At 40.7% G+C, this 72,089-nt stretch overlaps 1 protein-coding gene across 1 annotated transcript; it reads left to right on the top strand.

Moving 5' to 3' along the window:
- EHF (ETS homologous factor) lies at nt 12,726-48,957 on the top strand. Its single transcript, XM_021402795.1, has 10 exons — nt 12,726-12,934; nt 14,812-15,034; nt 33,492-33,591; nt 36,171-36,416; nt 36,730-36,789; nt 39,069-39,137; nt 39,229-39,297; nt 42,148-42,207; nt 44,279-44,474; nt 45,326-48,957. Exons 3-10 carry the CDS (start codon nt 33,495-33,497, stop codon nt 45,423-45,425), a joined length of 897 nt encoding a protein of 298 aa, XP_021258470.1. The 5' UTR covers nt 12,726-12,934; nt 14,812-15,034; nt 33,492-33,494; the 3' UTR covers nt 45,426-48,957.

The following is a 72,089-nucleotide window of genomic DNA, read 5'->3' on the forward strand; positions in this document are numbered from 1 at the left end:
CTAATTTACTTGCAGGTTTTTTCTGTTTATTTTCCTCACTGACAAACCATTGAGTCCTATAAGTAGCTACTCCACAGGTTGTCTGCGTGCAGGAATGGAGGCTAGTCACATGGATCTTGAAAGCAGTCCTATTCTTAATATCCTCTGATGCTTTAGAGATGCATCAGTTCATGTTATCTGTTTTGAGATACTATTATTCAAATGCCTATGTGCTATAATTTTCGTGCACAAATCCACTCTTCAGGGAAAAAGAAGAAAAAAAAAATATACTCCTATGGCTCTTACTGTAGTGGTATAGCCATTGCATCTTTGTGCCAAGGATTCCTAAAGTATTAATGATAGAAAATTCAGTGACTCAAGATCAGCCTGTTACTGAAAACACAATTCAGTTTGGTCTTTTCCTACCTAACAGTTTGTCTTTCTTTTAAAACTAAGCTGTCGGAGTGGACTTCTCATTAGCTTCTCTCTGGCTACCTTACAGGTAGCATGCCTTTATAAATGAAGGAAAATTATTGGAAGAATTTAAGCTCTCATTTGCTCCACTAGCAAGAGGAAAGACTTCAGAGAACTTGTGGCTAAATTGCTTCATTCTCTCCCATTCAGAGCTGCTTGGCTCAACCCACACTGGGAATGATTTCTGGGAGGTGACCCAACAGTACTCTGGAGTGTGAAAATTGATTTGGAAACAGAATTCTGATGAGGATGAGACAGTGGGGCTGTGGGAAATGCTTACTCATGATGCAGAAATGCAAATTCATAATAAATTGTGAGTGCAGGCGAATTAATCCAGTGAAGAATGCTTTTTATCTTGTCAAGAGAGGCTAACAGTTTGAAACTGTGCTGTCTGGTGACAAGCCTAGGGTAATAGGCACAAACTAGAACACAAAGTTCCATCAGAAGGTGAGAAAACTTCTTTACCGGGAGGCTGGCAGAGCACTGGAACAGGCTGCCCAGAAAGGCTGTGGAGCCTCCTTCGCTGGAGATATTCGAAACCTGCCTGGACGCTTTCCTGTGTGACCTACTATATAAGGAACTTGCTTTAGCAGGGGATTGGACTAGGTGGTCTCCAGTGGTCCCTTCCAAATTCCTATGGCTCTGTGATTCTCTGCTTTCCTTAGGCATCTTAGTTACAGGTGGATCCAGATAGGCTAGCACACAAAATGATAGCAAGCTGCTATGACCGTTTCTTTTGAGACCAAAGAAAGGAATAGCTTTCTTGTTATTGATCTCAGGCGTGGTCAGTCAAAAGCAAAGGTAACATTAAGTTTTGGGAGGGATACAGAGATCCTGCCTCCTCCCTACACCAGCCAACCGGGATGGGGGAGGGGTAGCCACCTGGCTAGGCCTCCTGCTGTTGTTTTGGACTACTGAGTTTTAGCAATAGCAGAAGCAATAGTTAATGGACCAAAAGTTACTGCTCGCTTAATACAATGAAGATAGCTTTGCAGTGGCAAAGGGAGTGGTAGGTTGATCTGATGTCTTTTCTATCTCAGCTACAAAAGCTAGAGCTCAGGTGAGGTGAGGCAGGGCCCTTGGAGCAAGGAGCAAACTGTCTCCTGAAGGTTACCCACGGACTGCTGTGACTCAGTTTATCAGAGCCAAAGTGACACAACAAGAACAAAGCTTCCAGACAGATGCCAGTTGCACAGCCTAGATGAGCACGGTGCTGATCAGAGCAGTGTTGGTCACTGGGATACTGCTGGCTGCTGGTGTTGAAGTTGTTGGCACATGCCCTCTGCGTTTAGATCTGGGTACTGGGTATTAGAGGGCGCTATTTTTCTTTTTTTTTAAACTGAGCATTTACCATAGTGTTCAGGGTTAAATTGCCAAAAATAATGCAAGGTTTCATCCACCACTGAATTCCTGAGGAAAGGTTTTTAAGGGCAGAGGAGGACTTTGCTGTGCTGGCAGTGACACTGCCCCTCGGCAGTTGCTGAGCCTGCTGTGGCTGATGCACCCTTCTCAGAGGCTGTGAACGTTTCCTGGGGAGACGCATCTAGCTGAAGGTCTTTCGGCCACATCCCTTTTTCTCTCTAGGGCATAAGAAGAGCCAACAAAACTGTACCGTACAGGTCCTGAATATTAGTGAAACAATGATGAGTTTCTCTCTGTGCCTTTCTCAAGGGAACCTGGAAGAGTGATTCAAAGGGCTTTGGGAATGTATTTTTTAATAACACCCCTGGATTGTACTTGCTGCTCTTTGTGTTTGGCTTGACATTTTGTTTACTATAGTGTTTGTGAAATAGGGACAAGCCATAAACATCCATCCAGCTGCACCTCTGCAATGACATGCTCTGACATGCACAAGTACTTTCAGTGGAAGTGTTCCTGCAGCCATCTTGAGAGATCTTTGTGGGTTTTCAAGTCATCCAGTTACGAAGAAAAACAACCATAACATGTTACTGAGGTCACAGGATGAATAAGGCATTATGAATAGTTGTGCTGGAAACAAAAGCTTTGGTGAATACTTGGTGAGAAATGTGGGGGTTGACAGAAGTTTGTAGACCAGTTCAGAATAACGAAGCACTGGGAAAAATGCTAGCTTGTGGGTAATGTCCATGTGAAAAGAGTTTATTCATAAACGGTTTGACGTGGGGACTTATTTCTATCTGAGCTGTGAATCAGTATGTCACCCTCTTGAAGGTAAATCATTAAGTAAAAAATTTAGAGGAGAGAAAAATCGATACATCGGGTTTACTTTATGTCCCAGAGCAGTGAGTAATTGCTTTGCGTTGCTGTAGCAACAGATGGCTCAATCTCTTCAGCTTACACTTCTCACCAGCAGTGTCAGGTCTTCTGCGCAGATCATAAATAAATATGATTATATCTTCTTTGCATCAGAAATTTTGCCTACAGATAAAATACCTTTCTTTTCTATGCCCTTTAAAAGAGGGCATATACTAACATGCCCACATAACAACTTGCCCATTTGCGACAAAGCTTTTCTCCATATCATGTCTTACGGTTGATTCACAACTTCCTTCTCAGTTCACTGGGATTTTATCTGAAAGTTTCAATCAGATGCGTATTTATAAGCTTTTCTCAAATACAGATTGTAAACATCTATAGACTCCCAGAAATGATGCTTTGTTTTACAGGTCTGGACCTGAAACATGGGTGTCGTACAACCTACCTACAGTCTTTCAGAAAGACTGTGTTGGGAAGAGAAATATGTTTCAAATTTCCCGAAGATCAGCCCCATAGTCTTAAATACACAATCATGGAAGCTAAACATCAACTCTGCAGTCACGGGTCTGTGCATACCTTTCTCTGATATGATAAATGGCAGAAGTATAGTGGCATAAACTGATAGCATGAAGTATTAGAACATCTACTTTTCTCGGTCCTGTGAAATCGTAGCGCGTTTATGTTTTCCTCCCTCTGAGACAGATATTCAGATTTTTTTTTTTTGACTTATGCATCTCATTTCAAGTCCACTTTGGTCTTCTGGTCACTCCTTTATCCTTTCTTCCATAAAATAGAGAGTCTTATCACCTGTTAGGAAATTTCCTGACAGAAAGTAGAACTGAGCTGGTAACAGTGATCAGCTGAAGGGATGAATGCTCTCATTACACAAAAGTGCATGCTTAGCAATTATAATATTCAAAAATAACATTGTAGATGTTTTTGTGCTTTATGTTCAGTATTAAAAATAAAATAGTCTACCACAGGTAATTTATGAAAGCAGGTAATAATGAGTTCATTATTGCATAGCAAGCCAACGTTGCAGTCGTGGTTATAGGCCTAGCCAAGGTCTTTGATCTTCTGGTTAATTAATGTATAAATGAAAAGACTTTGGCTTTCATCTCGCATCCATTGGCTAATTATCTCAGTAACTGGTCTCACTCAGATCTCAGTCAGTTCTTATTCAAGGACTTACCCTTTCATTTTCCATCCTCTATACGGGCAGTGAGTCACCAAAGTCATGATTTATTGTCCGTCCTTGTAAGAGATTTGTTATTTGCACAGCTCTGTCCGAGGGACTCATCTGCCTACAAAATTTTCAGTTGAAGCAATTTGAAAATATGAAGGGATGTAGCTATTTCCAGTGACACCGCTGGATGTTAGTTGGCAGGAGCTGATTTTAAATAGGAAAGTGCCGTGCTCAAGGGTTCAGCCAATTATAGGGCTGACCTGTGTATCGTGAGCGTAGTACTGCAGTCTTCTGACATCTTCCTCTGCTCCCACTCCATCAAAACATGAAACCCATGAGTGTGAATAAGATTCTGTGTTAAGAGAGCATCTGAAAAAGCAATGAAGTTGAATTCTGAGGTCTGACAGCATAGGTGTTAAGAGTTCATTCTGTCAGAAGTGCACAGCAAATAATTTCCTCTTGCAAAACTTTGTATCAGTTGGAAGCTTCCTATTGGCTCTAGGATCTCAACAGAAGATTGTGGTGTAGTTTGGATTCATTTCCAAATGTTGCAAATGGTCACTTCTATTTAGATTATTTTAGTCAAAATAGTATGTATGTTATATATGTATTTATATTCTAAATTTATGAAATGCAATCTGCATTATGTTTTTAAAAAGTGTACTTTTTTTTTATACATAGGCTGTGGTTTTTGCCTTGCATCTCAAAAAAAAGCTTAATTGCCATCAAAGAAAGCCTAGCAGATGATTGCAAGACTCTCTCACTCTCTCCTTTTCCTTCCTTCTCTCATCTTTTTTATTCTATTCGTAATAATAATAATTCCATGTCCAGCAGGAGAATTAAGTTCCTATCTTGGAACTTGCAGACCAAAAATGTTATGTTAGGACACTAAGACATACATCCCACAGCTTTTATTTCTGTAAGCAAAATACATTCCTTGAAGAATTATGTTCCAAAGTAGTCCTGGAAATCCACAGTTGTTAGAAACTCACATTATAGTGATGTTCTGGTGTTAAGATGATGAACGCTTGGAATGGCAATACTGCTGAGTTGCCTGCAAGTTCTGGTACTGTTTCTTCTTCTTTGCATCTTTCAGTGATGATGCTGGGAATGGAGCTGGTTATATGCAAGTCTATTATGTGGAAAAGGTGGTAAAGGTGATATTTAGCAGTTCCTTAACTGTTGCTTTCAGGAGGATGTTCTGTTATTTTTTCCCTATTCACAATTGCACAGGAACAGGAGGCAACTTTCTTTGAACTTGTACCCTTATGGACAGTGGATTTCAAGGTGCTTCAGTTCCTCTACATCTAGCACTATTAGAGATGTGGGTATGGATGTGATATATAGTTTGAAGATGAAAGTAACTCCAAGTAGTGTTGCAAAAGGAATATGACAGTGGATTACAACTGGAGCATTTGGATGAACATGAACAGGACGTTCCAGATTATAATAAATGTCTGAATAGTCTCACAAAGAAGTGGCACAAGTACTACCTCTACAAATACTTGAGACTATGTAACATACTAGTTACAATGGAAGTTTTAATGGTTTCAATTCAGGAAATATACCTCATTGATCAAGGAACTGATATAGATGGTTAAACACAACCCTAGGGCCTTTATCATTGTGGTCTGATCTCTTAGCTGACACTGTTTTCAGCAGGAGGTTGGTCTAGACACTTCCTGAGGTCCCTTGCAGCTTGAATTATTGTATTAAATAAATACATCCAAATGTACAGTGGTAGAAAAGAAATACAGAAAATGGCTACTTATTATACAGTCCTTAAGTTGAAAAATCCAATATTTTCCCATTTTTCACTCTTCTCTCCCCTTCTCATCTTCTCTCTTTCCTCTCTCTTTTATTCCTTTGTAGATCTGGAGCATATTAACAAAATTTCCCATGCTAGCAGTGTTTTGATCCAAGAACACACTTGTTGTGCACTTTCTGTCTGTATTCAGAAGTGTTCAGAAGTAAGCACATTGTGCCAGTGACCATTCCGGATAGATGAAGACCAACGGCCAAGTGATGTAGTTGGCAGTAATGAACTGCCAATTCATTTTATTTGCAACAGTGCAATCTCCTGATACAGAAATCCCCATAAAGACCAGGTCCATCCTTTCTTCTGGATGTGGCTGATCCATAGGTGTTTCTCTCAGGTACATTCTTAAGGCATTTCTGCGATGTGTATACGTGTGTAGGTGCATGGTGAGGCCAGCTGCCTGCTAAATCAGCAGGTTCACTTCACTCTTTTTGGAGGATCAGCTCCACTACTAGTGTGATTCCAGAAGACATCTGCCTATTAATATGTCCTCACACTTACACAGATTTATTTTCACACAAAATAGACTTAAAGAGTTTTCATATTGAAACTGTGTGTGAGTAGGACTGGCCACAGGGCACGAGACCAGCGGTGGAGATTCCTGAAGAACAGAACTCCAGCTCCAAGGCTTTTGCTAGCTTACTAGAAGAAAAGGGAGCAGCTCAAGGAGGGACTCACTCCTTTGAAATTCAGGGCAGTGTTGCTGTGGGTCACTGAGTCTAGTTTGCAAGCCACAGAATGAGAATGAGTCCTACTAAAGTCACTCCAATTTTTCTCATTCTTTCCTCCCACAGATGCACCATGCCAGCTGCTAAAAGCCATTTCAGAAAGGGCATGGGAGAAACCTGGGAGAAGGCTTTTCTTTTTAAATAAATCAACTAATTAATTCTGAGTAATGCAATGCAATGTAGTAACCCTGTATAGGGTTGATGAAGTGCCAGCTTCATGCCAGTGTGCCTCACTGCACTACTTGAGATTCTGTTCACATGGTCACTTTCCAGGATCCATCAGCCTGGTTGGTAAAAGGCAGTGCAGCTCTTCAGTGCTTGCTGACCAAACAGCTACATACCTGAATAAAATTGGCCCCTTCTCCGGGCAAAAAGAATGTACGTGTACTTTCAGCTGAGATCATGCCGTATATCATTATGACCTGCCAGATCTAAGAATCAGAAAAGTGAGACAGTCACAGAGTAAGAGGTGTCTGGGTTATATTATAGCTTTCAGACACGGGCAGCCCATTTCAAAGACTAATGCAGCAGAACCCTAAGGACAAAGGCTGAACATGGAGCATGCAAGGATATAACATATATATCTATTGAAAGTTTCATATTTCTTTTTAACTGCTAGCAAAGTTGAAGTTTAGTAAGGAAAGGGTGCACTGTTTCAATTTCATTATACAAACAAATAAAAGTACTTGCAGTTCCATGGAATTTTAACACAGTTAATCATAAACCTGATATTTGCATCTCATGGGCATTGAGCATTGTGTAGATATTGGAGTTGGGATAAACTGGTTTGGAAAGGTTTGCCTGCTATAGCTGTGTCCAAGGGTTAACCCTGACTTCCCTCACCGATGCTGGCAAAGGAAATCCTGTCATGATTGCAAAGACTGGAGGATAGCCTATGAACTGTTCACATGTCATGCTGTCTTGCAGGTAGCTGCCTGCTTTGAGATGTCCCCAAAAGATCTGCTCAGGTATGATTCCTAAGGCCAGCTTGAGCAATGATGGCTTGGGCTTTTAATGTCCTTTGTACCTATGCAGATCTTAGGTCCCTTCATTTGCTATTGTTCAGCTATTCCAGCTTTGCATTATGGCAGACATATCCACTCCCTGTCTCTAAAGGCTGAAATCCTGGAGGCCTCTAATAGCTCTTCTCAAATGTACCAATCTGAATGCACTCAGCTCACATTTATGCACCAGGACAGACATATACATAATGAGTTTGTTACTTTGTCCCCTCCTCAGTCATGCAGTCATGTAATGCTCACCCACACGCATGCAAGCATTCATGAAAATGCACTTATACAGAATATTATTACTCTTCAGTGTCATGAAGAGTGAGAAGCTCGGTCACCCATGTATTCATGCTGCCATGGGTCTCTGTTGGGCGTATTCCTAGTTGAGTAACCCAAGGGAGCAGCACTGGTGCCATAAATTCCTCATAACTAATCAAATCCATAGTCTCCCAGTCAGACACCTGGCATCCCAGACTGTCTTCTCTCTATTCTGCTGGGGCCTGTGTTTTGCTGTCTGTCCTTGAACTGCTTTTGCTTTAAATATACGCATGGGTTTTTGTGTCTAGGGATGTCCTTGACTCCTTGTCTGTATTTCATTTTGTCATTCCAAGCAGCTTATAAGGGTGACTGCCTTGAAAAATAGCTGACCATGGTGTGAACAACTTAAATTTTCCAGTAATTGTTGCTGCTATCACTTTTCATTCCTATTTTATAGACTCTTTTGTCTGTCCTTACGATGCGTAACTGCTTTTTTGGTGGCCTATTGTGCTTACTTTTTAATCTTCTGCTTTTCCAGTGCATAAAGAAACTACATGTGCTACTTTTAGGCCTCTGCTGGAGATATCTCAGATCAAATCCTCTCTTCTGAACAGCTTTTGATGTTGGGAATACTCAAACCGTATGGATTCTTCATGGGTTTACAGACAGCACAATGAACTCCTTATGAAATCCAGCTTCCTTAAATTGGGAAAAGTTTCACTGGAAAAGGAATAGGATTAGAATTGAAATGCTGCAGGTGCGATTTACTTATCATTTGTAGATTTCCTAAGAGGTTTGACATTATATGCTGTATATGAAATGCCAGCCTCAAATACTGTGATGTAGAGTCACTGATGAGGGCCTATGCACAGGAATGAACTTGAACATCTGTCCAGCCATCCTACAGTGCTTATCCCTACTTTTTCTTCCCTGTAGTTCAATAACAAGGTGTCCACGTGATGCAAGATCTCTTTCTGAGCTCTCTAATTGTGCTCCAGATCCAACATCTGAGAAATCAGTGGCTCTGACTACAGAGTTACCAATGGTCCTAGTGCAGGCATCCTTCCATATTCAGCAGAACTGAGGAGAGAGAGGTACAGCACTCCTAGGAATGGCTTGCCTCTTCTGGCCCCAGTGGTTTTACCGCATTGCAGGTTGTGAATGTACCAGGAAAAGTATCTGCCCAACTACAAGTTTATCTTGCTGAATTTGTACTCTTTATCTTTGTGCATTACTTTGTGCTTGCATTCATGGAGAGATAGTTTTATGTTCTTAAAATCCAAGTTTGATTTGTTTTGGTCCCAGCAGCATCAAAGTATTTGCTAAGAGATTGAAACCACAACAGATAGAAAAGACCAGTTAGGTCATTTTGCCATGCCTATTGTTTCTTAACATCTGCTATTGCATAAAGTTATGATGCCTTTTCTCTGAGAAAGCATTCCACAGTCTAGGCTCATAATAATCCCCATTTGGGCTTAGAAATTCTTAATGACAAAACACTCAATCAACTATTTCTCATCACCTTTGATGCATACAGCCCTCTGATATGAATAAATGATTACATGTCCATCATTTCTGACAAAAAGAAACACCACTGAAAAGAAGGAAACTTTATGTGACAGATAAATAGATTATTTTTGACTCCTGAACAGACAATACACAGAGCTATGTTCACAAATGCTGTTGGATATATATTGTTAAAATCTCACAGAAGTTCATGGGACTGCATGGATTCATATGGATGAAAAACATAGCTTTTAAGTCTTGTAAATGGTTTCTTGCCAATTGATTCTGGTGACTCCTTACAAAAATTTTTTTCAAGTGAAAAGCAAAACAAATCAGATACTGCACTGGATTGAATGATCTCCTCAGTGGTACATGTCCTTATTTGCCACAGCCGTTATTTATTATTTTGAATGTCTCTCTCCCCATTTCTCATACTTGTTTACTCCAATCAGTGTGAGCAACAATGGAAGCTCTTGCACAAAGGAGTGGCTGGATGCCACTGCGCTGTTACATTGAGTTGGTTTGACCTGCACACTGAGGAGAATGAAACAAATACGTAATTAATAATAAGCCCATACTCTCTAGGATTTACATTTTTCCTTCAGTGTTTGACTAGGCTATTCCATTTGCCCTGCTGGTTCATTTTAGGCCTTTGCTACTCTTATCTTTTCCATGGAAAGCTTAACATGTTATTTGTAGTTTTATCTGGTTTCTACTCTATCCTCAGCTCAGGTTTCTATAGTTTTTATCCCACAATATTTCTCATGGACAGAATTGCAGTGATCCTTGCAAAGATTCTTGCATGTTTTTCCTGTAAATTGTTGAAGTAACAGATAAGTGCTGATTTCAGCCTTGTCTTCACCTTTGGACTGGCACAATAAGAGAGACCGCTGTGGATTTTTCTCTGAGAAAACGTCCATCCCTCTGTTCTCCTCTGTGAAAAGGAGACCAAAGAGTCAAGACAGAGGCTCTGTACCAGCAAAAAAAGCAGTGCTTAGATGGTACCTCTGGCTGGCAGTTAGCTTTGGTGGGAGGTACTTGAGGGGATTCACTTTTCTCTCTTTTTCATTGGAGTGTACAGCATCCCTTCCAAGGCACACATGGTTTTGGAGGACTTCCCTTCGTGACAGCATTCAAAACCAAAGAGCTTTGTTATTCAGCTTTTTCTAGTTCACCAGTTCCAGTTTAGAGCATGTTGTTGGTCTGACAGCTGGGGGATTGTGAGGAAGCTGAAGAAATATTAATGCATGTAGCTGTGTAGGTTTAGAAATTGAACCTTCCTAGAATCATATGCAAAGGCGATACTCTGTTGGGGCCATTGCCTAGCTTCTCATTGTTACTACCTTAGCTTATAATTTATCCAAATGGTGACCAACAGGGCTCTAATGAGTTTTGCTTTAGGTTGAATTTGTTTGGAAAAATCCAGACAAAATGCTTGAGCTGTTTTCTAGACTGATCTCACTGTTTGTTCATATGCAGAAAAAGACATACTCCCTTCCTGGGAGAAAGATAATCTGATGTATGAAACTGCTGAGCGCTAAGATCTAAAATGGAAGTGAATGGGAGACTGCTTTCAGTACTTCATATAATTGTAGTGCTCTCAATACACATTCTTAGGCATCTCAGAATGGATACCTTGCATTATTAAACACCTTTACCATGATCTTTTTAGAATTCCCCATTAGAACAAGGATAATAAATTATTACATTCTTACTTTACTAAGGCAGTATAAAGATAAATGTTTTGGTGCTAATACAGTAGTATTAGTGCTAATGCATTAATATAATGTGATACATTGCTGTACATGCATTAAATGTTTATTTATATTATGAATTAATGTGTTACTATAATACCTCAAATACCATGAGGATTAACACCATAAGAAAACTCATGAGGAAATGAATCAAGTTTTCAGAGCAACTTTGATTCATGTGCAGCAAATACAGCTGAGGGCCACTCCCTGAATACATAATGTTGGTTAGCTTAGCTTCAAATGAGTACCATTTCGTCTCTGCCTTAAGTACAGTACTGCTTAACTTGTCACAATGTTAATAAGTCCTTCTGCTTCTTCTGTATGCTTTCTGTATTATTTATTTTAAATGTGAAGTGCAAGGGCAGTTGTCTTAGCATTGAGTATCCTGTGGGTTAAGCCCAGAACGAAAGCCTAGCTCAGGCCTCTGCCTGATGAACTGAGTGTTGCTGTTGGGCCAAACAGGGGACCCACTGGAAAATTTGTCTTTTCAGAAGGATGGATGTAAACAGAAATAGCCTTTGTTAGCTGTGAACCTGGGAAATGGAGAACACTAAGCGCACAAGGAAGCTGCAGGGAATGCAGCTCCTCAATGTGGAGTCCATTATGTGGGCTCTGATTTGACAACGAGCTTTAAACTGTCCAAAGTTGGATGGATCTTACTGAGAATGGTAAACAGCATGTCCTTAACTCAATGGCCAGTTGTGATTAGTTGTTGCTTCAAACACAGAAATTCCTGAGCTTTCCAAAGAAAAAAGCAGGAGTAGTTTTAACTGTTAATACAAAGAACAATATTATTTTCTCTCTTTTTAAATTTCTTGGACACATATATACACTACAAAGGATGAAAATTATCCAAAATATAGTTGCATATGGTTCCCATGATGGAAAATTCCAATTTATCCAAACAGCTAAGGGTGAGAATTCAGAAACCTGTGAAGAAAAAATTACGTCTTGCAAGCCTAGGTAGTGTGCAACCTTAGTAACAGGTAGTGCTTGCCTATAACATCGAACCTGTTTGAAAATAGTTGTGGTTTCTCTGATGTTTTTATAGAAATTGTATTATTTTCGAGCAAAGTTTATGAATCACTTCTGATTTTGCTGCAAAAGAATGAAGACACATAATACACTGAATTCTGATTGCTGGGCATGTCTAACTTACACATCAGCTTCTTACACTTTCCTTTTGATATGCCACTGGAATTTAACAAATGAAGCATAGAAAAATATCATTGGAAAAGTAGAAATTATCATACATTTGTTCTCTGTTTTCATCAGGTGTCAGACGCCAATTTAAGAATCTAGACAGATTTAGATAATTTCCTCCATGCTTGATGGTTGCAATTAAATTAATTCTGAGAATCTGTTCTGACACTAGTACCTTACAGTGAACATAGCTCCTAATTAGAGAGGTTTTCATGTTTCCTCTGCCATCTAGAATTGTGTGGGGACCAAAATCATGCTAATTTTGTGGTTCTAGTGCTGCAGAAGGATATGAAGAGGGAAAGGTCTGCCTGTCTCCAAAAGCCACCTGTAATACTCTCTGTGCTGAACCACATGTAAGTGTCAATAAGCATAATCAGGAGCATGGGGGCAGCATAGCTGGCCTGGTAGGGCAGTGAATTGAAGAAGCCACCACCCTGTGTGGCACCCTGCCTTTGAAAATAGCACACTACTAAATAATGCATGCTGGTATGCCGGCCAAGTTAGCCTCACCTTGCCCAGACCTGTTGGTACAATGTGCTTTTTTGTCTGTCTGGAAGTATTCTGGTCCGTAGCAACCAGAGCTGTCTCTGCCCTTGGGAGCTGAGACAGAAAAGGCTTGCAGCCACACAAACAGAAAGTGACATACCAGTCTAAGTACCATATTTGAATCAAAGTTCTGCCGCTTTTGCTTGTGTCCTTACTGAGAGTAGGAAAAGTCTGATATCCATAGCTATGTTGAGATCCTGTGGTCGTATCTTCCTGTGATGCTGCTGCAGCATATGGTGAGACGTTCATCTTCTGCATTTACTCAGTGGGATGGTGCAAGAGGTGGTGGGTTCCTTGTTAAAGATGCCCTTCCAGGGAAGGGAAACACTCTTTATTGCTTTCTTATTCTTTGCTCACTTCTTAACTTTTTCCTGTTCTCCTGCTCTGGATTGATCATTCACGCTGATATGATGATAAGACATTATTTTAATGATGAAAGCTTTAGTATGAATGCTCACCCAAGAGATGAACTGGTATGCAAATACTTAGACTCAGTGACATGAATGCTTAGAGAAACCTCATAGATACTTGACCTACTTGTGAAGACTCTGAACAGTTGCCTAGCTGTTTTCATTGACATCCTTAGCCCTTGGTGTTGTAATTCCAAGGTGGTACTGCTCCCCAAGATGGAAATTTACAGCCTCCTTCTTCCCCAGGGTCAGCTTTCTTTGATAAGTGAGAATCATGGTGAGCAGCCATGGAACTTGACTTTATCCTGGGTGAAAAGCAATGGGATCTTCTCAAACATCACTTGTGTTCAGGCACACCGTATTAGTGTGAAAAAATCCAACTTCGGTTTTATTATGATTGGTGTGGATGATATGAACAAAGGTGACATTCTTTGAGAGTGAGGTCCACTATTAATCTTGAAATCAGGTTCAGAATAAGTAATGTGTCTGCAGTGTTTCCTCTACACTGACAATGGTCCTGATTAATAATTAATAGTATCTCTGAATGTTGAAGGACGATTCATTCCCTGTGCTTGGTGAATCTAGCACCAAGAGTTCTTGCTGGCATCTCTTGGGAGGGAGATCTATGATCTAGATGAGCCCTGGAACCAAAAGTGAAAAGTGGCTGGAAAATTCATTTTAGAGAGACCACTGAAAAGTCACGGAATAAAAATATTCAGTGATTCTTGTCTTATGCACGTAAATTAATGAAACCTTGAAACCTTCCGATGTCAGTAAATTATGATAGATGAGGATTCATATTCTAGGTACCACATCTCCTGCACAGGTTGCTGGTTGCAAGCTGGAGAAGTAACTCACACATGAATAAAGCCAGATTCTCAGAACTGACTGTTGAGACCAGTTATTCCATGAGGAAACAGCCTTTCTGTGCTTTTTCTGCTCAGTTGAGAGTTGAACTCAGGATTGGATTAGTGAAAGGCTCTAATCCAGTGCCCTCCCTGTGGCTTGGAGGAGCAAAGAAAAAGATTTTGCCTGACTTCTATGGTTTGTGGAGTGCCTTAAGAAAAGTTTTAGCTCTCCCTTGCTGGTCAGAACCCTAAGAATCAGGAATCTTAAAGCAGATAAAGGTAAAACCAGACACTTCACCTGCAGATTTTCTCCCTTGCTAATCTACGTATAGCTGTTTTTTCATACTCATCCCTATTTACACATATCCTAAAGAGTTTTTCCTATTTTTTCCTTTTTCTTTCTCTCACATACCCAGAGAAGCTGGAAGAACAAGAGACTCCCCCTTATGCAGACTCATTTGTTTCACAGGAAGCTCAAAGTATGAGAAGAAACAATCAAGTCTGTAACATTGGCTGGTCCAATCCACCTGCCTGGCATCACAGGACTATTTTCTACCATGCATCTTCTAATGTTATTTCCAGACTAATTTAAAGTTAGGACATTCCTGCTTTTCAATTCTCCTCATTCTAATTATAATCTCTCTATCTACCTGAAATAACCTCCATTAAAAAAAAAAAAAAGGGATGGTCTTAAAAAAACAACTACAAAGAAATCAATCCCTCATCCATTACCAGGTTTCTCTTTTGTTCTGGAGCCACACGTGTAACCTGGTTAGACCTGTTCTCTTTGAATACTGAGGACTGAGCTGGCCTTATGCAAATGTTCCCAACCTCTCTTGGTTGTTGTCGTTGCAGACCCAATCAAATGAACAGGAAGTGACCTAAGGAATTCCCCCATTGGCTGCCTGAGTGTTCAGCAAAATGTTTTAAAATTAATATCACATCCATTTATCTTCACTCCTGGGAGTCTTTAGGAGAGATAACCTAGTACCTGTGTTTACCCAACCTACCGTTCTTCAGACTGTCTTCCCATTGCCTCAGTTAAGGATTTCCACTCCAGAATCTGCAGCTAAATGAGGTAAGGTGTCTGGGTTATTATTTTTTTATATGCTTCCTTTAAATTAGCACCAATGGAGGGGAAAAAAAAAAAAACTGTCTGCTGGACTCATGCCCACCCTACCGAGCCCCTCCCTTGCCAGGTTGGAACAGGAGCTAAGCTTGTTAGTTCAAAAGGCTTTTTTAACGTTACAGTATATACTTCTATTTACCTATTTTGAACTTGCACCTTACTTATGTTTAAATAATCTTGTTGTGTTTATGTTTGATTGGGGCCAGATCTACTACCTTTACTCACACAGAATGTCATTGACCTCAGACTGAGCCAGTGGCTTCATCAGAATTATTCAAAGTTTCTGAGGATCCTTGTTATTATGATATACCTAAGAAAAATAATATTGTGGGTCCACAGTGTGCTGCCGTTGTTCCCAGAGAGGTCATCTCTTCAGTAAGGCAAGGAGAGAGAAAGTGGACTTTCTCATTACCACTAGCGACCTATAACAGAGAGACCCTTCACTAGGATGGCGTTTCTGCTGTTTTTAGAGGTGTGGTATTGATGGTGATTGTGCTGATGACAAACAAAAATACTAAAGGAGTTTGTAGTTTGGCCCAGCTCTGTCCTCAGGGTAGTCTCGTGGCAGCTCCAGCAGTGAGGGGGGATCTGTCGCTCTCAGTCCCTTCTAAGTTAAAGCACCCCAGAGAAGGAAACTCAAGCACTGAGTAGGTAAATACAGTGTGAGCAGAGGCCTGCAGAGTCTTTGCTTGTTTAATTTGTTTCTCTTCCAATGGTAATTTTATTTGAATAGAACCAGAATTGGCCCGTTAAGGTATAGACACAGCAAGAAAGAGACTTTAAAAGTTCTGTTTAAGTAATGATAGAAGTGTATGTAAGGAAAGAGTTAATTTGAAATCTACAATGGTTGTGTAAAATATATGTGATGGGCATTGTGATGAATATTTGTATTTCATCCCATGAGATATTTTAAGCAGGTGCTCTTGTGTATATACAGTTTCAGAGTTATTTAATTTTATCAGTAGTGAACTTTTAGATTACTGCATCTAAACATATATCACGTTTACTTCTAAGTTACATCCAACTATCCTTTTTTTCATATTCATTTTTGAATTGAAACTGGTTTGTAAAGATAGAAATGGACCTTGAGGTAAAAGTTTTCACTGAATGATTTTACTTGTACTCTGGTCACATGGGACTGCGTTAAGCATAGCTATCTTGTACCAGCATTTCCTGTAATTTGTGAAAAGTTTAGAGGGGTAATAATAATAAAAAGCACTCCTTTAAGTATTGTTTTGATAGCAAATTTGTGGGTAGCAATTTAAGCCACTTTTCTGACATCTGTTTTGCACTGTAGAAAGTAACAGAGCTGAAAAACAGAGCAGGTTTATATTTAATGCAAATGTGGAAACCAAAGAAAACAGTTGCAATTAAAACTAGAAAAACAATAGGATTAAGGTACTTTACCAACAAATATCACAATTAATGACAGTTTAATTCCTGGCCCTTGCAGGTTTTAAAACCAGAAGTGATTGCTGTGATAATAGCAGGACTTCCCAGAATTTTTCAGAGTTATAGGGCTTGAAGTAGAGCTTATCTTTTGGAAAACTTCCAATCTTGAAAAGAAGAAAAAAAAGCCCATAAGTCCAACAATGGGAAATTCACCAGAACTTTTAAATTAACTGCTTAAACACTGTTCCCCTAAAAATATTTTGTCTCATTTTCAGTCTGACGTGGTCTAACTTCAACATTCAGCCACCCGGTTCTGTTATCTTTTCATGGCCAACACGAAATTCCCCGGGTCACAAATTTCTGTTCCTTATGGTGGTAGCTGTGTTGTTGCTGTGAACAAGTCCACCATCAGTCTTGTCTGTGACAAATGTCTGAGTTCCGTAGGCTCTTCCATCTCATGGAGAAATCTGTGCTAGTTCCACTGTAAATTTTTCTATCCTTTAATCTCTTTCATTCCCTCTGATTTTTCAACATCCACTATAAAAGTCAGATGTTGGGACCAGTCACAGGCGGTAGGAGCAGCAAAGCCCAGCTCAAAGACAATATGAGTCTGTATATCTGTGTTTCTGCCCCCAGAAGTGTTCCCCCCCCCCCCGAAAAATTGATGTATGCCCCTTTCTGGAAGTTCTGGGTCAGAAGTTTATAAAGCATGGTTGGTGGTTGGGGCTTTGTGGAGTCATTGTCTTCCAGATCCCCTTCTCACCTTCATGCATTGGTCCTACATGCAGAGACAGTGTTACCATCAGTAGTGCTGATGTTGTTTGTTTGCGCTTTATTTTTGTTTATTTTTTCTAATCCTGGTGGTAATCATCAATCCCACAAGACAGTAAGAGTCCCAAGTCATAGTAATAAAGAATCCTGTATCAGAACCGGATAGTGCTTCTGCCCCAGCAGAAATTAGGTAACCCTTCATACCCGTTTGTAAGGTGACAACAATTCTTATTGTCCAAGTCATGGTGAGATCAGTTAATAGAATGTGGTCTTTTTAACATGGGAAATATTATTTGCTTGTCATTATTTGCTTGTGGTATTGCCACAGTGATATCATATTACTTCAGATATTCTCAAGTTGTTACGAGTTTTCAGACATGGTGAAAACAGACTGTTGGAGAGCTATACTAAGTCAAAATTAAATAATTTGGCTCCAACGGAACTTACTTCAGTTCTTTTCATTACCAACGAGTTTTACTGTTAAAATCAGTACTTGCTCTGTCTGGGAGGTGCGAGGTAACAAATTGCGATGGAGAGAGATCAAACTAAAAAGGAAAATTCATCTGGAGACACAGATGAAGAGAGATTAGAGAGGAAAATGAAGGATTTCTGTAGGTGCGTCTGTGTCCAGACAGGACTGCTGTGTTAGTCTGTTGCCTCTCCCACAGCAAATCAAACAACAAAATTCTAGGAGGAGTAATTTCTACACCTGCTGAAGAAGTATATATGGTCAATTCTTAAAGAAGAGGATGAATGACTTTGTTGCCACAGTGAGCTCAGAGAATTGTCTGTGACGCCTTTCCAGAATCGATACTTCCTATCCCTCCTTTGTTCATCCCTTACTTACTCTTCATAAATATCTAGCTTAATGTTGGGACCAAATCATTCGATCTTCTCCCAGCAGGTTTTACACTCATTGCAGCATTATCTGGGCTTGTTTTGTGGAGTCTACAGTAACACGTTTTCTGTTGCTGTTGATGTGCTCCAGTTCGTACAGAAGTGTCTGAGCTCTGTCTGCAATACAGTGAATGCCACCTCCATGGGCTGAGGCACTAGCCCATGGTACTGGGACAGTGAGACAGAGCTAACTGGCTTAAAAATTGGTCAGTGTGCTGAGACTAAACTACAGACAGATGAATAACCTCTTCTTGTTTTGATGGTAGCGTGACCACCCTTTATGGGATCTCCTATGGTCTTGCAGTGCTCTCTTTCTCATAAGTCTTCCTACAGTTGTGGAGGGAGGTATTCTTGCTGAGGACTAGATGTTTCTGCAGTAAACAGCACATGAAAAGAAAAGGGTCACAAACTTAATTGTCTGTTGTCATTGGTAATGACACATGATGTTAGGATGTGGTAGAATCAAATATAAAGGCATTGCTGCACATGAGGAAATGAAGAGAAATGCTAACGATTTCTGCAGCTTGCGCAGTTTGTGATGTTTTGTGAAGTCTCTTGTCCGGTCTAGCAGCTTAGCTACTGCTAAACTTTCAAGCATAAACCCATGGAGTTTTCTTCCTAATGGTAAGTGCCTCATGGGCACCAAAAAAATCCAACACTATCTTCAGCAAACCCACTGGCTGCGGTCACCCAGCCAACCTCAAGGGTGCTGCAGGTGTCTGCTGCTCCTTCTCCCTGTGCTGGCCTTCAGCCCATGCTGCAGTTTGTGTGTATTTTGGCCCCTTATTAACCAGGGACACTGCAAACTCGGAGAGGGCAAAATTCATGAGTAAAACTACTGATAGAAAGTGTAAACTAAGAAGGATTTGTTCATACAGGTGGCATATGGAAAAGTAAGGATTAATTTGGTTTCTGGGGAAGTTACCTGTCTTTCTTAGTATGAGAGATGTTTTGAGCTTTATTAGGAGTGCAGCTTGAACCAAATCCCTCACTGAATGCCTAAAATGCTTGGGACATTTGTTGGTCATTGGCCTATAAAAGGGTGAAAATGAGTAAACATGGAGTCATGTAGCCAGTGGAGCAACCAACTGGCAGTTGGCATTTTGTGCGTCTCTCTATGAGGAAGATCCCTCAAAGGCTCCCTTTCCAAAAGCTGACATTGCACGTAGTTATCATTATCTATTCCTTTGCTCATCTTGTGAAATGTGTTCCACAGGAAAGAGTATGAGAACTAGTAGAAAAAACAGCTAGCTGGGGCTGGGTAGTCACTGGTTATAGACCAAAGAGATTGGGCAATGAAAAAGGATTGATTAGCAGTGGTGAAAAGAAAGCCATTCTATTTACTTAGAGGATCTGCAAATACGAAGAACAAAATAAAAAATCCTATCTATTATGGTGGACATATATTGATGTAATCTCTTAAGATATTTCCTCAGTTCACAATCATCTGTAGACAGAAAATCTTCCTGAGCCCCTGCAGGTCTGTAAGGATTGAGCTTCTATGTGTAAAAAATATACTCTATTGTCCAGGTTTTTGGTGCCACCGTCATAAAAAAAAAAAAAAAAAGTTTCTGTTTTTCAGAAGTGCTCTGGGTTCTCTCTTTCATCTGGCAGTGAGCAGTAACTAATTTATATTGCTCTATTATTAATGATCCTGTGTAAAACTGCCCAAAATGCTATGGTCAGGAATGAGACTAAATGCACAATGTAATGATTACCCCCAAACTTTCTTAATGGTTTTTACTGAAGCATATAATTACTATTGCACAACAGTGTAGAAGCTTGCATCTTGATGATGCACTTTCAAAGTATGCTTGGTTAAGCAATTGTCTCATAGATTGGCATGGCTGTGAAGGGGCTTTATCAGGGAGCCAAATTCTAACACATTGAAGATGCTGCTCTCATCTCTTTTGCAGTGGGATCTGCCACACTGCTCCTGTAAAGCAGACTTCACTTGTAATGTTCCCAAGCAACTGCCCTGACAGAGAAAGATGAAAAAGGTTTTAGAAGACTGAATTAATAGGTGATTAGACGAGGGAGATATCCTTAGAGACTTATCAAAAGCGAGATGTACAAAGTGAAATAGATAGAGATTTTCCTTCATTTAGGGACTTGTAGATATCTTTACCCTCCCTAAGACTTTTGATGGAGCTCTAATACTGTGTGAGAACAGGTAGAAACTTATCTTCCTCCTTTAAAATCTCAAATGATTAAATGTTTTTGGATGATAGTCAAATTGTAGTCAATCCAGCAAATCTTTCTCAGTCTGTCTGCAACCACTCCCGATGGGCATACACTCAGACACGCTGTGCAAAGTACGTGCACACGCACATCCCTTATCTCCTGCATGGGCTTTCTTGCTTTACTTTTTAAAGTAGATATTCAAATATTTGCCTGATATTCAGCCAATCTTGTCTGATAGTCTGAATAATTCCTTCATTTAATCCTTTAAAATGTAAAGCGACTTGTGTTCAGTGTATTTTGTCAGCAGGCAGAAATAGGTGACTTGTGCTGTCCTGCAGCAAGCAAGGGGCTGCTCGTGCCAGCAGCCCAAGCCTGAGCTGCCTGTGATGAGTTCCCTCCCTCTGGTTTTGCCCTGTGCCGTGCTCGGCTTTCCTGCAGGAACGCGAGCTGTGTGCCCAGGGCTGCCCTTCCCTGAGCCCCGAGCAGAGGTCGGCCGCTCCTGCAGCATCGGGTGCTGCTGTGTTCAGCATCGCTGTGTTGAGGGATGTGAGACTTGAAGGTTGATGTTAAACACAATCGATGTTAATATCATGTGAAAAGCTAATGAGGTTTGGGGGAATTTAGAAACCAGGTGTCAGCCTGCCTTATGATACAATGCGTCTTCGATATTGAAAAACTGGAAAACAGCTTTTGTAAGGATCTGAAGAAGGATATATGTAAGGATCTCTGCGAACTCTCCCTCCCTAAAATGTTCAAGTTGGTATAGCTCAGATGGTAGTAAATTTCCTGTAGAAGAAAATAGTTGTTTGAAAGAGCCTGGAAATATTTTCATTGGTTTTGTTGGTGGAACCTGTTCCATTCAGCTTGAGGACTAAATGAGATACATTCTCGCAGAGGGGAGCAAAAAGAACTGAGGGAACAGAGCTTTTCTCCCTGCTTCTCACTCCTCCAGCCTCTGTCCTAGAGACCAGCGCACACAAACCACACAGTTGCTGTAGGACCTGGCATTTTTGTGCCATGGATAGAGAACGGGAGATGCTGTTTTTGTCTGTCTCACTGGCTACAGGCCTTTGGTGTTGTTCAAAAAGAAGCTTCCTTGGCCAGGTCAGCCAGTCTGATCAAGACTAGATTAGAATGCAAAAGTAAAAGAGGAAAAAGAAAAGAAATGGAAAGAAGAGAAATAAAAGAAATAAGGAGGAAGAGATATTCCAGCACTTAGTGAAAGAGCAAGACCAGGATTGCAAGCTCCCCATCCCAGCTAGTGTTTGAGATGTCACATCTGGTACCCGCAGAGGCTGTGCTCCAGAATCACCGTGGCAAAACCCCGAGAGGGTCTCCAGGTGCCTATGTGGGCAGGGCCACACTAGGCAAGGGGATGGCTTTCAGTGCAGCCGTCCCGCAGTGACATTACAGCCTGCTGCAGTGATGCCGTAGTGCGGCTTTTGACACTTTCTGTCTTCTACAAACAATTTTGCATAACAGGCTGAGTCGCACTTTTGTTACATGGACAACTTGAATATAGGTTTTTACATGCCAGCTCATAGGGATGGGGATCCTCCCTCTTTGCTGCCAGGAAACTTGCTTTTTAAAGTTCAGTGTGATTTAAAAAAAAAAAAAAAAAAGGCGCCTTGAAATAGCCATGGTTCCACAGAACAGAAGTTTTGAATTTCAGCCAGTTTTGCTCAGGAATTTCTAGCTCTTTTTCGGGATCATACATAGGTCAAAGGCAGCTTTTTTGATTTAATATTTCAAGTGTAGGTTTAATTGTTTGATTAAGTTAACATTCAAATCTACTAGGCACATAACTATGATGCATAGAGGAGATTTGCTTCCGTCTGAGCAGGTCTCTTTTCTACAGAAAATTATTTCCCTTATTTTATGTCTTCTCTTCACTCTAAAAAAAAAAACCCCACGATCATCCTAAGTCATCTGCATGTTGAAATTTTTGCTGGAAACATGATGCAATGGAGCTTGCACTGGAGGATGTGAGTGGGGCTGACTTGTCCATTGACTTGTTATGACTTTAGCACATCATTTCAGCTCTGTGTCTCAATTTTCCTATTTGTCATAAGGAGGCAATACCAGTTCCCTCCATCACTTCTGTGTTTGTGCTATTTACTGCTCTGTCTGCGGACTCTTTTCTACTGCACAGTTATCAGTGCTTCTGCTATCACCATAGATGGATGCTTTTACAGTAGATGAGCCCTGCAGGCTTGGTTTTCAGAAGACCTTAAAACTAGCCCATTCCCAGCTGAGTGCCTGCTTCTTGTGAATTTCATTTATTAATGTTTTTTTTTGTAATTAGCAGCTGGAGGGGTGGGGTGTGCGTAGGTGCACAGGGATAAGCAAACCTTCCCAATGCTTCAGGTTTTCCTTCTCCCTTAGGAAGGATCCTCTTCCCCTTGCAATTGATTTGCTGCTTTTTCCTGCTCATTTTCTAACCACTGCTTTTACAGCTGTTTTTTCTTTACATATTTTGTGCAACGCCTCTTCTGGTGTCAGTCTTGGAAGAGGGTGTTACTTTGCCCTGTTGGGATTTCAGTCAGTGGAAAAGTACGGTGCTGAGCCGTCCTCCTGACACCAGTCTGTTCTGTAGCAAAGGGCTATTTATGAAGCAGGAGAGAGTTCATGTAAGAATCGAAAGAGTACATTTGTGCAGAACCCAATGGGAAAAGCTGTACTGTCAAACCGGCCCAGGCTGTTGAGGCAGATGCCTGACTCTGCTCTTTTGTTTATATTCCAACAAATCAAAGCTGACCTGTGTTGTTATCGGAGTAGAGCAGCAGGTGCAAAAAAATAACTCTGCTGCCAACTCAAACGAAAGGGTAAGGCTAATACCCTCTGGGAGGTATTGAGAAGATAACAGAGGGCCATGCCAGCAACTGAATTAACGGCTCTATTTACGGTGGGTTTTACTTAACAACCTGCTCCGAACACAGGCACATAAATACTCCATTGTATTGTTTAATGCAACCGCTGGAGAAATCAATGGAAACAGGATGGGCAGCTCTCACTGTGCCAGCTGAGAGGCACTATGAAATGTTGCTCCCCTAATCATGGCCAGGAGAGAGAGGAAGCTGCTCTGGGCTTTCACAAAAGCAGGGAGATGTTTTCCACAGCTCCTCCTTGCTTTGCCTGTAGAAGGTGGCTGCAGAGCATGAAAACTTCGCTCCCCCCATTTTCTGGCTGCTTTTAAGGAAGGCAGGAAGCATGAATGAGCTCTTGCTTGTGTTCCAGCACTGTGTGGCTCTGGGAGGCATTGGGCTTCCCTGAAGTCCTGGCTGTGTGGGGCCAAGGCTGAGTGGAATGCCAGGGCAGTGATCTCACAACCTCTTATTCTTAACACAGGTAATACAGGGTGAAGAAATATGAAAGAGACAGCAGAGCTTCAAATAAAGGTTCTTGCTGAACACATACAAATATGCAAGACTAAATGGCAGTCAAAGTAATGGTCAGTGAGCACCACTGAACTGTTTCACTGATAGCTGCCATTTGGCACGATTTACTTCACAAGCACTTGCCCACCTTGGGATATTTCATAGTCCAGAGAGCAGTGCCGGAGGAGCAGGTGTGCTGGCTAGAGCTACTGTCATTCTGGTGGGATCGATACTCCCCAGCCTGACTCTAGGGAATGTGTCTGACTTGAACAAAGCAGTTAATAGTCAGCCGTACAAACCTTCTCTTATTAGCTGCAACTCATGATCCTTCCCATTACAAGCCCTCTGCTGCCCCTGCTATGTCTCTTCCTTGAAACATCCTTCTTCTTTCACGACAGCAAAAGAGTGTGATCGCGTCAGGTTGGGCACCCAGTAGGTTGAAATAATGGTATAAATGCTGCTGTTGACTGGCTTAGACCTCCAGCAAGCTCTACTTGGCCCTCATTTAGGATAGGAAACTTCACTTTCAGCTCCCAGCTCCTCCATCCCAGCTAACTCTGAGCTGTGCCTTTCATGTATTTAGGGAGCAAAATCTATCACTTTGTCAATTGAATTAATCAATTCATGTAAAAAAAAAGTCTCAATGGGAAGATTTGTCTGTTAATCATAAGTAAGGCTTTTAAGTATGAAATCTTAAATGGATGAAATTTATATTCAAGATTTTATCTCTGTTCTTGAAAGCAGGAAATTTTCCAAAGTTAAATCCAGCCTGCTAACAGTTGGTGGTATGGGAAATGAAAATGTCTTTCTGTATTCTCAGTCAGGTTCTGGACAACACCAGAAAAAAGAGCAATTCACCAGTTACTCTAAGTGAGAAGATATGCCAGACTTAATGTCCATAGAACCAACAGGCACCACACTGGAAGGATGTTGATGCAGAGCAATACCTAGGCTGTGTTAGTTGGATGTCGAGAGTGGGGTACTGGCAGCACAGGGAGGCGAAGGCTCAGCCACTGTCAGCTTTGTTATGCCTAGGACTCACTGTGCCTGTGGGGCTGCCATCCCTGCCAGGGAGGTCTCTGCCTTCTCCCTCCTTCCCAGACACCAGAGGCTGCTCGCAGGGACCCCAGAACACCTTCCTTTTTGTGGTACCTGTGTCACATTCCTTGTTCTGTGTGGTCCTCACACAGAAACCAACCCCAAAGAAGAAGCCTGCAATTTCCAAGCAGATGCTCTTTATAAAAATGCGGTGTCTGAAACTGAGGATTTAAAAAAAAAAAAAAAAAAAAAAGAGAGAGAAAAAGGATCTTTTTATTTTGGAAGTAGGCAAATTAGTGGTTGTTACTACTGAAACCAGACTAGTCCCATAAAAAATGAGAAGTTCTGGTGGTGGCAGTGGTTAAAATATACTTCTCCATGAAATACTGGGTGCAGTGGCAGCATATGTCGGACTCTATACGTCAGAGTAGCTGCTGTTTGAGAAGCATTTTAGCATCTAAAGAGACCCAAACATGAACGAAGCTACAATTTTTGTCATTATTTGCTAATAACTGATCAGTCACACAGACAATGTTAGCAGCATAGAAAGCAGATCCCCCAGCACAGACTCTGTCTTCAAGGCAATGCAGAGAGAAGCTGTCGTGAAAGGTGGAGGGAAGTGGTTGGGGAAGCAGAGCCAAGGGGAAAGGAGAAGGTGTTAGAACACGATGGTAATATTTTGTTAGCTGATGAGGTTCTTGCCTAATTATAGGCAGGTAGTTTGTCAAGCTACAGGGGCATCTAGAGTGCTTTTTGGCCATTTGTATATTTAGTGTATTGTAAGCAAAAGAAAGGTGTTTAGTAAAAGGAGATTAGGAAGATGAGCTGGCTCCTGGTTAGAGGAAGGATGTACCGGAGAGATAGGAAGGACATGAAAGAAGGTATGGAGTTGTTCCATGAGGTGTGGTATAAAGTGCTGAAAGAAGAATAAAGAGCAAAGGCAGTTTTTCCCATTATTGTGTTTTCCAAGACTCTGTGCCCCTGAGGCAAGACTGATGAACCTATTGCAAATGACTTCTAAATACTCAGGAAAAAATGGCTGGCCCAAATTATCATGAACTTGTTGAGGTGATGCAGACAGCAATAAAAGGAGTACTGTATGCCAGTCAAAGCCACACTTTGCAGCATCACCTCCAAAGAACAACAACAAGAAAAACCTACTTTTTTGCCAATTATTTGCAAACATATCTACGTATTCAAAAAATTCTGAGCATACAATCATGCAAAAATGACATGAGCATTTATCACAAGAAGTAGAACCTTTTCTTGGCTTGCTTTTAACTTAGCTGTGTGCCTATCTCTGATATACAAATCTCTGAATGGACCTTCTGCAAGAGGAGAATGAGATTTTTGACAGCAAAATAAATTATGCTATTTTATTTCTTACTCAAAAACTAGCAACATGGCAAGAAGAGGCATATCTAGGCTATGATGTGAGGAAGAAGCTTGGATCCCAACCACTGGATCCTTGTTGAGAGGCAGGTTCACTGTTTCCTTTGCTAAGGTAACGTAAGTGTGAGTAACATTGGCAGAAGTGCCAGCATTTGGCAGTTAGTAGTGTCAGGCACATCTGTGCCTTGAGGACTGTGTGCTTGTAGTTGGCTGTTTGCTTCTGATTTAGAAAAACAAACAAACAAAACCTACCTTGAAATTCTCTCTTATTTTCATTATACTAAGTAGTACCTTGAAAATTGAAGCTAGTTCATATGAAGATTGTGGATTATGGAAAAAAAAGGAGATGGAGGAAAAATACCCTATGAGACTTTGCATATAATCAAGTAAATTTTTGTTTTTTTGCATTCACAAAGTGAACTTTGTTCTTGCTCAAAAAGGAAACTGAACTATGGTTTTGTCTTTAAATTACATCATTAAAAGAGAGATAAGAACCAAACCCTGGAGCAGAGGGGTAGCTCAGATACAGATCTAGATCCTAGCTTTTCTACTCAGGCTTCTCTTTGGTTAAAATATATATGCAAGATTTTGAAGCATCCATATGAACATGTTAAAACAACCACCACATATCTCTTACAAAAGTTGCCTTGTAGTGCATCACGAAAATCAGATCTTTAGTAATAAAAGTTTCCAACCAAGCTTTATTTGACTTTGTTTATTGTGATCCTATCTGCAACACAGGTAAATGCTAAAAGCTCTTTTTCTATTCATCTTCCTTTTTCTGGTCTTTCAGTTTACCTTCATGTGTACGTTTAATATACAAGGTTCAAAGAAAACAAAAGAATAAACCCAGCTCTTCCTTTCCAAAAGCCCACAACAGTAGATGATCAAGGTCTCAATATAGCCTCTGAAAGCTTACCAAGATCCAGTTTTGCACATGCGAAGGTGGTTTTATGCATATGAACCACAGCTACATACACCAGAAATATGGAAGCATAGGAATGTGCAGTTCAGAGGAAAGAAAAACATTAGCCCCAAAGCTCCAAACCAGAATCTGGAATACAAAGAGTTTGGGGGATTATTTAGAAAATTTTCTTATAAAAATGATTCGTTGAACTTTACACTCGCAGTGTGGTTCAGTAAACACATTTTGTTGCTGTAGCCTAAGAGTACGTATGACGGACTAAAAATGAAATGCATCAAACACTGCCTATATTATATAACAAAAACTGAGCCTGATCATAGTAACTTTCTTCACAGCTCCCAACGAGTTTGGAAACTTTTTTTTTTTTTTGTGGAATATGTTTATGTGGAATGTGACATTAGTGGTGAGTATATCAGCCAGGCCAAGCTGCATGGGCTTTCACTGGAACAGTAACTTGCAGGTCACAGCGAGGTGGTCCTCAGCTGAGCTTTTAGTTGCGAATTGGATCCCTGCTGGGAATTAGGCTCAAGGGAGTTTTTTGTTGAAGGCTTCTGTCTGCTTTTTTGGACACTAAAGCAAGGGGATGGAAACAAGAAGGTGTGTGACTGCTGTATGTGGATCTGCGTGGTCAGGAGAGATCTTAACAGGAAAAGATCACAGTGAGCTCTGACAAGGATGTGTCTTATCTGGGATTTTGGCATAGACACTGAGGATGAATGTGAAACTTTTGCAAAATAGACAGATAGAGACCATAAGGCACTCTTAGGGTCATCCTTAACTGTATTTATCTGTGCAGTGGCTCAGAATTAAACTCTGGTGCCCTGGTAATAATGCACATTAAACGAGAGACAAAACAACAGAGGACAGAACGCTCATAGTAACATGTAAACAGGCTTTCAGCATTCATGTATTCAGTTTGTACCTTCCCTTGCTACTACTGGAGATGTAAAATAGGTGGTTGGAATGCAAAGCGGCTAATTGATCATACACATTTCAAGTACAATGCAGTTGTGTTTCTGAAATAACCGTATGTGTAAAGCAGGTCCACCTGCTTTGTTGTACATCTCCTTTGTTTTTGATGTCTTGAAAACTCAGCCCACTGTCATCTTTTGAGTTTTCAAGAAAAAGCTTAAAATCAAGAATCTGTTCCTCTGCAGCTGCAGTTATTATCCGGTATCATTTATTTGAGATTGCTGTTTAACTGCTTGACTGCAGTCCAAGGCGCAATAATGGTATAAAAGATTTAACATACTCTGTAGATACTTGTTCCATAAACTCCAAGCCCTGAAAAGCAGGGATTGTGTCTTCACTGTGTACATAACATACTTCAAAGAAAATAGGCCCAGGTGAAATCTATATTTGAAGTTCAGCCATGATGGTAAAAGGGGAAAAATGGGGAAGGATCCCATAGATAAATGCGCCAAAAGAGATCCACCCTTTTGGACACGCCAGGAGGAGCTGCACTGAGCTTGTCTCAGCTAGAAGTCACTTTCAGACTTTGCATAGCTTACGGGTGGAGTCATAGTTTAATAGTTTCAGTCAGTTTTGCCTTAGATACTTTTTTTGTCTTTTGCATAGAGTGTGTATTACAAACCAGAAAGCTGTATGGTTCTTTCCCCTATGGGCTCCACACCCCCTCATATTTGTAATTAATGAGACCCTTAGTTCAGTTCAGTGTTATAATGTAAGCAATTGTACAAATCAATGTTAGAGCAATCGCTGTGGTTGGAGTTCTTTGGGATTCAATCATTTTCTCTGCATTGCTCATTCTCCTTTCATGTTGGGTTCAGCATTTTCCTGTCATTTAATACATGGTGTTCTTGAAAGATTTGAGTTCAAAGAAAGGAGAAATCCATTATTTGGCTGTTAAGACTCATTGGGGTGAATGTGGAAATGGGGATCAGAGTAATTTGCTTTCAGAGCACACCTGTAGTGCAATAAAATAATTTGCATGGAGTGCACTTTATACTGTTCAAGGTTCAAGGATTTGTAAATATGTTTTTCTGCAGCTCTGGGTTTGCTCCCTTGCCAGGCCATGCCTTTTTCTGGTACCACCATGCACTCAGAGTGGTCAGGCAGCCAAGATAGATGAGAGGAGCAGAACAGTTGAGCTCTGGTCACTGCAAAGTGGCCGGGTGATGGCTTGGTCAGAGCTCCTCCTGACTCCAGCGAGAGCTTCACTAAGAGAGGCCTTCAGGCTTTTGGCTTTGAATATCATCTGAAATATCAAATGTAGGTGAAAGAGCTTTTTTTTTTCTGGGTGCACTCGTGCCCTCTAGTAGGACTCTCTGAAAAGAGTGCTGTTTAGCACCAACGCACAACTGTATTTAACCTGACTGATTGAGTAATGTGTTGTTTGCTTCCTCTTGTAACTGTGCCGTTTTTCTGGTAGTGTTTTAAGATTATAATTCAAAGGTGTCACATCTTTAGTGGAAAAAACTAGGAATATGTGTACAGATATCTGCAATGCACACACAAGGGTGTATGTGTGTAAATATGTGTATATGTGTATGTATGCATATATACACACAGAACATTTCACGTGTGCTTTCAGAGACGTATCCTAAGATTTTTATTTTGTTTTCCAAAATCTCTTCTTATAATCCCTTTTTAGCATGGTTTCCTGAGGAAAAGAGGCTTTTGTGGTTATTTTGTCTGTATGTTGGCTTTTGCAATTGGCCTTTAACAATCTTTGAGCCCCATTGCCAATTTTAATTAAATTTGATATGGGGTAGAAGTCTCAAAGATATGAAGTTCTTACAGGATTAATGAAAACAGGCTGCCAAGTAGAGGAGAAAAATCTATTAATACTCTGTCTGAAAGAAGGAGTGAAGCTTGAGCTCACTCCTTTAAGACAACGAGATATTATGAATGCCCCAACCGTGGGAAAAACTTCAATCAGCACTCACATCTTACTAGACATTCGAGAATCCAACCACAAGATACACATTCATAGGAAACCAGGCTTCATTAGTTCCACCGTTCACTTTGATATATGGCATACGATTAAAAGAAAACTGAACATATTATGTGTCCTTCCCCTTGAGGCTTCACACCCTTTAACCAGGTTTGTCTGTACACAAGGGAGATTTGAGGATTTGGCCCTAAACTAATGAAGAGCACACCCGTTCCAATATCCTGACTCGAAATCTTTCCAAGTATGGGATGAGACACTGCTCTAAGCATAAATCTGTCATGAACTTGTATCAAAGAAAGGCATATACTGGATGAAACGAAGAAAATCACAATTTCATTTTCATAGGGAAAATATTCTTGAGCATGATGTGCACACTTCCAAGCAAATTCATGGAATTTATGTTAGTGGGACTTTGCATTCACCCTGAACAAAGTGCTAGAAGTCATTTCCAAATAAGCAACGCTCTTGCATTAAGATACGGGAGGTGACCTGGCAATTTTCAAGTTACAAAAAAAACGCAACCTGGTGCCTTGAATGACACCTATAATTTTGGGAATGTTGGAGTTACAGCTGATTCTAGTCCTGTGCCAGTGGTTACTGTCCTATCACAAATTCTTCCTCTTGTGAACAGCTGTTCCCACAGGTGATGTGGAAAGATAAGTTATTCAGGTTGAAATGACTTGTATAGCTTTCGAAAAGAGGATGTACTGATTGATTAATTTGTAAAGCAAGTCTCACACACATTGTCTGAAAATACTATTAATGTTATTAGGAATACTATGAAGAGCAATTGTCTGCTAGACTATGACAGGGGAATAAGATTTCAAGGAAGCACATCAGAAATCAGAATCTAGGGAGAAGGCTTTTGGAGTGCTTCTACTCAGTGCTTTAATGTGTTCTGCTTACTGCAGAAACTATGCAAGACTTATTTTTTGGTTTATGTAATTTTTGGTTTATTTAACTTTCCATAGCTTTAGTCATTGAACCAAAGTGTCATAGTATCTTTTGGCTTGGAAATTCAGCTGATTAGTTAGGAAGAAAAGAAAACAAGAATTTACGTGAATAGAATTTTCAAAGCAAAGATGCACAGGACCTTGGACATGGAAATTATTTCAGTTTGTACGCATACATTTTCCCAGACACATTTTTATTTCCACAAGTATCAGGCATTAAAATTGTGTAGAATTCCATAAACTGCTGAAACTGGATAAAATGACATAACACAGTACATGTGAATCCACGATGATCTCTTCTGAAAATTTGACTTTACATCTGCCGGTTGAAATTCAATATTAAATGCCTGCTACATTGTTTTAAAAAGAAGAAGAGAACGTACCAAGCTATGTTCCTAGGAGAGTTCTGTTAATCCTCAAGCTTTATGGTTTTCCCTGCATGCCTGGTATTCTACCTCACCTTTATTTGATAATGTAATAAGCTTTTTGTCATGAATATTTCACTTGTATGAAATCTTAAGAACATAATTAAATCTTAAATGATTACGAGTCAATGAAATAAATAATTTGATAAATCTTTCAGTCTGTATCTTCTCAGAGGTGTATTTACTTTCAAACATGCATAGTTGCTTAAAATCATCTATCTCAAGTATGATAACTGATATTCATGTTTTATGCTGAATGTCTTTACAATCAGTGTAAGAAAATGAAATCTTTCCAGACCTTTCCCCCCTCAGAGTACCAACTCCCCTGGCTTTAACACAGGGCTAAAAATGTCTTCTTTTCTAAATTGCATAAACTTACTGACTGATACTCCCATCATCTTTTATTTAGCCATGGAATTTAGCTGTAGAGGGACGACAGGTATTGCTTAATTGCTGACATTTTGTACCATCACATATCCACTATGAGAAATAAATTTCTCCTCACCAGTAGTCACTGAATCACAGATTTGTTAGAATTAAGAGTGGAAAGCATTATGTCATTCTGTGTAATAGAAAGAAGAAAAGGCACCGAAGTAGGATATACTGTAAAGGACCATTCCCTGTGGCACATTTCCTAAGGCTTTGGATTTTTAAGTAATTCTCAACAACCTCTCTCCCTTTCTAAATGTATATAGATGTGGAGTCAGAAGAGGAAGAGAGACTCTCCTTAAAATGCACATATTTGTAACTTTTACAAATTTCATAATTTATTGCAAATAATGGAGGGATATGTCAGCCCAGATCTTTTTTACGCATTTCTTTCAAACCAAGGCTGTGACTCTTCCTAATGACTTCTTCTACCAAAAATGTTCTTGGTATGAGCTTGAGGGGGTCTGACAGGGCTCTCTGTGAAAGTTTTCTCATTCGCCTCGGTGGGGAAAAGGCCAAGACCAGCATTTTTAATTTTCGCAGGTGCATTTTTTTTATTTCAGCCTCTCTGTAATTTCAGAGTGATGTCTAGCTACTTTCATGTGCCTTCCTGAGGTCTGGAAGTTTCATTCTTACAGACTCCGTGGCTTTTGATTTAGAAGGTTTTTGAACAACAGTTTGTTCTGTGTGTACTTATATAAGAGCAATGTTCTGAAATCTTTATAATATTTTAAAAATTACTTTTCTAAACTCTTGAAGAATGTTCATGCTGTGTGGTTATAATGTATATTTATAAAATTGCAACTTTAAACCATTGAAAGATAATAAAAAAGTCACAACTACCTGTAGTTGTGGAGTTTTGTCTATGTTCACTGAAATGATTTATCACATGATAAATATGTGATATTTTTCTAAAATACCACGTAAGTAATTTTGCACAAACGTGTCTAACCAAAATAAAGAACAGTTTTGCTCATGATGCTAAAGCTAACATAAGTAGAAAGGAAAATTTGTGTCATATGTCTCATTTATGAGATCTTTGACTGCCCAGCTTTTCAGTGGTTTGAAAAGTATTATCTGTGCTGTCTGCAACTGAGAATGGGTTAGGGACACTGCTGACATGGATCAGAAAGAAACTGAGCCAGCTGAGATGATGTTCCCTGTAACATTACCTCCTCATAGTGTTTATATGTGGGTCCCTCTGTGTGAAGGAGGTTCTGAACAAGAGTTGTTATCTTGAGTTGTTGTATAGTTTAATTTGCAGTTACTGAGTCTTTTCTTTCTCCTAAAAAAAGGAAGAAAAGAAGAAAACCATATTTTAATCACATTTCTCTTTAAATTAAAAAAAAAAAGTCGAACAGTTTTGTTTTTTGCTTCTCAAAGCTTGGCAGTTTTCCTTTATTGCTCTGTCAGGATCCTTGTCTTTTCATTCGGCTTCATTTCTGATTACGGATTATTCATTTATGGATGGGCAGCTGTAGAAACTTGCTTCTTGCATATGCAAATCAAGCATGGTAATGTTTATCATAAGGAGATTTTGTGGCAGCTGAAAAGGGGTTGTGGCAACATGTTCTTGATTTCAATTGTATCTTCTACAAATGGAATTGGCTTGCTCACTTCACCTTCAGTGGATTTTTTTTTTTTTTTACCATTTACCTTTTGGACTAGACACTGCTCACTAAGCAAGCTGTTCGATTCACTTACAGATCATGATTTTGGAAGGAGCTGGCAGAATGAGTATCAATTCCAGCAGCAACCTACTCCACCAGCAGCCTTCCTGGACAGATGGATATTCCACGTGCAATGGTAGGAGGAATTCAACAGCTCTGAGCAATGTGTTTTTATTTTTTTGGTGGGAGAGGATAGCCAGGGGTAGATGGGACTACTAAACCCTTAAATATGTGCAAGTATTACTTTTCAGTGATACTGGTTTACTGGAGTTTCACTTCATGTCGGAAAATTTCCATTTGCTACCTTATTTGTAAAAGCTAGACTTAGAAAAGGTAGGTTTCTGTAAGTGACCAGTTTATGGCTTATTTTGTTACTGCTCCTTTTTGTTAAAATGAATTTCAAGGTAGCAAAAGAGCCAGAAGTTCCCTCTTCTGAGTCCAGAATTCTTTCTCTGTCACATTTACCCCTCATGCCCTCTCTGAACCAACATTACTCTTCAGCACTAATCACCCCTCCGGCTTTTCAAGGGAGTAGTCTTTTTGCTCCTTTACTGTATTTGCTTTTTCAGCTCAAATTACTAGATAGCTATCTAATTAGACTGGTGTTAGGGCACTCAATAGCTTGTGATCTGAGAACTTTGTTATGCACGGAATTGTCTCTTTAATTCCATATATACCTTCTAATGCCTAAGAGCTAGTGATGACTTTTGCACCTAAATTAACTTACAAGGTGTCACACAGGGTGAAATTTATTATATTATTTTTGTGATGATATAGCTGCACAGATACACATTCTCTCCGTATATAAAAATACAGATATAGGTGCATAGCTAGACATGCAGTGTTTCATCTAATTTTATTTTCCTCACCCAAAACAGTGTTTTGGAATCAATGCGTAAACCTTAAAATCTAAGCAAACATGTTGCAGTTGTTCTTCTAATCTACCGAATGCTACAACAAAACTTACAATGGAAGTTCCTATTCAGTGAAGCTCTTGTGTTTGATTTTTTTTTTTAACATGTAATTTCTAAATACAAAGAAATACAAAAGTGAGCTTTGTGTAAATGTGCCAAGCTGCCTATAAAAGAATAATGGCAAAAAGTCTTGACTGATCTTGCATAGGATCTCGTAAAGATAATGGTGGATTTCCCATTCAGAGATCCTCAGGATTCACACGTGTTTTGGAGTTGCGGGAAACTGAAAGCATAGGCCAGCCTCTACAGTTACCTACCCCCTCATGTCCATTTACCATGCTAACTCCTTCCTCACACTAAAGACTTGCGCTTACATTAGAGTCTTTAAAAATTCTTGACTCTTCTGAAATGATGGGAATAAATATCAACCTCCTTTTCAGGGAACACTTCTTGGTTCCTTCAAACCTTCATCTGCCAACATACCAAAGTCTGAATCATTTCTGTACTCATTCCCCTAATCCTTCGACAGCAGGATGAGAAACCAACCTAAAGCACTGACGCAGATCTTGCTGGCCAATGTTGATAAAGGAACCTAAGTAACTGTGGGCCTTTTTTGTGTTCAACCATGAGTTCACACTGTGCATTGTATCTCGACTAAAGAGACCTGAGGTCTAGCTGAAATGATTTCCTAAAATATTCCAGCTCTGTTGCTTGTGTCTTCTAGCCATACCCCTTGTTACCCCTATTTTTCACAGTTGTGTGGGAAAGACTGTGAAGGACCAGATTGGTACCAATGAGAGAAGCCATATGCTGGAGTGGAGCTAACTCAGAGCTAGGCCACGGCAGTCTTTCCTTTTCCCATAATTCAACCACCTCTGCAGTCTGTAATTCCCTCATCCTTAAATGAACTTTCTTGTTCTTGTGAACATTTTATCATGCTGCTGTCTCTGCCTGGCCTTCCCCCCTGTCCTTCTTTCCCAAGGAATAAATTGCACTGAACTCCTTTTGCTAGCTTTTCTGAGAGGCTGGATCAAGGCAGTCCTACCTTTGTATATCTTAAATCTTATCTTATCTTGTGTAATTATCCTGTCCCCGCATATGTTTCCTTTCATTTGTACACATAAATTATTGTCATGTAGTGACATACAACTGAGAGTGGTTTGAAAGACTGACCAAGAAAAGATTCAGACATCCTAAGAAGAAAATCAGGCAGTTCCCTTAATGTCAAAATGAGTTTTACAATTATATTCAGAAATCATCTTACCAGACTACAAAGATAACATGCATTTCTTAGAAGGTCAGCTCTGCCATGAAGTTGCAGACCATACTGATAGATTTTTACATTAGAGAAATATGAGTGCTTTGTTTTTACTGTTTGTTGGCTGAATTCCACAATTCATATTGAGTCTCTATACAAACAGAATTTCCACTGCTCATTATGTGGATTTTGCAAGGCTTTTCTATCATTTTCTGACACACTAGAACATTTTTCCCATGCACAGATCAGCACTCCTTGTGACAGTACTCCTGCACTTTATCTTCCTCCAAAGAATTTTTGGTATATTTAGCCAACGTTACTAAATTCATTCCTACTCATTCAACTTCTCAAGAGAGGTGTAAAGTAGTATCTTTCATTTTTAATTGGAAAACTGAGTAAAAAAAAAAAAAAAGATTATTTTCTCCAGCAGTAGAGCCCAAGTTTGTGGACTTCCAGGGCACGAAATTTAGGTATATAACTTCCTGTCCTCAGCATAATCCCATGGTGTTAACAGAACCAGTTAATACCCGTTTTCTTCTCCAGTGTCCAGCAGTTTCTATGGAACCCAGTGGCACGAAATACATCCGCAGTACTGGACCAAGTTTCAGGTCTGGGAGTGGCTGCAGCATCTCCTTGATACCAACCAACTGGATGCCAACTGCATACCCTTCCAGGAGTTTGATATCAACGGGGAACATCTGTGCAGCATGAGTCTGCAGGAATTCACTCAGGCAGCCGGGACAGCAGGGCAGCTGCTTTATAGCAACCTTCAGCACCTAAAATGGAACGGTAAATAGATAGTAAGCTACATGGGGACAGATATGCACGTACAATTGTCTGAATTTTGGAATCTTCAGAAGCCACTTCTGAAAACTACCGGGCAAATCTCATTTGCTGTGTTTGCTATATTGCTTATGCCTAACTGACTGTATTGCTGTATCACTTATGTCATGCATAAGCCAGAAGGATCAAGAGAAAGAGTTTGTGCCCCACTCCAGAATTAGCTCTCTGGCTCAACTGTAGTGGTTTGTGCTTGGAGCTGTATCTTTAATTCTTCTGTGCCTGTTGTCATATGTCCTATCTGCCATCTGCTTTCTTGCAGGTCAGTGTGGAAGTGACATGTACCAATCTCATAATGTCATTGTGAAGACAGAGCAAACAGGCAAGTAACTGCTGGGTGACATCTTTTTATGGTGACAAAAAGGGGAACTTGTCCATTCCAAGGGAGAGAGATCACAGCAGTATTAATTGCAATGCGAAGTGTTTCACACAGAATTAAAGAAATAACACAAATATCAGTCAGTCAATTTTTTGAAGCTTCAGGTAGCACTACGATACCTTTTTATGTGGCCGCTTTTTGCTGGGAGACTACTGTTACGCCACCAGTCTACACTAACGTTCAGAGTTAGTATAGCATTCAGTGGTCCATGAGTGCAGCTGTGTGGAGAATGTCATTCTTTTCTTCATTCAACAGATTTCAAAACAATTCACAGTATTTTAAGTTGTTGGTTTTGTTTTGTTTTTTAAGAGGAGAAATATTTTGGTGTGAAGTGCTGTTAGCGCATTGAAATGTGAGGAAACTTCCAAACCAAACATATTTGAGTAAAAAAATTCAAAATGTTACATTTCAGTTTCTTCACATTTCAATGAAACTGAAATTCATAGTAGTATTTTGGATTGACCAAGCCTGCATTTTTCCTGCAGCAGTCCTTTATTCCATTGTATTCATAGCTAGATGCCTTTCCTGTCAGGGCTTTGTTTCTCTGGGGAAAGAACTTCAGCTTGGCTGCTCAGTGCACTTTGGGCACAATTGTTGTGCCAGTTCCTTTCCCAGGACAGCTCCGTCTGTATCTGAACACTCCCTTATCACACTGGTCCCAGCCTCATTGTCTGTAGATGTATTCATGACCCATGTTTTAGTATCTCCTGGTAACAGGAATACAGATTGGTAGTGTGAGGTGTCTCTGACAAATACTGCCAGACAGGTCATTCAGTGAACCCAGAGGAGCCCAGCCTCCTCAGCCAGGGACGCTCTTCACCTTCTCCTTGCAGCGAACAAGCATTGCAGTCCACTCCCTGCCTGTGCCTGCATGGTATGGGTGGCATGCATGCAGCAGCCTTGATGCCTGCCCTGTAAGAAACTACAGTAATTCTTTAAGTCCTGATTTATGAGATCCTGGTATAATGTTAGTCTGTCCTTCCACTAGAGAAATACACAGGGCTCTGCAGAGTACCTCTGCCACACATCCTGGAAAGATCAAAGCCCACTGCTGACTCGTGCGCCTCGCTGTGCCCGGTGGTGGGGTGGTGTGGACTGGTGCAGACTGGGACTCCATCTGAGCTGGCAAGGATGGGCTGGTGGTTCAGGGGGAAAGCCTGCCTTGTAGGCACTGAAACAGGATGAAATGTGAAGACAAGCTGTCTCCCCACGTTCTGGCTGGCTAAGGCCTGTTTTCAGAGGCAGCACTGGGCAGATCAGGTGTCCAAACAAGCAAAGGGTGTGTGCTATTGTAGGAACACAAGCTCTGGGTGCCCAAACATGCAGCTATTACTTAGCATGCCTGCTAAATTCCTGTGTCATAAGCAGTAACTCAGCCAACCATGATTATTTAGCTATAACTTTTTTTCCCCCATTTATATGAACGTGAAAAAAATAAGTAAAACACAGAATTGAACTTTACATCTTATCCTTTCTGAGACTGAGTTCAAAAGAAAAGTAAGTGTTTAAAGCTTCTAACCTCAAAAATGCACTGTAAAAAGAGTATTTCCTGCTCACTGTACAGCTTATAAAGGTAGTACTTTTGTATGTATTGATCCACCTGACCAGAAGGTCACTAAGACGTTTTACTCTTTAAGCTTACTAGTGGCTTTTAGGTTTAGGATGGGGACTTAAGTGTCTGAAATAAAATGGCCCCACGTCTAGGATTATGCTTTGATGTTTCTCACCATGTGCTTACACATGAAGCTCCGTCTCAGAGGGGACTTTCGAGTTCCACAGTTATAGAAATAAATGCTCATTATAAGCATTCTCTTGTTCTACTAGATATTTGAGAACACTTTCATTTCCATGGCACCAAAGAACTGTCATAATCACCAGGGGCTGAAACTTCAGGACCGGATTGGGTAGAATCAGAGCTGTTCTGACATAGGAGAGTTCCTTCAAGTGCAGGCATAAATGATGTCTTAGGAAAGGGAAAAGGCTGCTATGTTATTTCGTAAGTCAGTGCTTTGTGTAAGTACATTTGCCTGAGTATGCAAACCCTCGTCCACACTTTGAGAGAAAGGAAGTAATTTTTCATTTAGCCCCTTCAATTCTCAGTTCTCTTCGCTGTTCCTTTTGCAGATTTCTTACCCCTTTGTCTGTCCGTCCTCAATATTCATACTTATACAAAAAAACGTCCTTTTGTTGATCTAATTTTCCTTGTTGTCCTCCACCTTCAGATCCGTCGTTAATGGTGTCCTGGAAAGAAGATAATTACCTGTATGACAGTGGCTATGGTAGCACAGTAGGTAACTACCTTCACCATACTTCATGGTTGTCTGAGGTGGCTTTATTGTTGTCAGAGGACATTACTTTAAATGTTTTCTTTTTAATTCCCAGAGCTATTGGACAGCAAAACATTTTGTCGTGCTCAGATTTCTATGACGACACCGAGTCACCAGCCTCCTGGTAAGGAACTTATAATTATATTGTTAATTGTTACTTCTCCTAGAGCTACCAACATATCATAGTCTCTGTGGTCTTCAGTTGCAGGATTGAATCTGAGCCTCCAGTCATTTTATCCCAAGCAGTACTGATTCTGACAACTCTTTTAGCTATCATTATTACCGTAGCTTCTCTCTTCCCTCCACGTATCTTTTAAAGTGACTGAGTCAAAGGGGAAGATGTTAGGATCTGAGACACAAGATGTTCCAGCTCAGGCATCTGCTTTTCTGTGGGGTAGCCAAATGTGGGCAAATAATAGTCTCATTCGTCCCCAGAAGTGGCTGCAGTTCCCTGCTGAGCTGGTCATTCATGTCAAGTAGGTTTGGGGGCAGGTTGGGGGCAGCTGCTGGGCACTGTAGGGCAGGCCTGGAGCTCTCTGCCCACTCCCAGCCCAGCCTGTCCCCAGGCAGGCCCCGCATGCCGTTTCACCCCTTCTCAGAGCTCCACGAGGCCACAGGAGAGATATGATCTGCCTGCTAAAGGGCAGGAAAAAGAGCAAATCCATTTGATGCAGTGCCCATTGAAACTGCGGGCAGGGCACACATGTTGGGGTGCTCTGCGGGGCACATTCTGCTGCAGGCAGCAGGATGGAGGCGAGAGCGAGGTAGAGGGAAAAGGGAATCTGAGGTCATGAGGCAGTGAGAAAGGGAGAAGGAAAGGCACGGTCCTCTTAGGAGGCTTTCAGGCAGATAGGCCTGAGGGAAGCAGGTAGAGGTTGTGGGGTAATGAGGGAAGGCACGCTGCTGGGGATGCGGCCTCACAGGCGCTGTCTCTGCAGAGCACCGAGGGCTGCGGAGCTGTGGCTGCCCCTGTGCCCACCGCGCCCCTGCCTCCTGGCACCACTGTGCTTGCTACTGGGATGTGCGGCTTAAACAAATGCGCTTGGCAATAAATTTAATAAAAGAGAGAAAACCTAACTTGAGAAAGAAAACTGCCAAAACTTAAAAAGAAAAAAAAACAACGTCAAAACCCCCATTCTGTTTGCTTTCTCCGCCGCTTCCACCCACTCTGCTAAGATGGCTGCCAGGAGTTCAGAATGCTCTGGTGGGACCGGGGACCTGTCAAACTCCTGGCGCGGTGTGTTTACCCACTGACTGCTTGAGCCTAGAGCTAGGGTGGCACGCCAAGGGCACAGCCTCCTGTAAAAACTAAATTTGTATATCCCGTAAAGAATATGGCTCATTCCTGAATCATATGCAAATACCCTGCAACCTTTTGTCACAAGTTTTGCAAGACAGCTTTGTTGAAACTGCATTGTAACTCTTTTCATCTGTCAGGCCGCGGCCTCCCAACACGGCGTGTTTGAAACCGGTCTCCATGTGAAAGGGAGGCAGAGCGAGAGGCTGTGTACACAGCTGAAATCCAGAGTAAATCACCAGCCAGGCAGAAGGCAACTGAATCTCCGAGAATAAATCTCCAGCTAAACAGAGCATAACAAACATTTGCGAGCAAATTGTGGGGTTTTTAAATGGAAAGGATTTAAATAAGAGGGCAAATAAAGGACCTGGTCCTGTGTCCTCACCAGGAATTCCCACAGGCTTTTAATAACATCGGGGGATCGTAATCTGAGGAAAGGCAGTGAAATAAGCCTCATTTTACTTTTTCCCCCCAAGCTGAGTGAGGTTCAGGCTGGTTCCTGCTCTTTGAGAGTGGGAAGGCAAAATGACTCAGAGCACATTTGCTGCTCGGGGGTCAAGGACAGTAATTATGTCAGCTCAGAACAGGGGAGGTTGGACTTATCCTCTCTGCCCTGCTTGAGGTACATATCCAGTTATGTATGAATAAAGTGAGTGTGTGAATAGCTTTGCATCTACCTTTTCACATGCAGTTATTGCAGTTGCTTGTGCAAATCCAACAAGTTTCTATGCAAATGAATATTTCCTGTGAGTCATTTGCACATGCAAATGTCCCGTTTCCATGAAAAGTATGATAATCGTGCATTCATAGAAGCTGGGAAAACGTGCGTGGGACCTTCAGCTTTGCTTTGTGGCATTCAGGCATGAAGCAGGCCGAAAAGCAAATACAGGAGGGCCTCCCTCTTGGGATGGTCCCACAGATTTTGCGAGACCTTGGGGCTGCTGAGCGGGATGCAGTCAGGCTGCCAGGTGGGGGACGGCAAGGAACAGACAGAACTTTTCTTTTTCTTCATTTCTGAAGAAAAGTTTGTGCCAGAAATCCGATTCCTCCTGGGGCTGGCTGCAGGTGATAAAGCACCATCAATGAGAAATGGCTTGTTTCTGTGGCTCCGAGCCACGGAACAATATATGCACGTCCAGCTGCCAAAACCTCCTACCAGTGCAGTCCCACTCCCTGCCCCCCAAACAACTGCGCCGTGCCAGTTCATTATGTTTTAGTCAGGTAGGTGTTCTGTGCATTGGTACCAGTGCATACATTTCACATTAGATCATCTCTTTAGAAACAAATAAGCCCCCAAAGATACATGCTTCTGCAAAGACTAAGACATAATGGGACAATTCAGGCTTCCTTTTATAGACGTGATTCTCTTATTTTTCTCTCTCTCACACATAGCATGGGGTGAGGTATTTGTTAATCTAATTTAGGTTTCAAAAGCCAAATGTTTACCTCTGTGTTCATTCTTTATTCATCAATGGTCTCTTTGTAAAGTGTGCTGATTACCATACAGTACAGAAAACAAAACTCTCTCCCTTCCTCCTCCCTTAGATTGCCTTCTGAAAAGTGATTATCTTTAAAAGAGATATTCGTTCTTTTTTGTGGTTTTATTTCTTTCAACCTGCTAGTCAATGGAAAACCTTTAATCAAATTTACAAATAGGCTTCATTTTTCTCTCTACAGATTCTTCAGATGTGAAAAAAACACAAGATCATACTCCGAAGTCCCACACCAAGAAACACAGTAAGTCCATGGTTACAATGATTATAACATCCGTGGTTTATAATGGTTGTTTGATTGAGGGAAAAGAAACACATTAAGAGTAGATACCCATTGGGAAGGAAAAGGGAGCATTCTGAGTTCATTTTGAAAGCAAAACTGGTTAGATGATTACTCTGATTGAATTCTTCAAGGATCTGACTGTTTCTGGTGGTGTTTGCTTACATTATTTTTGATGCAGTAGCTTTGCACTTTTCTAATTGTTTTTATCAGTGAGAGCCTAGAGGGAAACCATCAAAACTCAGTTCCTTCACCCTGTGTTGAGCTGGGCTGGTGATCTGGAATAAAGGGATGACAAAGAAGGTGATGGACTAGATAAGGAAGGCCTGTGCACGGCCCCTGCTGTGCCTGTGCCCATGCCTGCCAGGTGCAGCAGTGCCAGAGATGCAGTTCTACATCTCCTCCCAGAGCTTTTCATGCATGGCATCGTGAGCAAACACCTGCCCCCAACTCCTACCACTGCCTTCTCTTCTGATACAGCAGTCTTTCTGCTCTCCGCATCCTCTTTTTCTGCTAGTTTTGATTCAACCTGCGTCTGAAGACCAACTACCATAACTGTGATTCATAGACACAGTCCTGTTAATGCATTTTACTGGGATTTCAAACCTGAAAATAACTTGCGTATGTGTTTTTTCATCCTGTGTTTATAATAGAGCATATTAATATTGGTCCCCTGATGTGCATTGCAGTACTCAATTTAATCCTGTTTAAACATAGTCTCCAGATTAGTTTTTCCTTCATGACTTCTCTTCTTATCCTGCTCTGTGACTTTGCTTATTCAGAACTCCAGAACTTTTATCTGCACACAGACTTTTGTTGTTGTTGTTGTGTGTGTGTATCAAGATCGCTAATTAAGAGATTAAGTAGGAGTGGTCTGCAGACAAACCTGAGAAGAACCCCATCACAGTCTTGGCATAAAGTAAAGGTCACTTTTGCCATGCTGGGCTAATCCCCTACATTTCCAGTTTCATCAGTATTCTTTGTACCATGATCTATCCAGTCTGTTGCTGATGTCCAGATAGACTAGATCCACCACATTTTGTTGCTTCTGGAAAGCAATTATCATAGCAAAGGAAAATACTGGATTAGTTGACTGAAAGCTACTGATGTTACCTGTATACAAGTTTCTATTTAACATCACATCTCTGCTGAGGTTGTTTCCTTCTTACTTTGGTCTAAAGCCTTACATGTATTTGAAAGCAGACCAAAGGACAGCTGTTTTCTGGCCCTCCTTGTCACTGTTACTCTTCATTCATACACCACTACATCTCACTTGTTTGACTGTTTGTATGTGTGTTTTTCTTCTTCTACCTGGGCTTTCTAGTGTAATCTCTACAATATGTGGAACAGAGTTGTGCTGAAACAGGGCCTTCATATTGAACTTGGAGATTTGTTTTTGCCTTTTCTGCTATTGCAGTCAAACTTCTTACGCTATTTTCCTGTACAGTTTTTGCTATCCATTTTTGTCACTACCCCTCTATCCACACTGCACACTTTCTAACTTCTTGAAGTCTATGTAGAACACTTGAGATCAAATACTTGCTTATGTGGAACAGCATTTAGTTTCATTTGCCTTCTATTTGTCTGTTTTAAATGCATAGTGCTTCAGTGTCCCCCGTATGGTTCTCCTGGTTGTTTCATGAACTGCACAATAACACCAATTTACATGCTGCCATGCTGTAGAAGAATATCAGGATAAATGGGCAAGGGAGGTGAGGGTAAGACTTAAACATGTTCAGTGCCAAAGTGGTGTTCAGTTCAAGAAGCAGTGGGTGGTTTGGTGTCTACCTCCCCTGGTTGCTGGGGCTCCCATCCATCCTATTGCCTCAGGGCTCAGCCCCAGCCTTGGTGTAAAGGCCATCAGTGTTTTCACCTGTGTAGCTCCGAGGTGGTGGGTCTGCACTCCAGGAGACGTGGCCCATCCCCACTGAGTGATCCTTGCTTGTAGATGACATGTCACAAGAAAATGGCATAATAAAGAGCATAGCCCGGAGAGCTCCTAAAACTCCTTCCTCCTGCCCCTTTCCTCTTTCAGACCCTCGAGGAACTCATCTCTGGGAATTTATTCGAGATATTCTTCTGAACCCTGAGAAATACCCAGGATTAATCAAGTGGGAGGACCGGTCAGAAGGTGTCTTCAGATTTTTAAAATCCGAAGCTGTGGCTCAGCTCTGGGGGAAGAAGAAAAACAACAGCAGCATGACTTACGAGAAGCTCAGCAGGGCTATGAGGTGAGGGCACATAAAGAAACTGCCTGAATGGAGAATCTGGTTGACTTTTAAAAATGAATTGTAAGCAGCAGCAGTTCCTTTTTTTTGCAACAACAAAGTCTCTCCCACTAATTTTGAGGTTGCAAAGTTATATTCTTCTTTGTCTTAATTTATTCCTCCTGTTTCTGTATACTATAATATGCATATTATATAATATTTACAATATATTTTATACATATATAGATTCTGTCCACACAACCAACCAATAAAAACACTTGATTTTAGGAAGGAAAAATGGTTATAGCAAGCTGAAAGTTCATGTGCTACTGAACTGGGAAGTTTTAAATTACATAGAACTTGTCTTTTACACCAGCGTTCAGAACATAGACATCCCCCTGCCCATTATCTTAAAATTGGCCTTCAAGTCTTCTGTGAGGATCTTCTTTGTCCCTTGCTTTAACATTTTCAGAATTTCCCATAATCCATGGAAGATCAAAATGTATTTCAAAATGGAAGTTTAAATTGTTTCCTGATCTGATTTCAGATGCTGGCTTATTTAGGAAAAACAAACAAACAAACAAAAACATGAAATCTAATCAGAGCATGTAATGAATAGGGCAATACTTTGTAACTTGAAAAATGGTGAGATTCAAATTTATAACATGATTACTGTGAAGTAAAAACAAGACACAATTATTTTTTTCTTCCTTGTCTTTCAGTTAGAGAAAGCTTAGATGCAATAAAATAAAATAAAGTAAAATGAAATAAAATAAAGACATTTCAGATAGCTTTGCAATTCCCAATTTGACAGTGGTCTTTTAAGACTGTACAGGAATTCAGTTTAAATCTTTTTTATGTGTTTCTTTTAACAGATACTATTATAAAAGAGAAATCCTGGAGCGCGTGGATGGTCGCAGATTAGTATATAAATTTGGAAAGAATGCCCGTGGCTGGAGAGAAAATGAGAATTAAAGATGCCAAGAAATAACACTTAAAACACCTGGATGTAAATATTCAGAGACTATTTTCTTATATTTATGTACCAAACTGGGGTGAAAAAACAATTCTACTTCTGTCGGGAAGAAGGAACATTATCATTATTGGTGTTAAAATTATTTTATTTGAAGTATGTCCTGTATGGGGAAAAAATGTACACAGTTTTCTGTGATATAAGATAACATTATAGAATTATGATTATTTTTCCCTTCTTGTGAAGTTTTTCTTTTTTTTTTTGTTAAGTCATACAGGCATAATGTGATTTATGACAATGCTGTGAGTCATGCAAAGATAGGGAAGGAGTGAAATACTAGGGCATTTAGGCAGTATGATAATCCACTTTGGAAGGCAACTATAAGTGGAGAAACAGTAAAGCATCTCTGAGCCAAGTAGTCTTCTTCCATAACCAGCTGGTTTATAGCTTTCATTGGCCAATATCACTTGTTCCTTCCCTCCAGTTTCTGAATGTTTCAACACTTTGCTGGCTTCCAGTTGCTTTTATTAATCCAGACAGTGGGTTCCCCTTCGGTTGGCTTGTCCCAGACATAGAGAGCAGTAGCTCAGCAAGGTGGGTATGAGCATTTACTTGGAGAACCCATACTACCTCCATCACTGGGACCTTCTTTAGTAGGCAGAAGTTTGGGACTGGACCTTGCCTGGTACTGAGTATCCTCCCTAACCTCCAAAGGGCATTCAGCTCACACCATGAAAAGGGCTATTTGTTTATAACTGACTTCAGCTATCTTTGAAGTGGACTGCAGGAAGAGAGTCAATCTCAGGGACCAGAAGCCACTAAAGGAAGATGATTGTTTTCTGACTGGGCAAACTTACCAAAGGCACCACTTTTCCAGTAGAGATAGTACTCTCCCCTACCTTATATTCCTAACTAAAGCATTCAAGTCTATGCCACATTAAGCAACAAGGAGGGGGGCAAGCAGAACATGTATTAATCCAGTGGCACAAGGGAGAAGTCTCCCCAGTTCCTTCAAGTCATATGATCTTCCTGGCTGGTCAAGTCTCATTTGGACATATATTTTCAGTTAACCTCTGAGAAATGTAAAACTCCGTTGCATGTAAAATATGAGTTCTCTTTGCTTTTCTCAAGTCTAACTCTTTGTATTTTAATTTGTTTGCTTTTCCTTTTTTTTTTTTTTTTTTTTTTTTTTGGCACTTTAGTTGTAGAAAAACCCACCAACATAAAGACACTGAGACACTGGGGACACTTGAATCTGGGTCTGGGTCAGTATTTTGGGCTCATCTCTAGCAGTGCCATGTGGAAACCAACATTCATTGGCATCTTCTTCTTTCTCCAACTCACAAATGCTTCCTGCTGGCACCAGGCACAGGCAGAACACGGGGAAATGAATCTAGAGGAGGCAGTTCTTCACCAGGTCACTGAGTATGTGAGATGTGGGAGTTGAGAAACAGGATTTTCTTGGCAATGTTAACAGAGGTGAAACAAAGATCGATTCCTATTCGCTATTTCAAAGATTGGGAATTTGGAAAGCAGTGTCAAATGCAGGGGCTGAAAAATCCAGGGGAAAAAAAAGAATATTAAATCCACCCAATATCCATTTCCTCAGGCTCTCCTGGATTTGAATCCAAATTAACCTGAAATGCAGTAGGGTGCACCTGGAGGTTGTAAGCTGTTCCATTTTTTGTTTGTCTTAAAAGGAAATGGAGATGAAACCAAGAGACAACAGAAGTATCAATACAAACGGCATCAAATGTGCTTAGCAACAATTTGTAGGCAAACATAAGAGCCTAAGTTGTTATCTACACATGTAGGGCATGTCTAACAATAGCACCACCTCCTACAGTGTGTGTGCCAAAGCTGTCACCATCAATTACCCGTACATGACAATTTTTACTTTTCATAACCTGGGTGGAGAGAGGTTCATCTAATTTACAAATCAAGTTATAAGCCTCTGTACTTCAAAGCATTTTTTTTTTTTCTCTGTGTATTTCTCTATTTTTTTTTTTTTTTTTGGACTGACTATGCTAGCCTTGCTTGCTTTTGCGCAACTCACTAATTTCCTCTTTTTTCAGCTTGATTGGCTACATTCCACTCCATTTACCATCATTTTGTAGTTCTTATAGCAAGAACCAGGCCACCAGAGAGAACCTTCACTTTGTTCCAAAGATCGTCACCTTCCTCCCCCCAACCCCACAGTTATTTGCAGCCCTTTCATAGGATCATAGAGTCATTAAGGTTGGAAAAGACCACTAAGATCATCTAGTTCAACCATCAACCCACCACCACTGTGCCCCAGGCTCATCCCTCTACACACTCCAATCCACCCCTTGAGTGAAAACCTGAAATCAGTGCCACTGTCACAAATACCCTGGCACCCAGATTTCATCCTTTCTTGCTCTGGAAGCAAAAAAGTATAGCTGATGGCCATAGTGATGCTGCTGTGCTAGATCTCAGGTTAACTCATGTCTTACTGATTATCACAGCTTCATAAAACTGCTTTCTACCAGATCTCTCAGCAACTTCCTGGGAAATAAATTAAACTTGTGATATAGATGTCTCACCCCTTTTTTACTGAGCAGCAGCTAAACATGCTTGTAAAGGTTTTGAAAATATGAAGCTTCACTTAAAACACACTGTATAAATCCAGATAGTGATTTATGCTGGGTTTCAGTACAAATGCCAGTCTTTCACTGTCATATCTTTCAGCAAGTGGAAATCGTGCAAGTTTACGTTCCCATTCTGTAGAACTTTTCAGACTAGGTACTTGTCATTCAGCATTACAATAGCACAAACCTGGAATAGAAGCCAGCCAACGTTTACTCTGTTTCACAAATATATTAACCCTCGCCTAAGACAAACACAAAGGGCTGTTTAAATCTGCAGTTCTTGCCAAGGACAGATGCAACCAACCAAAGGGAATCTTTTTACCAGGCCTAAGCAAATGGAGAAAATGAAGAGATGAATGTTTATGTAAATTACTATTTAAACAAAAAGCATTTCTGATTGCTCTTTTATTTTGTATTTCAGAAGCTGAGCAATCATATTTTTAGATGTATCCTTTAAGTTAGCAGCTGCTCAACTGGTAGCACCATGTGTATAGATTTTTATTGTACCATAATTTTTCATATGTATAAAGCTCTAGATAGGAAGGTATATTATATTTATATAGTTACATGCAAATCACAGTGTCAGAGATATTGGCGTGAGCACCCTCCAACTCTATTTTCTGCACAAAGTTAGAGCAACTTACTCTTAAAACATCCTGAGAAACTATATGTAGGCTGGTGAACTACACAGACATTAACATGTTTAGTAATGTTTTTGTCTATCTTTCTGTGGCGAATTGCATAATTCCTGCTTGCTTCTCACAGCTTCTTCAACATACACATGTGGAAAAAAACCCACATTAGATATTTCTCTATTGCCATTGTAAATCTCGGCTTGGAGACTATGTATCACAGAATGGTTCTAAAGACTGTTTCTATTTTTGTGGATATGAAATAAATCCAAATAAATGACTCGTGAAAGAAACTTTCTGGTGAACATTTACCTTTGTTTTTTTTATCTCTTGAGACTGGAACTATGACTGCAATGAGTTCTTTTGATATTGGAGAATATTTCAATATCGGAGAAATAAATGATAAGAACTAGCACAGAATCCAGTAGCCCAATGTACTGATTGGTGGCGTAGCCCTTCTCTGGTGAAGCCACTGGATTTGCAAACGTCTTGCACGTCCCACAAGACTCATTGTCGATGCTGTCAGCAGAGCCAGACTGCCTTTCTTGTTTGGCTGCTGAACTTCATGAAGTCTTACTTCAGCACTGCAAATTTAACTTCAAGGCATTTTGGAGCACGCACAAGGGCTTGTCTGATTACGGCTGGCATTACTCACGCCGAGCATTTCCTTCATTGAATCAAAGCAGCTAAAGTGGCAAAGTCCTTTCCTTTGTGCTATTTTTTCACCTAAGAGATGGCTACAAAAATACGCAGTGAACAAAGAGAACACCTTTCTCCTGATTTGGTCTGCAGTTTGAGGGAAAAAATGAAAAACCTGATATTTAAGAGAAATTCAGAGTGAGCTCATGCAGCACCCTGTGGCTATATCAGAGAAAACATTTGATTTTCAGACACAGGCACAGCCCTCGTGTTCAACCTGCAGAACCAGGCTGCTTCCCCACAGGGCTGTCGCAGTCTGAGGGCTCAGGAGTCCCGAGTCAGCCTTCAGGAGGAACTGGAACCAGATATCACGCTGGTTCAGGCTGAATTTTAAATAAGCACACAGCTAGTTTTCCAGAAAATGACTGGGCTTTTGTTTCAAGCAAGCTGAGGCCAATACTTGAGCCAAAGACAAATAAGAGTATTGTCTGGAAACATGCAAATAAACGCATATTTAAAAGTAACCTTCTTTGCTTGTGACTTAAAATATAGCAAGTTTTCAGCCACACTCTAAGGCCATGTGAAATAAATGTTCTGTTTGCAAATCCTATGTAAATTGGAAGTTAGTAAAAGATGCACTAGAAACAGTCTTCCAAGCTTCATCTAAACCCAACATAGATTTGCATGCATGTCTGTGACAAGAGTGAGTGAGAATTGGTTCAGTTAAGTGAAATCTGGTGCTGCAGAAAGATAAGCAGTTAGAGGTTACCAATGCCAATGGTTCCCAAGCAGTGCCATCAATTTAAAAGATGGATTGTCTACTGGGGTTTGCAGCATTTGCTCCCAGGCTGATGGAGTTTTGCACAGGCAGCCCAAGTCCTGAGATGAAGGCAACTCAGCTGAGTTCTGTGCCAGCCAGGAATTTCCTCCAGTGAGCACTCTTGCTGCCTTTCCCCTGATATTTAGCTCTTTCAGTCACCTGACACTGTTTCAACATGTGAGAAAGTTCAAGAAAATGCCAGGAAAACAACAAAAAAAAAAGAACACGAGAAAGAAACTTAGTGCACAGCTGTGTCTTACTGCACCGAACACTTCTGCGTGGAATTCCAAAGGCAGAAAGAGTTGATGACATCCAAATCAGTCTATTTATATTCTTCCCACCAGAGGTTGGTTGCAAAAATTAAACACAAATTAGTGTTTACAAGTCTTAATTGCAACTGTAAGGAGAAGAAGAAATGAGAACAATATGCCTATATACATGACATAATCTTGTGAGGCTAAAAAAATAATTATGGAAGCAAAATGACTTAAAACATGCTTTCTGCTGAAGAATTTCCCTCCTCTGTCTTCGAAATTGTATAATATTCTCCTTTTCTCTCATCAACTTTTGAATTTCCAGCAACAACATTCAGTCTCAACATGGGGAATGAGGAAGAGAGGGATGATCTGCAGTGCTGCACCACATCCTGGAAAGCAAAGAGGCAAATTATAGCTTCTTCTTCCTGGATTTTTGGGACGTTTTGGATCACAGAGCTTATAATGTTCCTGGGAAAAAGACACTTTGTGTGAGGTTGGGGATTAATTTTAGAGCAAATATGAGATGTCACTAAAATGAAAACGAAATATGCATTTTTTCTCAAGATTGAAAATCTTAATTTTTCTCCAGTGAAACTCCAGTGCATCACTCCCAAACAGTTTCTGTGCTGGGTGCTGTTATTTTCTTGAGGCTACTGACTTGAATAGCTAAGTCCAGTTGAAAAGCGCTGATTATTTCTCTGAGAATTTGTAAGAATTCTCGGGTGTTTTCATTTTGATGTAAGTAACCTGGAAATGTTTCCACATGAAAAGCCCAACACCAACATATATTTCACAAGAGTATTATACTGTTTGAAACCTATGCTAGGCAGTTTTTTTTTTTACTGAAAACCAAACATATTTCCAACATGTCAGGAAAATAAACGGCATAGAGTAAAACAGGAGAGATTTTTCGTGTCATTCTACTTTTAATTTTTGAGAAAAGGTCTTGTAATAACTTTTTGCAGTTCGTTTTTGCCTTTTACATTATAGTAGTTACACCAGAAATTAATCTGATTTAATGAATAGAGTCATCCTTTAAAAAGTATTTTGTATTTTCTAAGACACAGATGAAGATACTGCTGCTGCTTCTGTAGAAGCTGGTGAAACATTTGCACCTCTTCATCGATTCAACTCTTTTTGGAAGATCCAAAGGTAAAAATACATCAGAGTTGTATGCTAATCACAAAGCTCAAGGCTGCACAAAAATCACATGCATGCTGTGTTGCATCTGAAGCTCCCAATTCAGCTGCATCTGTTCCAGTTCGAGGTGTTTCTGGGAGTATGTGATTAATGAAACTTTTGGGGTAAAAGTCAACAGCATGGCAGTTGTAACTGCATTTTGCTTAAAGTATTCTGGCTTGTTGATAAATCTGGTTTAACCCAGCATATATTTTCATTCTAATTAAACTAATTAAGGATCCATCCCACAAATTTTACATCCTGATGGATCATTGCTGCTCCCTTGATTACCATCCTTTTTACCACAGGCCATCAATTTCATTGTCATATACAACGCATGCCTCTAATACCTATTTGATTCAGGGAATTTTATCTTAAGCATTGCTTTGAATTCTAACTTAAAAGTGAGAAAATCTGGATGCAATCTACAAAATTTTAGCATTGCAATTGTTTTCTCCTCTCAGATCTTGCCCAGGGTCAGGAGGACAGGATGGGCCAGAAATGCAGTTTCTGTTCCTAGATTCAGCCTGTAAGGCCCGCTGAAGAGCAACACAAAATGTGCTTTTGCCTTTCGCCTTTGCAAACCAGCTTGCTCCTTATGCAGCACTTCTGGGCCCCAGGGAGGTGTGAAGGCTTCATAAATACTTGTCCTCTACTGTTATAAATTTCGTGTATGTATTGCACTTGTTTGTTTTTATCTGAGTCTGCAGCTTGACACCTCTCTAGATGTTAAGATAGTTTCTTTTTCCAGTGAATTAGTTCAAGTGATTTATTGTTTGAATGAATTGATCGCAAAATGAGATTAACAGGTGGACTACTTATTGCAACTTTCATTCATTGTGAAAGTCACTTTGTTTTTCCATTGGCAGATGTTTTGTGACTGATTCCAGGTTTCTGCATAAGTGAATGATACACACTGGGATTTCCTCATTTCAGCTATGGGTAATTCAGAGAGGAGCGAGTGTTTTTTCAAGAAGTGATTTCAGTATCACAACACATCTTGTGTGTTTTGCAGAGGACCCTCCCCCTCTACGTGTCTTCAGAGCAGTGAAGAGACTGAAAGCCCAAAGATCTCTACAAGCCCCATTGGTGGAAATAAGAGTCCTTGAGGCTGACATGACACTCTCACATGCTTCTTTCCAAAGCTCCTTTCTGCATCTGGAGAATCTTGGGCAATAATGTGACCGGTAGGATTGTGTGGGGATGAGATTATCGTGCTTTGAGCTCTCAGAGGCAGGCTGGAGAAAAGCTCCATAGCTCCACAGGTGGGCTGTGGAACTCCGTGGAGAAGCACCAATCTGATCCAGGTTGCAGCCTCCGGAGAACAGAGGATTGACTGAGCGCAGGTCCGTAGTGCTGCTCTGCACCCTCACCTCCTGAGGCTTGGCCAAAGATGTAAGCCAAAGACTTTTAATATGTCATGACAGTGAGTGCTGCAGAAAAAGTCTTAAGACAGACGGGACTGCAGAAGGTCCAGGTTGGTGCTGTGAGGATGCTGAGATGTAGCCCTCCATTAGAGAGCATGAGGAGTGCTGGGAAGAGTGGACTGCACCCTCCCCTTCAGGTCTTGCCAGCTTGCTCGCTCCTGCCTCTGCTCTCTTCTCCCACCCCTTTCTCCCAGGTGGGGTGCTTACAGCATCACCAGCGGGAACTGCCCTTTCCCTGGAAGCCACCAGCCCACCAGTCTTCTGAGCTGGCTTTCATGGGCTAAGAACATACTAGCCCTTTGGCTCTAGCTTACACAGTTATAAGCTTTGGATTTGCCAAGTCAGGGAAATTCAAATGTGCAAACTGAATCTGCTTCCAGGGGCTCTCTCATTCTGAGTCAGTGCAGCTGGGAGGAATGGAGGATAACACCAGAGCTTGACGCTGCTCGGTGGTACTTTTCAGTGCAGCCACCCACGAACAGGAGGAGAAACAACCAGTGACAGCTGCAAGTCACCAGAGATGTATAGATTGCAGTCTTGTGCTCTCTAAGAGCCCTATATTTTCAAAGAAAGCTTAAATAGACAGACAATTAATTAAAAAGGGGGGAGGGGAAACACCTTGAATATCATCCTTCTTATGGCAGATACAATCATAATGTTTCAGGTAATTAGCTTTGCCTGAGCTGATGATCTCTCATTTTGGGAGTGTATAAAATCTATGAGTAGTGATATGAGGCAACCTGCAAATCTCCATGCCTACTTCTAGAGTTCTCTCTGTACTCCTGTATCTCTCTCTGAATCGTACCTCCTCTCCTGGGGAAAGGCTCACTGGTGCTTATCAGATTCAATTACTGCTGTTTCATATCAATGTTCTCATGTGAAACCAGAATACAAATAACACAGAACTACCTCCATGCCCCTAAACAATTACAAATGCTGATGATTCACCAGTTATTCATGCCAAACCAATATTTTTCAGTATTTTACAGATCATGAGCTAGACATTTTAATATGCTCAGGCTGAAATCACTGGCATGCCAGAAGACATCTGGTGGAGAAGGCCACTCTGCTTGAGGATACATGGTGTGCTCAGCTGCTGTCACACAGCTGTTTTCCTGGTAGGTTTGTGGGTAATGAAAGGTATATTTGCTTTCAAGGAAATTTATTTAGATGGTAAAGTTAATCCATTCTGTTACCATGCTCCGATGGAAGAGGGGCTCACTTTGTCCTCCCACCCCAGTAGCCATCCCTGACACAGCATGGCTCCTGCCTACCACTGTGGTTCTTTCCCAGCTCTTCCCCATTTTGCGGCTGCCTCTAGAGTCACTTCTGCAGAGCTCTCCTAAAGCTGACCCAGATGAGAGTACAAGCTGTCCCATCATGCCAGGCTCCATCGCATCTGCCACCAGCAGCTGCAGGGGACTGGCAGCATGGCAGATGCAGCCGTTTGCTATAAAAACTGAAATTGGAGTTGACAGTGCTGAAAATGTTGAGGACTGGGGGACTGTAATAAATGTTGAGACTGAGAACACTCTTAAGCTCCCTGAAACCTGAGCTCATGGCTTCAGTGAAGGAAAGTCACTGACACTGGACTATGTGCTCATATGGGTGAGGAGCAACCTGGTGCTATTGAATTTAAGGGAGTAGAATACAAAGACTCATTGTGGGGGTCCCGGGATCCGACCAAGCACTGTCTCATCCCAAGTAGGTTCTACTGTCGTGGAGATCGGTCACTTTCAGCAGTGGTAAATAAGACCTGTCCTTTATCTAATGTTTCTATCAGATGGAATTTTTCAATATATGTACAATGAAAAGTCATGTGCTGAAGCTTATGTGCCCTTCTTCTGGTGTGCAGAAAGAATTTAATTCACTGCATATGGATAACCCATTTGTTTACAGTCGAGTTAAGTACAAAGCCAGCTATTAAGCTTTGCTGTCACCTTTAATAAATGGTTTCACAAGATAATAACTCCATGCAGCTACGCCCAAGGGCCATCAGCATTTTTAAAGCCTCTTTATGTGTCAAGAAAAAGCCACACTGTAACAGCCAACAACACTGTGGGAGAAACATTACTAGCTAATATTTTGTATGAAAACTAAGGTTATGAGTTACAGAGACCTGCAGGCAAAGCTGAAACTTTAAGCTGATCCCCTGCCTCAGAAAGGGTATAGAGTAACACATCTTTGCTCAGCTTGAAGAAAGACAAGGCTGGAAGCAGGGGCCTTATCAGGGGCCTATCTTCCAAGCCTAGCCACCATGTGAAATACCTTGAGCCTGATTGCAGGTTAATGTAGTCACAGTCTGTTTAAGCTGACCTCAGACAGCTGTTGGAAGAATGGCTACCTTGCTGTTCTGCTTTGTGCCTGCTGCCATGTGGGCTGGTCCTGCTTGATGATGGATCCAAAAATTAGTCTGAAGTAGAAAAGGATAAGATTTTGGTTGGATCTGTGTACCCTGAGGCTATGGGGTTGTTGGGCCCAACTTGAGGGAGAAGGTACAAATCTGTGATCAGAGGAGCAGGAGAGGTGACTTGTCCTCTGGGCAGCTGCTTCTGGTCAAGTTGGTGTCAGCCATTTGTGAGCACTGAAGAGATCATCTGCTCTGTGGAGAGGACATCTGTCTGAGCCATGAAGTGACACCTGGCAGGTATATTATGCTTTTACAAACATGTTGACAACTTTCCTTAAATTTTACATGTGAAAGGATTTTGCATTGCATTTCTGCCATGATGTACCTTTGGCTATAAGAGCCCTTTTGTAGCCTGGCAAGGCACAGATATGACGAGGCTGGGGTGTGAAACTGGGGAGCTGACGCAAACCAGGGGGACCCAGGCTGACTGCAAACCTCCTGGGCTAAGCTGCAAGGATGAACTTGTTGAGGAGTTGCAAGTACAAGGTGTTAGTTTGTGAAAGATCCCTCCCACTAGCAAGCGTTTGCCATGGGAGGTGAGCAGGCCATGTTGAGTCACAGCGCACTGTGACACTGTGCCCTTCTGCTGAATGGAAGGGGAGGCACAGCCTGCACCATCTGGGCAGTGAGGAGTGAGTGGGGAGCAAATCTGCTGATAAATGGTGTGGGGTTGTATGTTGTGAAATGAAGAGATGGTTTGTAAGGGGTGGAATATAGTTAAGAAAAGGAGGAACTGAAGAGAAGGATTTGGGGAATAACTTCTCGGCTGTGCAGGGAGTCTTTCCTAACTGCTGGCTGCAAGGCTGGAGGTGCTGGGGCTGCAGGGCTGCACTATGCTCACTCACAGTGTGTGATCAGAATTAGAAACCATTATAACTGTAATGACTGAAATTGCAGAGTGATGCGTCTAGGCCTTTTGAACTCTGGATATGGCATTTGCATGCTAATATCTGAGAACAATTACCTCATGTCTCCTAAGGGAAGTGGTTGAGGCCCCATCTGCACACCAGCAGGGCCTGATTTTCAGAGGCACTGAGCAATCGCCTATCCCAGGAAAAATCAGGCTGGAAAATAAACTGCAGATAACAATCTGGTACTGGCAGAGGAATAGAGTAGGTGGGACCTATTATGTTTTTTTTCCACCTCAAAATTTTATGATTTGGCTGTATGTATTCACCTGATATGCTAGTTTAAAAAAAAAAAATCGTAATAATACTGTGTGATCAACCCACACAGCTCTGCTCCCCAGTCAGTTCCCACACCTTTGTTCCCCAGCCTATTCAAAGAGTTTGGTGGGGGGGGGGGGAAACAAAGAAACCACAAGCAGGGCAGATCACCACAGCACAGCAATGACTGGGTTACAGATCATTAATTTTTTGGGGCTAGATTATCCCCTGGGTTTACACACCTGTCTGAAGGAGCAAGGCAGAACAGACCATCCTCCACCTGATGCTGGGGAGCTACAACAAATGTGGGTTGAGGTGTGATACCTGTGTCAGATCTCTCTTTTCCATGCCCCATCCCTAGATCAGGGGTGAGGTGGAGCACAGCAGTGCTTCTCTGGTTGTGGAAAAGGGGAAATGGGAACTGCTCTGGGTGGGAGTAAAAGGTGTTACTTGCTTCCAGAGCAAAACAGGAAAGAAAATACAACCCTCACTGGGCAATCCCGAGGGATTTCTTTCAAGCAAAATGTCTGCAAGTATCCTTTCAATCTAGGCTTGCACAATATGCTCATGGTAGTAAGAGATCTATGGTCCAAGTATTTTGATAGCAGAAAATGGGCATTTTCAGAAGGCTGGGATACGCAGTAACATCCTTCTGTGCCTGCCATGTCACAGTGAAAACAAGCGGGTACACTGCAGGTATCTTGTGATGGAAAGGGATAGCACTGAATGCGATTACATTGCACTTTTTCAAGATGTTCTTGAACAAATTGTCTTCTATCTAAAAAACATAATAAAGAGTAAGTCATAAATATGTCCTGGATTGCTACTTGTATATGAAAATTTATCTATGTGATCATACACACACGAGCAGTTTCCAAGAAAAAAGCCAATTATCTTAATGATGGAGTCCTAACTTTTTAATCACTTGATCATGTGTCCTTTTATTTTCTCATCGGTATTGTTAGTAATCTTTTTTTTACTTCAGCTGCTGTCTTAGGGTAATAGAGTTGGAGGCTTTGTGCTTTTTTTTTCCCCTTCAGAGTATTTGTAAATGTGATTTTCCTAAACAGATCAGGCTGTAGGTAAGCAGGGTAGTATGTTCAGAGCTACAAAAGTGCTATGTGGTTATTATGGGACTTTCTATGTGCATGGGGACGAAAAATGCGTTGTGTTGGTTTTGATCACTTGTAGAGATCTTGCAGTGAATGGTCTCAGCTATTTCAGACAGAGACTCTCCTGTTTATCAGTGCTGTATTCCAGACACAAATCTTTCTCAATGCCTCAAGTGATTACAGCTGCAGTGTTGCATGCAGAAAGCTAACTTGTGATGTGTATATGTATGATATGTAAGGGATCTAGCTGTAATACCCAACCTTTCTAAATCATTATTTCCAGAGTGTGGTGTGTTTGAAAAGATCACTTCTGCAATGCTTTGAAAATAAAATAGGTTACAGTTTTCCTGTTTTATTTTACAGCCTTATTTTCTTTACTGTTCTGCTCTATGGAGAAAGCAATCGTTTGCGAAAGGAAACCTGTATCATCCACAGGTGAGATAGCTCAGGTTGCAGGTAATGGTCTCTGGAGTTGTGTGCTCGCAAACCTTTAATTCCATTTTGGGCCTATCAGTTTTACTTTGGAAATCACAGTCCAGATACTGAGTATGCAAGGGAATAGCACAGCTTTAAAATCTCAGTGCATGTAGTATGGAATGAAAGAGGAAAATTGCTGCTAGTCAGTTTTCCCTCACATGTGTCAATGAAGGAAACAGAAGAAATAATATTCTTCTTCAATGAAATCACAGTATTTTAAATTCTTTTTCAGAAGTTGTTACAAGTAAATAAAAGCAACCATCATATATAACTGTTAAGGTTTTAAATTAAAAAAAAATCTTGAAGATTTTTCCAAAATGCTTTTGGATATAAATATGGTTAATTTTAGGTTGGAAAATACTTGTTTTCTTTATCCATTTTTCACTGTGTGTGTATTATGAACTTAGTAACATTCCCACTAGAAACGTGGTTGGACTTCTGATCAGAATGCCAAAGAAATTAACATCAGCAAAAGAAGTGGGACTTTAGACTAGAAATGTAAGGATATGAGGTAGAGGGTTCAGATCTGCTGGTCTTTTTGAAATCTGTTCAGAACTTCCCAGGTAAGTGGGTGACTGAATTGTTAACAATAGAGTTCAAGAAAAGAAAATCAGTGATCTGGTAAACTCAAGTTTTGAAATACAAAAGACTTCTGGGGTTGGTGTGCGGAAGATGGCTAAGGCAAATATAGGTCAGCAAGTATAACTTCAGTTTCTGAACTGGTACTAATAATGCGTTTGCAAAACACCTACAAAGGTAAAAATGGATTTCCAAGCACTGTTCCAACAATTTGTATTCTGTGATAGCATGTCAGGTTAACATTTCTTTAATAGGAGAGAGAATTGTGTGCTGGGCTTTTGACTTATTTCAGTTTTGTAGGACATTTTAATCTTCAAGGTATGGAAACATGGTCTTGATGAAATTACTCCAAACTGTGCTCAAACCAGTTGCAGAATTGCACCCCAAGGGTGGTTATTAGTGATTCATTGTCAAACGGAGTGGCATTTAATGCAGCTCCACTGTGATCTGCCATGGGCCCGAGTACTAGTCAATAGTTGCATTAATGACTTTACTAATGGAAAAAAAAGAGTCAATTTACTGAGTTTGTAAGTCATGCCAGCTGAAAGATACAGCCAGCCCTTTGAAACACAGGATGAAAAGTCAAAATGATGACATATTAGAGGTGTATCTGAAATAAGTAGAAGGTGTTCTAGATGATGCAAAACAAGGTCAATGGCACTACAGCGATACTCAGTTGCACAAAAATGAGATGGTAACTGGCTTATTGGATGTGTTTTTCATAGAAAAAGAGGAACATAATATTTCTGTGGATCACAAGTTAAGCATAAGTGGGCAGTGCCAGAAAATATTCAAGAACACGTAGACATGAAACCTGTGAGATAATAACAGTGCCCTTCCAGCCTGCTCACCTGCAGATAATCTAACTTCAGCTAGAATACAATGCCTAGCTTTGTAGACTACTTCAGCAACAATTAGAATCTTGGTAGCACAGCAGGAAGTGCTAGAGATCTAGAAGACATGCTTTATGAGGTAAGATTAGAATATCAGGGTTATTTTACAGGGAGAGGACAAGAATGAGAAGAAAGTTGTTTCCCATCTTCAAATGTTTAGGAAAAAAAAAAAAAAACTGTCACAAAGGAGATTAATCTTTCTCCACTTCCAGTAAGACAAAACAAGAAATAACAAGCCTAACTACAGCAAGGGAAATTCGAGTTAGATGCAAGCAAGAGATTTATAATAGTATGAAGAGGAGTCCCATCAGTAGACACTAGAAAGAACAGGTTAGACCAACATCTCTTCAGAATTACATAAGCACAGCTGATCTTTCCTTTGAATGAGGGATGGACTGGCATGATCTTAGAAGTCCTCCAGCTCAACTTCTTGTGAAGACATACTGCAGTGTCATGTAGGCTTGGATGAAACAATAATGTCTCAATGGGGGGAAAAAACATTTTATTCAAAAGTCTTCTGGCCAATTGTAGCTGCATGCACTGACAATTCCTAAAAGCACCTAGTACTAAGATTTCACTGTTACTCTGTCACCTGAGTCTGTGTTCTGCAACAAATGTTTAGGCATTTGAATGACCAAAGAGTATCATGTGGACATACAATTTTAGTTAGAATATATACAAAATTCAAACTGATTGTAGAAGACAGGGGGGAGAACAAGTCATACTGACCTACCCTGAATTATATCTGAGCCTCACCTATCTAGCCTGTTAGGTAATTGTTTACTGTTTACTCTTTCCCTGCAGGTAAGTAATAAAGCAAGTTCACGTTTTAGAAGGAAATGAGAGAGGTCGCTAATGTCATTAGATTGTAGGGAGTGTTAACCTAGATTGGTCTATACTTCTACACTGGCAGGATTGTGTGGTGCAAACAACAGGAGGGAAATCAACTTTTTACATGGGTAGATGGTGATAGGACACGGGGGAACAGTTTAAAACTAAAGGAAGTGAGATTTAGATTAGATGTCAGGGAAAAATTTTTCACTGAGAGGGTGGTGGAGTGCAGGAACAAGCTGTGCAGAGAAGTTGTGGATGCCCCCTTACCTGGAGATGGTCAAGTCCAGGTTGGATGGGGCCATGGGCAATCTGACCTACTTCCATGATTTAGTGGTTGGCAGCCCTACTTGTGGAAGGGTGGTTGGAACTAGATGATCTTTGAGGTCAAGCACTTCTATGACTTTTCTACGTGTACCTAATATTTATATCGATTGTATTGGTGTAGAATCCTAAAATACATTGAAGTCCCATCCTCCTAGAATTGTTTTCAGAAACATGAGTACATTTATCATCTTCCTATACACAACTTACACAGGGGAAAATGAAGTCCAGATCTCTTTACTGCTTTTGAAGTGTTTATCTACTCGTATGTAGACTTGAACTGTAGAAAATTCCTCGAAGTCATAGAAACAGAGAGATCCTGGTTGTGAATAAATCTGCCAGGTACTGTCAGATGCCCTACACTGGGGTTGTTTTTTCCTTTCATTTGCCTGCCATGAAGCACAAAACTGTCTAAAGGAGGTGCTGTGATTCTAGTGGTATGAAATGCATTTGTTTCTTCTTAAAGCGCTCACAAAAATAAGGTTTGTGGATATTTTTGTTGTAAAGAATTTCTAATGGCAACCTGAAATCCGCAAAATCTGGACTGTGGTAACTGAACAGTACTAGATTTTAGAAAAATAATGCAATCATGAAAAAAGTGAAAAATGCAACATAACAGATATTTCTGGTTTGACAGAAAAATACATTCACGTCTTTGGGCTTTTTCCAAAGAAAATTCAAACTTTTAGCCAATCCTATTCTTCTTCTTGTCCAGTGGGAGATAGAGTCCTATTAGAAGGTGGATATGGGGAAGACACTGTGCCAAAAAGAAAAAAAAAAAAAAAAGAATATGTTAAATGAATTTGGTCTATGCATTGCATGTGAAAGGAAAAAAAAAATAGGACATCACTTTCACGACACTTTAATTCTCTTATTCTTCAGCTGTTTTTAATGAGTAGTTAAAGAGCTGAGGGAAGAACCAGGATGGAAAACAGCTTTTTTGTAAATTAGCCAGTGAAGTAAACAGTGACGTTTAGACACAAAACAGCTTTAAAATGATGTTCCGGCTTTTCTTCTACAAAGCCCAGAAAACGTAAAGGTTATGAAATACTTCAGTTGTTTGGCTTCTTTTTTTCATTTTAAAGCAAACTCAGAGGTACCGCTGATGGACTGCCAAGGCTAAGAGAAAGAATTTTAGAAACACTTGAACTTCCAGAGAAGTTCATGTTTGTTGCTATCAAAAAAGCAGCAAGAAAAAGAGATTTGGCCATCCAGAATACAGCTGATATGAAGTAAATGCAATAGCATCAGTTTTCTAAGATGACCAATGCTTGGTATTTAGGAAGGTAGCCACAAAAGGTTGGCTGCAGCCTGCTGAGACTGATCACCTAAGAGTTGCCTGCCAGTGGAAGATTGGGGCTTGAGGGACACAGGGCATATGATTCCTGTGTTGGACAAGTCAGTAGACAAACTCGCCATGGATTCTCTGCATGGCACTCTAGGAGGAATCAAAAAACTATGCAAAGCTCCAGTATCAAACTGAACCAGATCAGTTTGTAGCACTCGTAAATAAGTGCTAACAATTAATTAACTCAGTGCTACTGAGTTTGTCCTATTACTTAGGACAAACCTCTCTCTATCCTGATGTCTGGAGAATATCGATGCAAAATGAAAATATCTAGAGGATATCCTGAGTTAACAAGGTGGTAATGCCTTATTGATCTTGCCAGGCCACAGCAAAAAGGATCTTGGCTGACTACAATGATTGGCACCTAGTACTGCCAACCTCAGGCACATGAAATGATGTGGGAGTTGGGTGTGTCAGGAAGCAAGGACTGAGCCTCATGCTGCTATCTTCTAAGGATAACTTGCTCTCTTCCTGATGCTTAATGGGAACTGGGATATGCCTAATCAGACCAAACAAAAGATGTAGAGATTAAACTGCACCATTAGTATGCAGTAATGAGATGACTGGGAAAGATCTCTCACATGCAACACCTTCATTTCCATGTTTAAATGATTTACTTCTTTATTAAGTCCACTTGAATCAGCATTTCAACCAGGGAAATTAAATGTATGTGGAAGAACAGTTGGCATCTTGACCACAAGCTGTGCTGTGGATTTAAATACACAAGCCTGCAGAGTTGGATATTACTAGTGAATGAAACAACAGAAAAAAACCCAACATTTACATATTCTTACTCTTGCCAAAAAGTCTTACAGAAATACTGCAAGGTAAATTGAGAGCATTAAAAAGAAAGCAGAGCATTTGCCAAATATAATTTTTTTTCATGGCACTGCTGCTTCACTTCATAAATAGACCACTGATTTTAGTAATGTAGGAAGAGTGGCAGAATTATCTGCTCATAATTACAATCCTTGCAGCTTCAAAAATCTGTTGCTAGAATCTGACATTCTAGGAAAAAGCAGATGGCCTGAGAACAGCCCACATCTTCTCCTGCTCCAGACAAGAGGCAGCCATATTTTGGCATGAAATATTCTATGTCCAGAAACTATTAAGGTGAAATTTTGCTTGTGATTTCTCTGCAGATTATTAATATGTCATCGTTGTAGAGTCACCTCCTGGCTCATCTCCCCTCCACTACAGGAGAGGAAGGAGGAGTGATGGCATGCAGGGTGGTCACTGCCTATGTGCACCAGTGCTGATGGTGCTGCAGTGGCACCATCCAGCACGAAACTGCAGTCAGTTCTAACAAGGGATGTGAATTCAAGCTGACTGCTCCAGATGAAAGGCTTTCTATTCCAATTACTCACTGCTCAGCTATCCAACACACCCAAGGTTTTCAATTTGTAAGAAAAACACATTTTGATCTTGATTCTGGAAAGAGGGCTTGGGCAATTTGTTAATCATGTACTAATAGGATTGCCTCTTGTCATACCAAATCATTCCACTGGGTTTTGAGTGGTTTGCGAATTCACTGTGGCATAGAAATGGGAAACTTCTTTGTACAAGAATTATATATTTTATTCACAGAAAAGCCACCTGAAATCTACAATGTGATGCAACTTAGCTTTTCAACATTGATTTTAGTTGAATTGTCTTGGAAATAAAGATGTTGGTAAAGATAATTAGGAAGCGTTTCAAGTTGGCTAGTCGATAAATCTTCACAGTTATCTGCATTCATATGAAGTACTTCAGATTCATATTTATGGAACTATAGACTGATAAACTTCTTTCCTGTTTTAAAACTGAGTTGTAATGATACATGATGAAATAGTTGTCACAAGTGGCGCAGAAAAGATAACCTCTTCCTAGAAGCTGACAAGAAGTTGTGCACAGAAAAGTCAAGCAGCATGCTTCAACAGCTGAGCTTAAAGGAAAAAAACAAAACAAAGGGAGGCTTGTTTTTGGGATGTGAGCACCCCACAACTATCTCAGTGTTGACTGCTCATTGTGTCCTGTGGGGAGGAGAATGTGATTGCCTGTGATTTGCAGAGAACAGAGCTGACCAGCCTGAGTGCTGGTTTTGCCCCAAGCCAGGCAAGGAGACTGTGGCACAGCAGGGACCTGCTTGGGGATGGCCTTAGTGCTCAGCAGTTCTTCCAAGCTGGAGAACCTCCTCCTTTTGTGCAGTTTTTCCTTCCTCTCAGAGAGTGGCAGCTCAGATCTCCAAGCTGAACCTGACAGGGGAACTTCTCTGGATTTCCCCCACTCTGCCTAAGGTCCACAAATTTTTATCTGCTTTCTGAGCTTTGGGGTTACCTGTTACAAGCAGCACATTTGCATGACAGGACAGAGGCTGTCCTGGATGACTTTTTGGGTGCCAAAGCGCCTGGATGGGAGAGAGTTACTTCCATGGCTCATTTCTGTCAATCCAATACATTTCTGTTCATCCTATGGAAGAATACGGTCTAAAAAGAGAGCATGACAGATGAGTGAATCTTAGAAGATAGTTTAAATTAGCAGTGGAAGATTTTTATAAATAAATACAGGTCATCAAGTGTTCAAGAAAATTAAGAAATAATAAGAAAATGCCACCAAACTACTATTTTGTTGGGAGGAAGGATTTGGCAAAGACAGTGCAGCTCAATGGGTAGCTGCTTAGGGATAATAATCCCCGTAGCTTTTTGGACACCTCTGAACAAAATCCCAAGAGCGACTGACAGAGGCTGCATTCAGTACCACAGCATTTGCTGCAGAATTATTGTTAGGTGAGAGAAGCATTCCATGTTCCTTGGAGCTTGTTTGGCAATGCACAGCCATGGTTACGTTTGAATAGGGAAGCCAAAAATAGCTGGAGTTTTTTTCCAAATTGATGTTGTTTACCTTCATTTACAGGCTGGGATCACGCATGCTGTTGGTAGTGGAGGGGCACTGCTCTGTGCAGGAGACATAACCAGTGGCTTTGCCTTCCTGACCCCTCATGTAGTGAACCTGCATGCCTACTCTGCCTGAGCTGTGCAGTATTTGGCTTCTCTGCTGGTAGCAAAACCTGTGCTTACCAGCACTTGTCAGTGCTAACATCAGTCCCCTGCAGAGTAGAACTCTGTCCATCCCCCTAGCCCTCCATTTCTAAAGATACAGTTTTCTTTGTATTTCTCATTTTCTTGTCCCTTTACTTTACACATGGTGATGCTAGAGCAAACTCAATGAGGATATGCAAAAGTAGTCAGTTTATCTGATTGTATTTGTTTTCCCTCGCTGTTCTTTAAAAATAATTACATGTGATTTGTAATATTTGCTGTAGCCTGGCAATATGTATAGCGGCAACAGCGCAGATTCAATCTGAGATGAAGCCATCATCCTCTGCTAATCAGGGTGTGGGAGAGGCATGCAAGCAACATGTTCAGCCCATTTATTCAGTTATGTAATGGCCTTTTAAACATTTTCCATTTATGGCCTCTATTTAATTTACTGTAAGTCACAATGGTTTTATGTAAATTCAAGCCATAACATATACCAGACAGCTCAGCCATAAATCAGATGAGCCTCTGTCTTCATATATTTATTCTTTTATGAAATAACAGAATGTCCATGACCTGCCTTTTAAAGCTAGGCTGGAGAAAATAAATCATTTTTGTTACTGCATAGAACAAACCAGTTCAGAGAGACTGAGTCTCTGCCCACAGTGAATGCAAGAAAGGCTTAGAAACTTCCTTTTTAAAATATTTTTACTCACCTTTTGTGTTGTCTGGCTTCAGTTGTGCTTGAAAGATAAAATGTGGAGAAAATGACTTCTGCAGTATAGGTTTCAAACTTCCCAATGTCAGGAGCTTGGGAAGTCTCTTTTTGCAAAATTTCCAAGTGTCTCATTAAAGGCGATTTGGATTGGTGTCTAAATTAGGATACTTACTGAACTAAGCAAAACCTTAGCTCTACTGCTAACAAGTCATAGCACGATTTTCAGTGTTGTGTGTTTCCTCGTTCATCTCCTCTCTGGAGATTCTCTCTCCGCTTGGCTTTTCCAGCCAGGATCAGCCTAGCACATCGTTGAGAATTAATCATTTTCTGTTGAAGGTGTCGATAAGCATATCACAATATTTGGACATTTCTTTGCATCCCTCCTGCCTGCAGGCCTGCCCCACAGCACCAGCCATTCCTATGGGGCATGAGAAGTGCAGCCCAAACCCCATGAAGGCAGCCAGGCCACAAAACCAGCCCAGTCCCTCTGATGCATTGCTGGCATACACATCCCAGGTGGCCGCACACTGGCTGACCATAGCTTCTGCAGCCCCCTAATTAGCAGGACTCAACTCTGACATCGTTAGGTGGCTCACTGCTCTGAGCAGTGCTGTGTGTGGAGGCTGGGCTCGCATGTGTACTTCTGCGCAGTGCTGCCTGGTTCTCTGGCAGAAGTGCCGGTCCGTTTGGGCAGACCTCATGTCCATGAGGGAATTGTCCCTGTGCTGCCTCCTGGGAGCCTCAGGCAGGGCTGAGGATGGGGCTTAGAGGTCTTGGGGGAGGCATACTGATGTAAATGTGCCACTGGGGGGCACCGCGGGGAGAAGCTGTACAAGTCCTTTGTGGTACATGTGGTAAAAGCATGGCTCCTTGTGGTTTGAACTCCAGACTCACAATGTTTCTACCCAAAAGGCTCATCTTGAGGTCTGTTGGCTTAGGGGCACTGTACAGAGGAAGAGTAGAGCTTCTGGGCCTACTCCTGCATTAATGAAGACAGAGTGTACCTATATTTCTTCTCCGTACTGACTTTATCTGATGGAAATCTGATGGGTCTGGTATATTTGTGAGAGCCTTGTGTGCATTGTTCTGCTGTTTGGTTTTGATAAAATGTGGTATTGTACTTGATGTTCTCTAGCTACGTCAAACCTTGCTTCACGGCTAATGCATGGCATTAGTCCATACCACAAGTTGTGCAACTCTCTGCAGCAAAAATATTGGTGCTCCTTGGGGATTAACAGTGTTATTTCAGTGTGAATTTGATGAAAGAAGTGAGGGTACAATTGGAGGAAGAACAATTTTGCTACAGAATTGATTTTGGCAAGTTAGTTATGGGGGAAAAGACTGTTTTTATTCACCTTTTCAAGCATTATACATTCACCTGTTTCTAGAAGAAAACTTAAAAAAAAAACCACACAAAAAAACAACTTTTGAAGTTGAAGCAAAACACTAACAGCAAAGAACTAAAAATTTTTGGATGGATGCCCCTCAGAGAATGCATCTACCTAGGGACAGTGAAGAAAACGGCAATTCTACAATAGACCATCTCTCCATGGAGGTTCTCAGAAAAGTCTCATGAGTTTGGGGCGTCCCAAACCAGCACAAGTGTTTCTCTTGTCAGACCAACCTCCTGTAATTTGGCTGCAGCGAAGAGAGCCATGACAGAGATGGATGTGGCCAGCTCTGCACAGGACAGGCACTTGGTCACAGTCACTCTGTGAACTTCTCGTGGCAAGTAAATGTGTGTTTGATGGCCTTGGTGGCTATGTCTAAACTACTTAATGAAACAATATTGTTTATGATATGACACTCCCAGCATGCTTTTTACTAGGCTTTCCAGTGGTTCCCAGACACGTTTTGGGACTGGTTGCTCCCCACCACAGACTGTGTGTGGCTTGGGCTGAAGCTGCATTGTAGAAATATCTTTCCTGCCCTGGCAGCAAATTTAAGCTGCCCCTCTCATTTCCTGGCGAAGGAGGCCCCATGCTCTGACCAGGTTGGGGAAGCAGTCCTGGTTGCAGGAGAGACGCCTCCACTTAGGTAGCAGCAAAATAAAGCTCACACCCACCCTTTGGACTCTGATTCATGGGCTCTACTCATTCATACTGGGTTGATCCAAGAGATTAGCAGCTCTGCCGGCAGCCACACCTGTCTGCAAGGGCAACGGGGCAGCAGAGGATCAGCTTCTGAGGCTCTTCAAGGCACAGGCTGATAAGCCTACATGCATGGCTGCTTTGCTTTTAGTTCACATTACCATGGCTTGAAATGTGGCAGTGGTTTGTGACCCCTTGGCTGTAGCTAGATCAAATTTGAAACACTATTTCCAGTGTAAACTCTGTGAGACAGGCTGGCTTTTAATTGTCATAGGCTTATATTTCAGAGAGCCTGGTCTCTACTGAGACTGAATAGCAGTTACTATTCTAATTTAGTGCTACTACCATTAACCATAACAATAACAACAACAGTGAGCACCCTCATGAGCCAGACAATGAGTTTATTAGATGCCACAAACACCTTTTATTGTGCAGCACAAATGTTTATGTCATACCACCTGCATGTCTTGACTCTGGCTAAAACCCAAGCTGATGGCTTCCTTCCAGGGTGTTCCTGTGTGTCCATAGCATGGCTGCAGGGTCAGGGCAGCCCAGAGCTGGGCTGTCCAAGTCCAGCGGGTAAGGAAGGGATGCTCCCCCATTATGCAACGATTTATTTTAGCAAGATCACTCCATCTCAGTCTAAAACCAACGCTCATACATATTAGAGGAGTCTCTACCCACCAAAGTTTGCATGTGGTGTTTTTGCTTATTAAATTCCCGAGTCCTCGGGTCATCATTTGCATTGTGTATCTTCCTCTCTTGGGCTGACAATGTTGCAGTATGAAAACACTGAGGCTAATTGCTCTGCTATTACAAAGGCTTCTTGAAACAAAGCAGGTTTGGAAAATAATTCAGAGCAGGTGCTCTGTACAGGGGAAGTTCAGTTGTCCAAGTAACAGATACCGCAGAAGGTTACCAGCTCTGGTATTTGGTTATATTAGTCTCTAACCCTTTCAAATCTTCACTAATGGATAGGTAGCTTAGAAAACCCCCATAGCTATCTTTCATATCTAAATGCTATGAGGATATTGTTAATTTACCCTTTGCATAACTATGAATGTTCTTCTGCCAGTTAGGTCTGGCTTTATTTTACTGAGTTGTTTTACAGATGTTAGTATCATTAGGGGGCATGGCTTCAACACTGTGTTTAGCACTGTGGATGAGTTTTGTGAAATGAAAATGGGAAATATTCAAAGTTCAGCAGAGGTGTTTTCAAACCATTAGTCCCTCCTTTCGTCCCTCCTTTCGTCCCTCCTTTCGTCCCTCCCTTCCTTTCTCCCTTCCTTCCCACCCTCCTTCTTTCTTTCTTTCTTCCTTTCTTTATGTAAATGTATGTCTTTATTATGACTTCCGTACCTATTTATCCCTAGACTGCAGTAAGAGAAAGAAAAACTTTACAATAGAATAATAGAATCATTAAGGCTGGGAAAGACATCAAAGATCATCTAGTCCATCCACCAACCAATTGCCACCTTACCCACTGACCATGTCCCTCAGTGCCACATCTCCACAGTTCTTGAACAACTCCAGGGACAGTGACTCGACCACCTCCCTGGGCAGTCTGTTCTAATGCATCACCACTCTTTTGGAGAAGAAATTTTTCCTAGTATCCAATCTGAAAAGAGAGGAAGCTGAACATCCCATTGCCAGCCAAGCCATCTCAGAGACTGGTTCCTTGCTAAATCTGTCTTTTTCCTTTAGCTACAGCTGTTAATCAGTGGCAAACAAAAGCAAGCAAGACAACAGCTCAGACCAACACAATAGCAACCTATATAAAGAGACACTGCATTTTAAAAAGTAACTACTATATTCATATTAGATATAAGATTTTTAAAGATAAGCTTTGACTTGTTCTAGGAAGCTTTCTATTTGCAAGCAAAACTGAACAAATCTAGCAACATCAGAAGTACGGCTGAAAATTAATCATCAAATACTGAAAAAAAACAAAATGGAAAATAATTTTAGAAGTCAATCTGAAGGGGTTTAATAGTTTCTTTTGTGAGAATGTGTGCTTATATACCTTAAAAATGTTTTTTTTCTTCTTCAGTAAGATGTGAATAATGTAGACTGAAATAAAAGCTTACGATGATGCAACAACTCCAAAACAGATCCTGGAGATGTTGAATTAATTGTCATGAATTAATCCCAAAAGAAAAGCTAGAATACCTGTATTTATTCTGGCCTGTGAAATTCCGTGTCTGATTCAGACAGACATTCCAGGAAAATTACTTCCATATAACACAACAATAGTTCAACTACAAATGCACTGGCAATTGTAGTAATATCCCATTACAGCATACGATAGTCCAGCAACATTATTTTATGTTAATTAACTTTCCTAGTAATTCCTTGGTGTTCGTTTTATGTTTACTTTAAAGTTGGCTCGTAATAGAGCATGCTCATAATGACATGCTTTTTTATAATAATATATATGTATACATTGTACTTCATCAGTGCAGAAAATGAGAAACAGTCACACTTAGTAACCGACCAGGCAGACAAAATTAAATAAAGGGGATAATTTTTCAAAAAAAACCCAAACTCATATGGAAATGAATACTTATCTGTCTTCCTGCTGCGATACCTACATGAATAAAGAAGAATTAATTGTACTTTTTTTCATTAATAGATCGTTTTGCAGAATTATATATATTTAGTTCGTTTGTGAGTTGCAGTCAGGGATTTCCTAGGTGCTGGGCAATGACTTAGTAATTCATTGTGCTGTAGTGGCTCTCCCATTAACCCCCTACATGCATACACTTGCAGTGCTGTCAGTGTTGGTAGCTAACTGATGGAGTAAATGAGGTGAAATTACGGCATGTAAAGAGTTAATGAAGAGTTGTTAATACACTCTGCAATCAACATTTAGTGTACTACTCAATTATTTACCTGTGAAGAGGAGCTTTCAGTCCAATCAGAGGATAATTCTATGGATCATTTCTCTTTTAAAGGCTTGTTACTTTAGCATTCCTTGGTTGATAGTGCTGTTCTCCATAAAAATACACGGTAGCGGTCTGGTAGAAATCGTTACTCATTATTTAATACCTTTGGAGTATGCAGTTTAATGCATGTATACTGCATACATAGGTGCCTACTTTTTAATTGCTAGTTATGAAATATATGTATATAGATGCCTGTGCATTATGTGAATGGATGTATTTATTCATCTTTTTTCAGAAAGTTTTTAGAAAGGAATTCAAATATTTACACTGGTTTTAGGAGTATCATGAAATTAGTTTTCTTACTAAGTAACTTGTTTTCTTTCTAGAGGTTATGAATCACATTTTATGTTTCCTAACTACCTAGAAGTAGTTCATGAATAATCAGTCATGCAAAGCTGTCACACTTGGTTAAATAGCTCAGTCTTGTTTTTACTGCTTCAGTCCTTTATATCTTTAATTACCTTTATTTAGCTGATATAAATCACCTTAGAATGCATGCTCTCCTAAGCAGCCCTTGCTTTCTGCACGTATTCTGCAAAGGACTGATTGCACATCCGGATGAAGTGCAAAACAGCACCTGTATCTGTTTTTCTTCAGCACAGTTAGGAACATCTTTTCCATACTTTTAGTCATTTTATCTAGAATGAAACATTTTCTTCTTGCCTTTCTTAAGACATATTTCACTGCATTAGTATTTTTGCTTGGTTGTCTGCTCATGTATGCACATTTTTGGTTTATGCAAAGCCTGTTGTAAGAACACTGTCTTTTCAAGCACCTTCTCTACTGGAACAAGCTGCTGTGGAAGCTTCTTTGACCCTTTCTGCAATTGGATCTGCACTGCTCCGTGCCTAAAGAGCTTTGAACCCCAAGCTCCCCTATAAATAGCTAGTCTCTAACTGACAGAGGGATACCCTATGTTCAAGAAAATAATTCATTCTGAAGAGTTTTGATATCTTCAAACATAACTTCAACGTTACTGTCATAATAAATGTTTGCAAGAGCCATTTGGTGACCTAACCTACTCAATGAGGTTGTAATGAAAAAGCGATGATGTGTTAAAGTCATAGTAACTAGAAAAGCTTGTTGATGGCTGCCAAAAACACACTTTGTCTAATATGAATGTCACTTTCCATTTATTTTCTCATAATCTATCTGTCATAGTGAACAGACAGATTTGCTATAATGGCTAGGTG

This window comes from Numida meleagris, chromosome 6 (assembly GCF_002078875.1).
Source record: "Numida meleagris isolate 19003 breed g44 Domestic line chromosome 6, NumMel1.0, whole genome shotgun sequence".
NCBI lineage: Eukaryota > Metazoa > Chordata > Aves > Galliformes > Numididae > Numida > Numida meleagris.

Excerpts from the sequence above, each read along its gene's own strand:
- EHF (XM_021402795.1), top strand. The coding sequence starts at position 33,495 with ATGATTTTGGAAGGAGCTGGCAGAATGAGTATCAATTCCAGCAGCAAC. Across the intron at positions 36,790-39,068 it reads TGTGAAGACAGAGCAAACAG|ATCCGTCGTTAATGGTGTCC; the intron begins GCAAGTAACTGC and ends CTCCACCTTCAG. Across the intron at positions 39,138-39,228 it reads TGGCTATGGTAGCACAGTAG|AGCTATTGGACAGCAAAACA; the intron begins GTAACTACCTTC and ends TTTAATTCCCAG.